This window comes from Alnus glutinosa, chromosome 8 (genome assembly GCF_958979055.1).
Source record: "Alnus glutinosa chromosome 8, dhAlnGlut1.1, whole genome shotgun sequence".
Taxonomy (NCBI): Eukaryota; Viridiplantae; Streptophyta; class Magnoliopsida; order Fagales; family Betulaceae; genus Alnus; species Alnus glutinosa.
The window spans coordinates 21056919-21129007 of NC_084893.1; the positions used below are offsets into that span (position 1 = coordinate 21056919).

The window sequence follows — 72089 nt, forward strand, 5'->3', positions numbered from 1 at the left end:
AATTGATCTGATGGATGTGCTACCACTACTAGACTCTCTGCCTTTGTGTGTTTTATATTATTTTTTGTTGTTTTTTATTTCTCTAGTCCACTCATTTGATATATCTGCTTTTTGTGTCTTCATTTGGTTGTTCCTTCTTGCACCTTGGGTTTGTGTTTTGAGTTTGGACTCTTTCGAGTACTTGAAGGCTGAATCCGACTACATCTATGTCTACAAGTATATATCTTGGCCCTCTTGGCATCTTGGGTATGTAATCTGGGTTTCAATGGAGTTTCTTTTTTACATTTTATTTTTTAGTTTTATTTACTTATCAAAACATTAGTTAATGTTTGGATTTGTTTCACATATCTTTGGCTTGTTTATTGTTGTGTTTTGTAGCCGTGTTAGGGTTTGTTTTTGTAGGCTTGTTATAGTTGTGCCATGTTTAGTTGTTAGTTAACAAAACATAATTTGCCATGTTCTTTCTTTTATCTATTATGCTTTGCTTTGTTGTATTATATAATCTTCCTTGCCGTTTGAGGTTAGACTAGTTAGTTAACAGCCCTAGAATCTGCAATTCTCTTTGATAGTCCACATTCTATAATCTGTAATCTGTTATGATGGCCTTTGTTTGAGTAACTGAGTTGTTTTAAAAATTATGCTCTGTAATCTATTATGCTCTGCTTTGTTAGAAATCTATAATCTATTATGCTGGATTGCTGGGATTTGTATAACTGAGTTGTTTAAAACAATATGCTTTGCTTTGTTAGAAATCTGTAATCTATAAAACAATATGCTTTGCTCTGTTAAAAATAATATGTTATGCTTTGCTCTGTTATAACCTCAAAACACTAAATACTTAAACCATAGAACTCTCATACTTCATAATCTTAAACACTAAACCCTAAATCACAAGCATAAGATGATTATCTCTAAAACTTAATCCCTAAAACTCTGAAACCCTAAATCCATAATCTCTAAAACTTAATCCCTAAAACTCTGAAACCCTAAATCCTTAATCTCTAAAACTTAATCCTTAAAACTCTGAAACCCTAAATCCATAATCTCTAAAACTTAATTCCTAAAAATCTGAAACCCTAAATCCCTAATCTTTAAAACTTAATCCCTAAAACTCTGAAACCCTAAATCCTTAATCTCTAAAATTTAATCCTTAAAACTCTGAAACCCTAAATCCATAATCTCTAAAACTTAATTCCTAAAAATCTGAAACCCTAAATCCCTAATCTTTAAAACTCTGAAACCCTAAATCCATAATCTCTAAAACTTAATCCCTAAAACTCTGAAACCCTAAATCCCTAATCTCTAAAACTTAATCCCTAAAACTCTGAAACCATAAATCCCTAATCCCTAAAACTCTAAAACCATAAATCCCTAATCCCTAGAACTCTAAGACCCTAAATGGCTAAATCCCTAATCACTAAAACTTTAAAACCCAAAATCTATAATCTATGTTAGAAATCTAAAATAACCTTTAGTTAACAACCCTAGTTTTGTTTTAAAACAGCACATGGAGGACAGAAGGTAGCCTATGGAAGTCAATGAAGTTGTATTAGTCAATGAAGTAGACTTAGGTGATGATACAACTACTCATTCCATTACCACTGGAGTTGGTGACAGTGGAAATGCACCAGACCAACCAGTAACTATTGATACTCCTCAATTGGATCCCCAAACTATATGTATTCCTGGTCCTACTGATTCTCAGCCTATGGGTAATGCTCCTACTCCTGTTGAGATTAGTACCGGTACTAGTAGTAGTGCAAATGAGAGGAAACAGAGGCAAAAGACTTCTAAATTTTGGGATGACTTCTCCCAAATTGAAGTGTTAGGTGTAAAAAAATCTCAGTGTAATTGGTGTAAAAGGTTGTTTGCTGTTTCCAAATCTAGTTCTACCTCAACACTTGGTAGGCATTTGGTAGCATGTGTGAAGTATGTGGCGTCCAACAGTAAGCAAAAGATTCTGACCTATGATCACAGTCAGCTAGGTGGGGGGGGGGGGGGGCTACGTTGACAAATTTTTCTTGGAGTGAGAAGAAAGTTAGGGAACTTGCATCCCACATGGTGTTGTTCCACGAGTACCCTTTTAACATGATGGAACATGATATTTTTAACAAGTTTATGAAGGCATGCACGCCCCATTGGAAAAATATTAGTCGTGCAACTATGAAAAGTGATTGCATGTCTACATACCTTAGTGAGAAGAAAAAGATTAAAGCAATGCTTGGTGGGGTTGAGAAGGTAAACATAACAACTGATATGTTGACATCTTCGCAAAGGGTGTCATATATGGTTGTTACTTGCCATTATGTAGATTCGAATTGGTTCCTCCAAAAGAGAATTTTGAACTTTTTTAACGTACCTCCTCCTCATAGTGGTGTTGTCATTGCTGATGCCCTTAGGAAGTGTTTTATAGAATGGGGCATTGAAGATAAGGTATTAACAATAACAGTTGATAATGCAAGAGCAAATGATTCTGCCATCAGAATCATTAAAGATGATTTTGAGTTGAGGAATGAGTTGGCTGTTGGGGGTCGATTATTCCATGTGCGATATTGTGCGCATGTGACAAATTTGTTGGTGCAAGCAGAGCTTTCTGAAATTGGAGACATTGTTAATTCTGTTAGGCAGGGAATAAAGTATGTGGTTGCTTCGGAGGGAAGGTTGAAAGAGTTTAGTGGAATAGCTCAACGTTTGCATTTGCCATCTAAGAAACTGGTTTTAGACGTACCCACACTTTGGACCAGCACCTACTTGATGCTAGCCACTGCAGTAGGGTTCAAAGAAGTGTTCCCAAGATATCACCAAGTTGATCAAGCATTTCAGTGGGTTTTGAGTTCGGAACAGTGGGAAAAGGTGGAGAATGTAAACCAGGTTTTGTCGGTTTTTAATGAAGTTACAAACATGGTATCGGGAAGTGATTATCCTACCTCAAATCTGTTTCTACCTGAGGTATGGAGAATGAAGGAAATTCTGCAGTTGAAATGTGTTGATAGGCATGACTACATTAGATCAATGGCAGGAAAAATGACTCAAAAATTTGAGAAGTATTGGAGGGAATGTAATTTGTTGATGTCCATAGCTGCTATCTTGGATCCGAGATACAAGATGAAGTTGATCAATTTCTGTTTTCCTCTTATTTACCCTGATTTTGAGTATCCCCAGCATATACAGAATGTGCTGGTCGTTTTGCATGAGTTGTTTGAAGTGTACGTCATTGCCCATAATTCTGCTGTTTTGAAACACAGTGCTGCTGAGCAGGCTGCAGTTGTTTCACAAAGTGTTTCTACACCATGTGTCAGTAGAGTTTCCACAACTCGATCAATGTATCGGGATCATGTTAGAACTACTGATGTCATTCGGCCTCTTAAATCAGATTTAGATATCTATCTTGAAGAGGATGGTACGTAGGCGATAAGGATGACATTGGTGAAGATATTGATAACAAATTCGATGCTTTGGGATGGCGGAAGCACAATGCCTTGAAGTATTGAATTTTGCCTAAGATGGCAAAGGACATTCTAGCCATACCCATCATCACAGTTGCTTCTGAATCTTCATTCAGTGCAAGTGGTAGGGTAATTGATCCACACTGAGCATCCTTGAAAACTAAAACCGTTCAAATGCTATTTTGTGGATCCGATTGGGTGAGAGCACTCCATGGTCTCAAGAAAAAACTTATGAAACTGTAAGTGGCATTTTAAGCACATAATTTGCATGAAATTACATGTGTTTATCACTGATTATTGTTTAGGTATGAACTAACTTTATTACCTATCTTTGTGCTTCTTTTTGTAGAAACTGATTGAAGTTGAATTGCCACCATCTTCTTGGATTTGATTCAGATATTCGGAGGTTATTAACTTTATATATGTTTATTTTTTGTTAAGTATGTAATATGAATTGTTGGCCATATATCTGTTTAAACTTGAACTGTTGGAAACTTGAACTACTTCCTGTTGGACAATCTGTTTAACCTGAGCTAATATACCCTTTGTCCCTTTTTGCAGGAAAAGTTGGCATGGCTCAACTCATGAGGTATGTCTTAACTCTTAATTGATATAACGATATGTATAGTCTGTCTAGACAAATCTTAAATGATAAATCTCCCTTGACATGTTTATCAAGGTAAACAAAACTTTGGTTAAATATGCAAGGGAGTAAAAATTGTTAACAATTCTTTTTGTCTTAGTGCAGTGTGGTCTTGTAAGTAGTGGCATTTGGCAAGTCACACGTGGCATTGTGAATTTGATCTCTTTGTATTTTGGCCGTTTGGGTGAAGTGGTGAACATCACTCTTTGTTTGAGTAACTGAGTTCTTTAAAAAATTATGATCTGCTTTTCTTTTGTTTTTAATTAAGCTTTTCTTTGGTTTCTAAAGTTTTCTTTCATCTGTCATATCCCATATTCTGCCATGTTTATTTTTTAGTTAATAAAACACAATCTGCCATGTTATTTGTTATGCTTTGCTTAGTTAGAAATCTGTAATCTATGATGCTCCATATTCTGCCATGTTTATTTTTTAGTTAATAGAACAATCTGCCATGTTATTTGTGATGCTTTGCTTAGTTAGAAATTTGTAATCTATGATGCTCCATATTCTACCATGTTTATTTTTTAGTTAATAGAACAATCTGCCATGTTCTTTGTGATGCTTTGCTTAGTTAGAAATCTGTAATCTATAATGCTTCATATTCTGCAATGTTTATTTTTTAGTTAATAAAACACAATCTGCCATGTTCTTTGTTATGCTTTGCTTAGTTAAAAATCTGTAATCTATGATGCTCTGCTTGAGGTTAAATTGTTTAGTTAACAACCCTAGAATCTGGAATTCTCTTTGATAGTATTAGTCCAAATTCTATGAATCTATAATCTTAATTCTTAAACACTAAACCCTAACAGATTCTCATTTTCCTATAATCTTGAACTGTTACTTATAATTCTAAAGCCCTAAAACCTTAAAAACCTAAATACTTGAGCCATAGACCTTTGGTGATGGGATTTGTATGCCAAGAGATTCTCATTTGCCTCTTATGTGCGTAATTCAAGAGAATCACAAGCATAGGAGGCAAGTGGAAATCTTTTGTATGCAAGTCACATTACCAAGTGTCCTAAGATATGCACTAATGATAAGATTGAAATGTGGGAATCTGAAATCTGTTATGCAATTTATTTTATCCCAAGAATGTCTTAGTGCAGTGTGGTTTTGTGGCATTTGGCAGTGGCAATTCAGATTGTTTTTAACTTTTCATTTTTAAATTGTTAATATGTCTTAATTTAAGTTGTCTTTTAGTCTTTCACTCGAATGAGAATCACTCATCTTTCATGTAAACCTGATCTCTTTGTAAACTTGATCTCTTTGTATTTTATACCCTTTATGTTGGAGAAGTTGCAGTTGGTATGTATAGTCTGTCTAGACAAATCTTAAATGATAAATCTCCCTTGACATGTTTATCAAGGTAAACAAAACTTTGATTAAATATGCAAGGGAGTAAAAATAGTTTAACAATTTTTTTTGTCTTAGTTTAGTGTGATCCTGTGACATTTGGCAAGTGGTAACTCAGATTGGTTTCAACATTTTGCAGGCTGCATTTGTGCTGTAATTTCAGTTGTCTTGCAGAGTTGTAGACTTGTAATCTTTTTAATTTTAATCTCTTTGTATTTGGGTAAAATTTGATATCTTTCAAAGTCTCAGACTATGTAAATCTAATCTTTTTGTAGTTTGTATGTTGTAATTTATAAACTTGTACTTTAAGTTGCAGGTAGATACAACTTGTTTCATTTTTTGATTCATAGCTTATTAACTTTAGCCTTTAGATGAATCTTTATTCAAGTTTGTAAATTGCAGACTTCAAATTTCAATTTTTTTTTCTCCAATTATTATTGATCTAAATGAGCCCTAATTGGGCCGAGCTACCCAATTAGGGCTCAACAGGCCGAGCCCTGAACCCGAAGCTCGAGCTCGAGCTCGGATTGACTCGTGAGGACTGCCTTAATAGTCCTGAGCTCAGTCCCGAGTTAAGGTCTTACCCCAACGAGTCGATCCCAGACAAAGGTCCGTAAGCCCGGCTCGAGCTCAGGATTGACTCGTTTAAATTTTCCTTAAAATGATCCGGTCTGGGATTGCCAAAGCTCGACTCGGACCGGCTCGTTTATAGCCCTAGATCTAGGTCTTTCTTTTAAAGAGAGAGAGAGAGAGAGAGAGAGAGAAGTTCAAACGATTTCATTAAATTTATAGACGATTTTCCTAAAACCGTCTGGAAAAAAATGAGGAAAAAAAATTCAAATGATTTAATTGAAACCGTCGTAATTTATTAGTTTACGGACGGTTTAAAAAAAACCGTCAATAAATTATTTTTTCTAGACGGTTTAAAAACCGTCAATAAATGGGAATTTTTTTTGTAGTGAAGCACATAACCACCGAGGGAGTGTTCTAGTGGCATTCGAGTTCAACAATGGAGGTAAGTTTTCAAATCCCAAAATGGGAAGCGCTTAGTTTATCACCCCTATGGTTCTATTATACTTGAGGGAGCGCCTACGATTTTCCACCATCTAGGCTCTTCATGTGCAATTGCCCAGTGGGCATGGGCTGCTATAGTCACGCACAGATAGAGTAGCCACTAGGGGTGAAAATGCAGGCAAATAATATCCGCCCGCATCCGCTATATATGCGAATTGCAGATAGTGATTTTAAGGTATGCGGACGCGGTTAATAACAGCATCTGCATTCCCTTTATATATAAATATAAATTAAATTCACTAAACCGACATTGTTTTTGAATTTGATAAGTTTAGGACGTTTAGATTATATTGACTTTTTTTTACTATCATCTTGAAGTCATACCTCATTGCATTTACTTCTTTTCTTTTCTTTTTTTTTTTTTCTTTCTTTGATAATCCAAAGCCTAATTACTCTATGAAACAATGACTCTCTATGATTAATAATCGTGAATTATGTAACAAGTGAAATCTTACTTTATTTAAGCTTGTATATAATAATAACTGCATTATTTAATCTTCCATATAGATTTAAATAGTAATCCAAAACGCTCATTACCTCATATGCGGATAGCGAATAATAACCACATAGAGGAGGATAGTAATCTCATGATGCGGATACCTAAAAGTAATAACCGCATTTTGCGGATGTGAATATTGCTAATAACTATATCTGCATCTGCATTTCACCCGTAATAGCCACTCCAGTCGCCCCTCTCGATTACCCAAAAAAAAAAAAAAAAAAAACGTAGGCGCATAGAAACTGCCTCACATTTTAGGTGTTAAATTTGTGGGCACGAGGATAGGGCATATAGTATGGTGTTAGCCTGTTAGGTCAACGGGTCGACAATGTGGGGTTAAGGGTAGTATTTAGGTTGGGCTGAGAGTGGAAAGTGTTAGGTTATTTGTTAGGGTATGGACTGTTGGGAATTGGGCTAGACTACATGCCGTCCACGATTTTGAGTATGTTGGTAAAAGTGGACATGTGAAATGGGCTGGGCTTAGTCATTTAGGTCAACGAGAAAGTTGTCTGATTTGTAGTTTAACGAGTACCAGTTGATGGGTGTGGCTAAAAAATAAAAATGGTGGGTGTTTTCAGTGTTTGTGGATGTAAGGATTTTGGGGCTCTAGGGTTTTGCTTTTTGGGGAAATGTACGTGGGTAGAGTTAGACTCAGTGAGTCAATAATGCCCGTGTTATTGAGTTTTAGATTTCTGAGTTCCATGGCTGCTAAAAGAGGGATCTCCCAGATCTCGCCTTGGTAATAGCACCGACGAGGGGAGTTGGTGGTAATTCAGTCTTGGTAAGGCCTTAGAGTTGAACAACTTCTTCTTCATGCGTGTAAATCTATATTCTTTGTTTTCTTTTATGTGTTTCTTCTTGTAATTCTTGTGGGTGTTCAATTTGCGTTCAAGAAATTTCCTTTAAAAGGTTTTGGTGGTGTATGAATCATAAGAGTAAATATCTAATAAATGTCTGAATCAAAACGTGACTTGAAATCAATTTTTCATTTTTTGAAAATCAACTTTTTCAGCTTAAGTGTTTTACGGATTTGAAATCGGTCCCTCCGTTAGTTTTTCGTTTATTTCGCAACTTTCGTTTGTGTTATGTCAGCCTTATTACCATATCATCTTAATTTATTATTTTTTTATTATATTATAAATTTAAAAACTTACTTTTTTTTTTCTTTTTTAAAAAATAAAAATGAGGGTTAGCCACCCCCCTTGGGAAAGGGGATGGCCTCCAAGCGACTCTAGAGCAGGCTGGGGTGGCCCGCAAAAAGATGGTACTTGAGTTTTTGAAACATACGGACTTAGTACTTCCATCTATTTTTCCGTCCAATATTTAACGGTTTGCCACATGTCAGCCATTGAGGTTGACACATGGCACTATATAAAAAAAATAAAAAATTAAATCTTTAAAAATTAATTAAGAAGAAGAAGAAGAAGAAGAAGAAGAAGAAGAGGAGGAGGAGGAGGATGAGGGGTGGTCGGCCACCCCATGGAAAATTGATAGGTTTTGGGCCTTGGGGGTGGCCGAACCACCCCCTTGGGCCACGAGGGTGGTTTGGCCACCCCTAGGCCGGCCTCCTTGGGGTAATTCGCATTGAGTACGGCGTGCTTTTATTTTTATTTTTAAAATTTTATTATTTATAAATTTTATTTAATTTTTTAATTTTTTTATATTGTGCCACGTGTCAACCCTCAAATGAAGGTACCAAATCCGTTTTTTTCCCAAAACCTAAGTATCATTTGCGATACAAATTGAAATTGAGGTATCAAAAAATAAAATTATCAAAACTCAGATACTAAAAGAGTATTTAACCCTAAATATTATTTAGTCCCCTCAACTAATAGTCATTTTTGATAAAGCACTACAAACTGGCAAGTGTCATGATTTGACCATTCAAACTATCAATCTGTTATTATTTAATCACATCCGTCAATTTTGACCGTTACATTGGATGGAAAATCAAAGTTAACCAAAGTGTTTCGAAAATGCCCTTATTTAGACCATTGAAAATCAAACTTGCCCAGCAAATGAATAATGTTACGTTCCACATCTAACAATTTCAAAACTTTTTATGAATATTATTGTCACGAGAAATAATTGTTGTACAACTATTTTACAACTCTAACAACTCTTTTCCAAACTAACATGGATCTATTTTCCTACATGTGTAAATATCTAATGGTTAATCTTAAAAAAAAAAATTGTTAAAATTGTACAAAAATTGTAAATGTATCATATCTCTCCGGTCACATATATATGACTACCAATCACTTTATTTTTCTTTTATTATTATTATTATTATTATTATTATTATTATTATTATTATTATTATTATTTATAATTATTGTTGATATGGTAGTTTCAATTAATTTTTTTTTTTAACAGGGACTGAATAGGATCGGTTGAAACTAACACATCAATATTAATGTGAAATAATTGTAGAATAAAAATGTTGTTTATAACATTACTCTCTAAGAATCATCGGTCTTTAATATTCGAGTAATGTTATATACCACATTAATTTTTATCCTACAATTATCTAATAAAATTGACATGTCAGTCGTAACCTATTTTAGATTTTTTATTCTTTTAACAAAAAAATGATCGAATGGTTAGTTGAAACTACCGCTTCAACTTATATGAAATAATTACATAATAATAATGAAGTTTGTAGCATTACCGTTAATATTTTGATTCCGAATTTTATTTATTTATGTAGATTAATTCTAATATTGATATGACAGAAATGGTACAGGGATGAAGCCCACCTTTTTAAGCAGCCCACCCTTTTCCAGTAGGCTATGACAGCCGGTGTGTTTGACAAGTCTTTTTTTTTTTTTTTTTTAGTAGTAATAAGAATTACTTGATGTAATATAAATATAAAAATATTTTTAATTTTTATATGAGAGAGAAGTGACAAAAAAATTTTTAGAAAAAAAAAAAAAAAAGAAAAATAAAAAAGAGTGAATGACCAAACTAGTTCATTAGAATCAAGAGAAATGTTAGATATCTCTAATACTTTTTTCTAAAATTTAGTTTCAATTTGATGTGTCGTAATCTTATGAGATTGTGACATATTTTTCAAAATGATAAAATTATGAAATTGTAGCATATCAAGTTGCAACCACATTTTAAAAAAAAAAAATTAATTAAATGTCTAGCATTTCTCTATAATTAAATTAAAGACAAAAGGTTGACCAACATTTAATAAAGTCATGGTCCATTTTGCATGGCTGCCTGATCAGATGGACTTAAAATGCTCAAGTGGGATACCAGTTGGTAGGTAACTAGGGTTATAAAGGAATGGAATTGTTCATATATACTCCCAATTTCATTCAAATTCCTCTGATTTATTACACGAGTTTGAGCATGAATAAAAATTTAAGCTTATTCATTACATGACCTAAATTCATGTAAAATTGGTTCAACCGGTATAAACTTGTATAATTAATTTTTTTAGTACTGATCTTGATTTTGTAATTAAAATATCTTTAGGATGATTAAAAATATCAAAAATAATCTCTTTTCTTAATGGGATAGAGAGGAATAAATGTAGTTTCTGCTATAATATTTCTTTTAAATACTGGTGCAATATAATTAATTTTTATTAAAAAATAAAAAGGAAGCTAGTTTTACTAATTGTATATGCAATCACATCTGCCTATATTTTTAAGGGTAAAAGATTATTTAATCCCCTCAACTCACCATTATTTTTTATAAAGTAACACGAATTAACAAATGTCATGATTTAGTATTTAAACTGTAAATATGTTATTATTTATCCACATCTGTCAATTTTGATTGTTACAGTAGATGTAAAATCAAATTTAACCAAAGTGTTCCGAAAATGCCCCTATCTTGATTATTAAAAAATCAAAATTACCCTTTATATTTATTAATTAGTAGAAAAATACTTTTTTTAAAAAATATATATATATATAATTTAGTCTAATCACATAGACTGATTTTGAATTTATCATTAAATATTTTCTTTATGTCCTTTTTTTCCTTTTAAAAAAAAAATAATCTTTTTCTGCTGATTAATAAATACAATATAAACTACTAATCACATTTGACAAGAGCACATAGATTTTCAAAACAACATCCTAACTCATATTGTTTTTTAATATTATTTAATTCTTAAACTCAAACTATATATGAATATTAAAGCATCTTTAAGGAACCGAATCACCAAGGATTTTCACCGGACAAAGAATTTTTTACAAACTCATTTGTAAGAGCACTAGTAGCAGAATAGTTATATTTCCTAAAATAAGAAATATTTGAAAAAAATTACAAAAAAGTATGTCATAGCAGATGCCCAATTATGCATCTTCATTCTTGGGTAGCTACAGTGCTACCCAATACATTGGGTAGCACTGTTGCTACCCAATCCAATATTTTAATAGAGAAAAACACATCTCTCTCTGACTCTCCTGCTGTACCCTCACTCACCGGATCCTCTTCCCTCTTCTTCTTCACCAAATTCCCCCTTGTAGCCCACTGCAAGACTCGCGGCCACCGCCACTGCAACACTGTCCGTCAACAAGATGCGCCTATCCACTCTCACAGCCACCACCACTTCACCGATTCATGGTTCCTTCGCTCCATTGCCTGCCGATATAGCCCTTTCCAGCAGAGCCAAGAAAAAAATAAGGCGATAATCACCAGCGAGTTGTCGTCCCTCTCCAAGTTTAATCTCTCCAGCGCGCTCTTGTCGAACTTCGGCCATCTGCGCTTCCTCTCCATCCTTTCGTCGCCACCAACCAGCTCTCCGGGCCCATCCCCGTCCTCCACGACAAGCTGAGCGACGCCATCCCCTCGCTCTCAGGAACTCAACTCCGTCAAATCCCTGAGGAAACCTCCAACACCGGCAACCTAAACGACACCATTGAGGAAAACGGCCATGCCGGGTTCGTTTTCGTGAAGGATTTCCGGGGATCGTCGAAGAAGACGACTGACGAAGAAGACTGCTCGGCCATTCAAGACTCAGGAGGCCAACGGTGACGGAAATAAATGAGGGAGAGTGAGAGTGAGATACAGTGAAAATAAAAAGTAAAAATAATAATAATAATTTAGTGGTAAAAGTAGGAAAGAGAAAAAAAAAAAATAGTAAAAAATAGTATTTAATTGATATAGGGAAAATTAAGGGAATCTATTGTGGGGTGTTTTTTTATAGGGAAAAAAAAAGTGGTTTGGTTCCCTAAATTTTTCTTAAAGTAGGGAAAATGGTTGAGAATCTGTTGCTAGTGCTCTAAGAGATTTTTTTACGATCTACATATAAGATTGGCATGTATTTCTTAACACGTGAGAAGTACATATTATTTATATGCTTTTTTAATAACATTAATTAAAAAAAATATATGTTTTTCACATGTTTAAAAGACACGTGTTTTTTTTATATATGGATCATAAAAAATATCCTATAAACCAATGAGTAGAAAATTTATTATTCCCATTTCCACCGTTTCATTATTTAAAATTGGATGATATTCATTTTAATTATCGGGATTTAAAGTATGATCCAGTACGGATGCTTATCCAAACCAAAGAACCTACTAGCAATTCATAGAATGAAAGAAGAAAAATGTTATTTACACTACATCCACACAATAATGATACAACAGTCCCTCACAAGGAGTAGGCCCCACACACTATAGAGCCCACCCCATGTGAGGGGCTGTTGTACCATTATTGTGTGGGTACACCAATCAAGTCCATGAAAGAATAGAGGCCTCCGTTGTTGACTTTGCAACACAGACACGTAAGCACCTACCGTACGTCTCACAAAAACACTTTAAATACAAAGTGAAGCATCGTCTAGAGAAGAAGAAAAAGAAAATACAAAATGCCAACTCTTTCTTCCTTTCGCCAAATTATTCCTTTCCTTCTCCTTGGCTTCTTTGCCTTCGCCACTCAAGCACAAGTCCCTGCAAACCAAACCTTCAAGTTCATAAACGAAGGTGAATTCGGAGACCGGATTATCGAGTACGACGCAAGCTACCGTGTGATCCGAAACGACGTTTACACTTTCTATACCTTCCCCTTCCGCCTCTGCTTCTACAACACCACCCCAGATGCCTACATATTCACCATCAGAGCTGGAATTCCCAACGACGAAGGCGTCATGCGCTGGGTTTGGGATGCCAACCGCCACCGGCCGGTTCGCGAAAACGCAACCCTCTCTTTTGGGAGGGACGGAAACTTGGTGCTCGTCGACGTGGACGCGCACGTGGCGTGGCAAACGAACACGGCCAATAAGGGCGTGACCGGCATCAAGTTACTCCCCAACGGAAACTTGGTGCTTCACGACAAGAATGGAAGATTCGTTTGGCAAAGCTTTGATCACCCTACTGACACTCTTCTAGTTGGGCAGTCCGTGAGAATCAACGGCTAGAACAAGCTTGTTAGCCGTACATTTGACGTGGACCCCTCCGACGGGCCGTATAGCATTGTTCTTGACCACAAAGGGTTCACCATGTACCTCAACAACTCCGGTCAGCTTCTTACTTACGGTGGCTGGCCGGGCAGAGACTTTGGCAGCACTGTCACCTTTGATGCGGTGCCGGAGAATGACAATGCTACCGCTTACGAGCTCGTCCTTATAATAAACCAAGACACTAATGCTCCACCTCCACCACCAAGCCGCCGGCGTCGCCTCCTGCAAGCACGCCCGACCCAAAACGGACAACAACTCAACCTGAACAAGCTCAATTACAATGCCACGTATTCATACCTGAGGCTTGGCTCCGATGGCAATCTCAAGGCCACCACATACTACGACAAAGTCAGTTACTTACGATGGGAAGAGAGCTTTGCGTTCTTTTCTCAATATTTCGTGAGAGAATGCGCGCTGCCGTCAAAGTGTGGAGAGTACGGATTATGCGACCGGCGGATGTGCGTGGCGTGCCCGAGCCCGAAAGGTCTTCTGGGTTGGAGCGACAGCTGCACCCCGCCGAAGTTGGCGCCGTGCAAGAGCGGCGGAGGAACAAAGCAGGCACAGTACTATAAGATTGTGGGCGTGGAGCATTTCTTGAACCCGTATTTGGAAGATGGTGAGCGTCCGGTGAAGATTCGGGAGTGCCGGGAGAAGTGTGACAAGGACTGTAAGTGTGTAGGTTTCTTTTACAAGGAAGATACTTCCAAGTGTTTGCTCGCTCCACTGCTTGGGACTCTCATCAAAGATGTCAACACTTCTGTGGGATACATCAAGTACTCAAACTAGAAGATTTTATGCTTTCGTATTTTGTATTTATTAATAAACGACTAAGTTCGGTCCATTTTCTTTGAAGGTTTATGGATTTTTCTTAATTATCAAGGATGTCTAAGTTGGATTATGATTAATGGGAAAAATCATATTCAATCTCTAAGTTTTCATCTGATTTGAATTTAGTCGTCGTTGGGTAGAGGAGGTCTGCAACGAGCCCTTGCGTTAAGTTGAGTCGGTCTTTACCCTTTTTTTTTGTGCAACTATCAAAGTTAGAGCGCGTGCCCCGGCCGGGCACCCTAATTTAATCAACTAGTCTTTCTAATTTTAAGAATAAGGTCCTTAAGTTTTATTCAAATTTTAAAGTGTCCCTCTATTATTTTACCATCAAAGTCAACGATTTTTTATTTGTCACGTGTGTTTCAGCTGACATGCCAGGATCTATCTCAGCGTTAAAGTTAATGATTTTTCCTCTAACGCTACAAATCTAGAAAATTAAGATGACAAAGAATATGGTTTTTGTTTTGAGTTGAGGTTTTTTTTTTTTAATTTTTTAATTTTTTTTTTTTTTATGATTTGGTTCTTAATGATATGACATTAGTATTAGGTGTTGAATAAAACCCTAGTGTGTCAATTCAGACACACGTGACATGTGATAAACCATTTATTTTGACAGAAAAGTGATAAAAGGAACCTATTTAAAATTTGGGCAAAACCTAAGGATCATATTCTTAAAATTACAAACCTAAAAACTAAATTCAAATTAAATAAAAACCTAAGAATTAAATATAATTTTTCCATAAATTAATGGTATCTGTATGAAAGAAACGTTCAAAAACTTATCCAAATTAAATTTGGTAATTTGGTAAAAGGGGCCACAATGTTAAAGTTGATAGTGAGATGCATTCATGTCAATATGGATCGGTTTTTTTTTTTTTCTTTTCTTATAAATAATATGGATCGATATGAATACAATTAGGGGAACTGGGGAAGTTGGCATCCACAATCTAGTTGCCCAGTGGGAATTGAACGCGTGGACAAAGCCTGCTAGCTGGCATTTAAATTATTACTCGACTTAAAAAAAAAAAAAAATTATTACTTGAAATATTTCTTTATTTCTTTTATGTGTGAGAGTTTTTTAGAACCAAACAAATATGATACAACCATCTCTCAGCATTACAAAGACTACGTCAGTGTAAAAACTGCGAACACAAAAAACTATCAATACAAATCAAGAAACAGCACAATTCGAACGAGGTCCAAGACTCGTTTGATCTAGCCTATTGGATGAACTTTGGTTAGAGCTTCCTGAAAGCCTCAGTCAAAGAGTACGTCGATTCTCATTCGACCGAGGTACTGCATCTCATGTCTCATTTGAACGAGACATCATCTCGTTTGAACAAGTGTTGCATCATACAACAACGTGAGATGTTTCATCGATGGCTCGGTAATCTCGATCGAAGGAGGCCTTAATCGCAAAGTCTTGTTCGAATGAGACATTTTGCTAGAGTCAGTTTGTTTCGCTTTTCTAGTAAGGTTTGAACTTAATTCTTTTTCTATATAAACTCACTAAAGATAGTTTGTGTGTTTTTCATTAGGCTTTTTTTTTTAATTAAAAAAAAAAAAAAAAAAAATCCCTGAGTTTTCTCTTATTTTACCTCATTTCTTGAATTTGCTCTTGGATTTGGGAAGAGTTAATTAAGTTTTGTATTTGTTGATTCTGCGACCCACTACACCATGTTGAAGTAGTTGGTATCAAAGCCAAAGATTTCTTTCATATCAAGAAAATGGCACGAACACTACAAAAAATGTTGTAATTCACCACATGTCTACAATAACTGTTACCAGGGGCGGAGCCACCTTGGGGGGGCCTGGCCCCCCCCAAGCCCCAAGGTTCTCCCAAAAAAAAAAAAATTAAAAATTAAAAAATTAAAAAAAATTAAAAAAAAAATTAAAATTTTACCCCAAATTTTAGTTTTTTTTTTTTTTTTAATTTTGGCCCCCCCAAAACTTTTTTTTTCAATTTGGCCCCCCCAACTTGGGGGGGCTGGCTCCGCCCCTGACTGTTACTGTAGTCACACGGCCAAATAGCCACGTGTCTTGATGACAACATGGCAGGCTGTACATGGAAAACGGTTAGACACGTGTATTTATTACACGTGGACAAATGGACAAGTGTAAAAAATACACGTGTCCAAATAGACGCGTGTAAAAAATACATGTGTCCACTCGGAGAGGTTTATTTATACACGCGTCTATTTGGACATGTGTATTTTTATACGCGCCTATTTAGACACGTGTATTAATACATGTGTCCATATGGACACGTATATGAACACGTGTATTAATAAACGTGTCCAGTCAGACACGTTTATGGACACGTGTATTAATACACGTGTCCAATCAGATACGTGTATTAATACACATGTCCCCCATGGACACGTGTATTAATACACGTGTCCATTTGGACACGTGTATTATTTACACGCGTCCATTTGGACAATAATATATATAAATAACACCAAATTAAGGTTTGACAATGTAGACGATCGCCTAAAACATTTTCTCATTTAAAAAAGTATATATATACATAAAAAGGTTAAAAAAACCTATAATTAGGACTATATACATATGTGCATGATATGTATATGCATGCATGTAAACGATTTAAAAACTATATGCATTTATAATGACGTGTATATACCCTACTTAACCTTAGGGTTTATGGCTATATATAGTAAATGCACTTATTTTTAGGGTTCCCTACTATATATAAATAGTATACTTATGGTTTAGTCCCTTATATAGTACATACACTTAGGGTTAGGGTTTATGGCTATATATAGTACATATACTTAGGGTTAGGGTTTATACCTATATATAATACATACACTTAGGGTTTATGGCTATATATAGTACGTACACTTAGGATTAGGATTTATGTCTATATATATATAGTATATACTTTTAGGGTTATGGTTTATGGCTATATATAGTACGTACACTTAGGATTATGCTTTACGTCTATATATATATAGTATATACTTTTAGGATTAGGGATTATGTCTATATATTGTACGTACACTTAGGATTAAGGTTTATATCTATATATATACAGTATATACTTTTAGGGTTAGGGTTTATGGCTATATATAGTACGTACACTTAGGATTATGGTTTATGTCTATATATATATATAGTATATACTTTTAGGGCTAGGGTTTATAGCTATATATAGTACGTACACTTAGGATTAGGGTTTATTTCTATATATATATAGTATATACTTTTAGGGTTAGAGTTTATGGCTATATATAGTACGTACACTTAGGATTAGAGTTTATGTCTATATATATATAGTATATACTTTTAGGGTTATGGTTTATGGCTATATATAGTACATACACTTAGGATTAGAGTTTATGTCTATATATATATAGTATATACTTTTAGGGTTAGGGTTTGGGTTTATGGCTATATATAGTACGTACACTTAAGATTAGGGTATATGTCTACATATATATAGTATATACTTTTAGGGTTAGGGTTTATGACTATATATATATAGAACGTACACTTAGAATTATGGTTTATGGCTATATATAGTATATACACTTAGGGTTAGGGTTTATAGCTATATATAGTATATACACTTAGGGTTAAGGTTTATAGCTATATATAGTACATACACTTAGGGTTAGGGTTTATAGCTATATATAGTATATGCACTTAGGGTTAGGGTTTTAGGGTTTAATTTAATGGTTAGGGTTTAGTTTTAATTTAGGGTTTAGTATAGTATATATACTTAGTGTTGGCTTTTAATTTTAGAGTTAGGGTTTAGTTTTAATTTATAGTTTACGGTTTAGTTTTAGAGCTTAGGGTTTAGCTATATGTACAGTACATATACTTAGGGTTGCATGGGTTTGTATTTTTGTTTACGTGGTTAAATTATATAAATATATATATAATTATAATATAATTTTTTTTTTTAATAAAAATGCTACGATGGGTGACGTGTGTTTTAAGTACACGTCAGCCATTGAGGACGTGGCATAATACCACGTCCCTGATGGGACACGTGTTAACACGTGTCCAATTGTTTGGCCAGGACAGCTGCGCGGGAGTTCTCCCGCGCGCCACCTAGCCGGATAATTCACTAAATATATATATAAATTATTTAAAATTCAAATAATATATTAATTTATAAAATATATATGTATATATATATATATATATATATATATATATATATATATATATATATATATATTTCAGAAATGTGGAAGCTATCCATTTCGCTCTCTCTCTCTCTCTCTCTCTCTCTCCGTCAAGCACAACCGGCGACAGTCCCTTCCACCGCCTCTCGGCCTTCTCTCCGGCGTGGTGACCGTCCACCACCGATCATCTATCTCTCTCTCACCGGCTGTCTCTCTCTCTCTCTCTCTTCCGGCCCTCTCTCTCACATATATACAGTACCGGATATCTCTCTCGCTCTCGCTCTCTCTCTCTCTGTCTCTCTCTACTGGGACTACTCTCCGGCAGCCTACTCCGGCCGTGAGTGGATTTGCTCCGATAATGGCCAACTTGGTCGACCTCATTTTACTCTCTCTCTCTCTATTGGTTTCTACATATATTCATGTATATATTTTCCTAACTTTTTTTCTTCTTTGTTCCTCCAAATATGTAGGTATATATATAAGCAACCCTAAATCCATAAACCCCAGCCCGAAATCTAGATCTATTGTGAGTATTTTGTCTCTCATTTTCTTTATTTTGTCCTCTACATTTTGTTCATCTCTTTGTGATATTGTGTGATTTAAATTTGTTTCCCTAATATATACGTATATATATATATTTATTGCAATGTTACTGAATTATTGTAATTTGTATACATATGATTTTTATTTTATTTTTGTTTTTGTTTTTATGGACTATTTTGGTTTTACTGTATTTGGTTAATTTTTTTTTTTTTTGAACAATGTTGTATTTGGTTATTACATACTTGATGAAATTTTTGTGTACACAGTCATATTTTTTTTCCCTCATTTAGGGTTTTATTTTTATTTTGGAAGCCACGTACTTTTTTTACTATGTTGTTATGTTTTTATTGTTTTTAATTATTTAGTTCTAATTGTTGATGCGGGAGGTTTTTATATATATTTTTATGTGTCATTATGAATTTAGAAGTTTTTTTGAACGTGGAAAAAATAAAGCAATATCCGCTATTAGTTTAGCGTTATAAACCAACGACCATTTTTTTCAAATTGACTATCCACTTTTTACATCATTATTCGTGTTACAAAATTTATAATATCATTTTCCATTTTAAACGTTGGTGTGAGGATAATACATATTTATGAAAAACATTCGGTACAATTCGCCTTAACAACAAAATTTGAAAAAGCAACACAAAATCAATATATGCATTTTATAAATGGTCGACATATACAAATTCATAAATAACCAAAATATGAAAAAATTAATTCTAAAAAGGGTCCACATATACAAAATCACCTTTTTAAAATAAAATTGTGGGATTGTTTAAAATAAAATGATTAAACAAGTATGATGTATAATAAGATGATCGTACCCAACAATTTGAACCAAAATTAACCTCAATAATTTGGGAACAAATTTTAAACAAATTTTTCACCGTCCACCATTTACAATAATATATTTTATTGAGCAATTTATAACAAAGGTCTAAACCCAAAACCTTAAACGCTTAACCATAACCCTAAAACAAAACAAAAATCCTAAACCTTTAAAAAAAAAAAAAAAAAAAAAAAAAAAAAAAAAAAAAAAACCCTAAACCCTTAAAAAAAACAAATACCCTAAACCATAAAACCCTAACCCTAAACCCTAAACCCTGAAAAAAAAAAAAAAAAAAAAAAAAAAAAAAAAAAAAAAACCCTTAAAAAAAAAAAAAAAACAAAAACCCTTTACCCTTAACCCTTAAAAAATAACAAAAACCCTTTACACTAAACCCTTAAAAAATAACCACAACTCTAAACCCTTTTAAAAAACAAAAATCCTAAACCCTAAACCCTAAACCCTTGCAAAAAAAAAAAAAAAAAAAAAAAAAAACTAATACCGTAAACCCTTAAAAAAAACAAAAACCTTTTACCCTAAACCCTTAAAAAAAAACAAAACAAAAAATATAAACCCTTAAAAAAAAAAAAAAAAAAAAAAAAAACCCTAAACCCTTAAGAAAAACAAAAACCCTAACCCTAAAAAAAAAAAAAAAAACAAATACCCTAAACCCTTTAGAAAAAAAGCAAACCCTAAACCCTTAAAAAAAAAAAAAAAAAAAAAAAAAAAAAAAAAAAAAAAAACCCTAAACTATTAAAACAAAACAGAAACCCTAACCCTAAAAAAAAAAGAAAAATATGAATTAAAAAATAACACCTAAACGCTAACCCTAAATCCTTACAAAAAAAAACACGTAAACCTTAACCTTAAACCCTAACCCTTAAGAAAAGAAAAAAATACCCTAAACCCTTCAAAAAATATAAATAAAAAAAGTAAACCCTAAATCCTAACCCTAACCCGAAACCTTTAAAAAAATATAAATTAAAAAATAACACCTAAACCCTTAAAACACAAACAAAAATCCTAACCCTAAACCCTTAAAAAAAAAACACGTAAACCTTAACCTTAAACCCTAACCCTTAAGAAAAAAAAAAAAAAAAACCCTAAACCCTTCAAAAAATATAAATAAAAAAGTTAACCCTAAACCTTTAAAAAAAATATAAATTAAAAAATAACACCTAACCCTTAAAACACAAACAAAAACCCTAACCATAAACCTTAAACCCTAAACCTTTAAAAAAATAAAATTACAAAAACCATAACCCTAAACTGTAAACCCTAAAACCATAACCGTAAAATTGTAACCCATGTTCTTTCTTTTTTTACAAGTTCACACTGTAAGAATTATGATTTGTCTCGGTCTCTTAACCCTATACAGAGAAATATGGACAAGTCTTGGATGTCAGAACGTAGGGGTATGACACAGTATAACGACGGGTGTAGGGCGTTTGTGGCATTTGCTATTAGTAGGCTGTCGATGGCAAAATTTACTGCCCATGCAAGTATTGTCGAAATAACTAGCGTCACACTCCAGATTACGTTCTTGCCCACCTGACAGGAGGTAGGGGGATGAATCCGGGATACAATTTGTGGTATATGCACGGTGAGACCATGAGCGAGTCTGCTGTTCGTGGTCAGTGTTCGAGTCATCCCAGTGGCACAGATTCCGCTGCCTATAGCACTGAACAGGGTGAATTCACAGAACAGGGGGCGCCCTGGAACATGATGATGACATGCACGCCATGTTGCGTGACGCCTTCGGCATGCACGATGTTGCTAAAGCAGTCAGTACGGATCCGCAACAAGTTGACGAAGGAACCTCTTGCGGGGACGCATTGAAGTATCAAGAGTTGTTAAAAACTGCCGAGAAGCCACTTCACCCTGGTACCAAGCATAGCAAATTTAGTGCTATTGTACATATGTACAATTTGAAGTGCGTTGGAGGTATTAGTAACAAAAAATTTTCAGACATTCTCGAGTTTATCAATAAGCTGTTGCCTCCTTGCAATGAGACATTGCCAATTAATACGTATGAGGCGAAGAAGTTCCTAAGTTTCATGGGTCTAGGGTATGAGAAGATTCTGGCGTACCGTAATGACTGTATGTTATTCTGGAAAGACAATAAAGAATTAGATTCATGTACCGTATGTGGAGAATCTAAGTGAAGGGCTGATACACATATAGATGAGGATGGTGAGGTCATATCAGCGAGGAAAAAACGCCCGGTGAAGATGTTGAGGTGGTTTCCACTCATCCCACGGTTACAGAGGTTATTCATGTCTGAGCATACTGCGCCCCATATGAGATGGCATGCAGAAGGCCACACTAGAGATGGCGTATTGAGGCACTCGGCTGACGGTGAGGCATGGAGATCGTTTGACATTTTACATCCAGATTTTATGGCAGACAGTAGGAACGTCCGGCTTGGTTTGACAGCAAATGGATTTAATCCTTTTGGGAACATGAGCACATCCCACATCACATGGCCCGTAATGCTTGGCCGTACAATTTGCCTCCTTGGATGTGCATGAAACAGACGTCGTTCATCCTGTCACTGGTTATCCCTGGACCGAGCTCACCTGGTATGGATATTGATATTTACCTTCAGCCATTGATTGATGAATTGCTGGAATTGTGGAATGTAGGGGTAGGAACATTCGATGCTTCAAAGATGGAAAATTTTAATATGCGATCTCAGTTGATGTGGACAATAAACGACTTGCCAGCGTATGCAGATTTATCTGGTTGGCCTAACAGGGGTGTGAAGGCATGTCCTTGCTGTATGCAATCGACACGTTCTAAATATTTAAAGAACGGATGTAAATTTTGCTATATGGGGCACAGGAGATACTTGCCAACTGAACATCTGTGCTGGCTGAACAGAAGAACATTTGACGGTACTGAAGAATTTGACAGCCCGCCAAATGTGCCATGTGGAGACGAGATCCTCCAACAGTTAGACGGAGTTGCATTTGGGGATGAGAACGCAGGTAAGAAGAAGAAACGGAAGAAGGGTGCAGGGAGTTTCGATGATGTTATGTGGAAGAAGAAAAGTATTTTTTTTCAGATTGCCGTATTGGAAAGACAATTTGCTTCAGCACAATCTTGATGTTATGCACATAGAAAAAAATGTCATGGATAATATACTTGACACTATTTTGGATATCAAAGGGAAAACAAAGGACAACCTGGCAGCTCGGCTGGACTTGCAGGAAATGGGGTTGAGACCTAAGTTGCATCCATTCACAGCCGCAAATGGTAAGACGTATATTCCCGCTGCCTGTCACACGATGTCTAGGGACGACAAAGAAATTTTCTGAAGGTTCTTCGAAATGTGAGGGTCCCGGACGAATATGCCTCGAACATTTCACGGTGTGTTCGGCTCAAGGACCATACAATTTCCGGGTTGAAGAGCCATGATAGCCAAATACTGAAGCAACAACTTCTCCCAATTGCAGTGCGTCAGTCATTGCCAGATAAAGTTGTTAGACCTCTTGTGGAGATTTTTGTATTTTTTAGAGGCATATGCTCAACCAAGCTATCACAAGAAGAGATGGACCGACTGCAGGGTGACGTCTGTATCACTTTGTGCAAGCTAGAACAGGTATTTCCTCCAGGGTTTTTTACCAGCATGGTCCACTTGGTCGTGCATCTTGTGCGCGAGTGTAGACTCGGCGGACCCGTGCAGTATAAGTGGATGTACCTGGCAAAGGTAAAATTTTGCGTGATATATACATATATATTTTGATTTAATTGGTTCCCTAATTGACGACAATCAAAATGTCGTGTATGTGTGTACACCAGGAGTCTTGGGAGTTTCAAGTCTAATGTGCGCAATAAAGCGGCTCCTGAGGGGTGCATTGCAGAGGGGTACATAGCGACCGAGCTGGTAACGTTATGTTCAAGGTATCTAGATAACGCACCAACATTCCACAACAGACCTCAGAGAAATCCTGATGGATCCAAGGGGGCGGGCATGTGAGTTACCCTGAACTGGTTGACACTGCACTAGATTCATCGTTATATTGTGTTCAACTCTGAAGAGTTTCACAATTTGCGGATGTAAGTAGTGTTTATATATTTAACAGAATTCGAATAAAATTATTAATAACAATTATTACATAATTGTATACGTTGAATGTAGGATGCACAAAGACGCGTTTAGGCGATCATGCACTAGGGGTTGCATTACGGAGGCTCTTATTGAAGAACAACATCATGAGCAATTCTGTGAATGGTACCGTGCATATGTAAGGAAATAGTGGTAATTTTGAAATTGGCAAAATTTATGCGTGTTCAGTGTAATTAACCAATGTGATCTTTAATATTTGTAATTATAATATAGGTTGATGGCCTGGACGATCAGCGTAGGGAGGAATTGGGCCACAAATTGGTTATGCTTTGTAGAGGGCTAAAGGAGACAGCAGTCAAGTACAACAGGTACGTGGTAAATGAGAAATTGTTACACACGCTTGCCTATGATGTGAGAAGGAGGACTCAGAACAGCGGCGTATGTGTTCCAACCGTTGAAGGCGAAACGTACTACGGACAGTTAACCGATATAGTTGAGGTCGAGTACTATGACAGGACTACGTACGTCCTATTTAAGTGCAATTGGGTAGACCCCACAATGGACAGAGGATTCAGAATAGAAGAGTATGGCCTAGTGTTTGTCAACTTCAATCACCTCGTCCACAGGGGAGAGCTGATTAAGGACGAGCCGTATGTGCTTACATCTTAGGTAGATCAAGTATTCTACGTTGAAGATGGAAGGAACCCAAATTGAGTTTGTGCAGTTATGACTAAACAGCGCAACGTGTACGACATTGGTCAGGGGGAAGGGAGTAATGAGGCGGTTACAACCTATCATGAGTGTGTACCGCTCGTACTAGCCACTGATGACCTACCCGATACGAATGATGAATTTGAGTACGACAGGCCCGACATTGATCCGATTGAAGCTCGCGTGATACAATGATTGATATATTTATTATTGGTACAATTCGCTTGAACTCAATACACTTTTTTTTTATTTGCATAAATTTCATTGTATAATTTGCATATTCATTAATAATATATAAAATACAAATTTTAATTAATTTGTCTACATTTGTTCGCAGGTATCGATGGACCAGAGACCCCCTCCTTGTGCATATCGGGCACCCGCCCACCCGTGGCCCCATGACCATGCCCACAGATTCGACGGCATTATATACTGCGGCGTGGCCACACCACCCAGATGCCGCTTATAGACCATTGTTGCCTGGTACGGTGGTCGTGCCCACGTCAGATCACAGACAGACCAACACAGCTGAATATTGCAGTTCTCCATATTCGGAGCTACCGACATTATCTCAGATAGGGTTCACCCCACCAGGTAACGTGGCTCGATGGTGGGTCCGAGAGGGGATGGGGTCACATGGTTATGCGCCGTACTTTCCGTATACATATACTGGACCTATGCCATGTGGATCTGATAGTGAGACACATAATGATAGGTTTCCTCTGCCACAGACCGGGGAGATACAGATGCCGGCTGTGGGGTTGGGACAGATACCAGCACAGGCAGCGATGCAGGGCCAGATTATGGGGTTAAGACAGATGCCAGCATCGGCAGCGAGTCAGGGTCTGAGGCCTAGAGAGAGCCAGGTGCCTTTATTTAGGGAGAGCCAGGTGCCAATATTTGGAGAGAGCCAGGTACCACTTTACGATGAGAGTCAGATGCCAGATCTAGGGGGGAGCCAGATTCTCCATGAGGGGGACGTTGCGATGTTGGGTACCGATCAGTTGGCCCCCGATAGCCCCCAGGATATGCTTTCAGATGATGATCAGCAGCCTTCACCAGCGGGAGTGGTTGGCAAGGAAGTCGCAGGTGACCCAGCAACCCAGCACATACAGATTGACCAGATTCGGTTGATGAGTAAGTACATATTTAGACATCCTTAAAACTCATATTATGTTACCAAAAATAAATATTAAGTTTGAAAGAAAAATAAATTGAATTTACAATTTGTTGATATAATTATGTTTTTTTAGTGTTAACCAATTAAATGTTATATTTTTTTTTTTTTTTTATTAGGGTACAACCCAATCGAAAGCATATATTATGAGGTTATTAGGGACCCAAAGAGAAATTGGGTGCTCCTGAGGAGGAAGAAGGTTGTGTTGCTGCTCTACAACCTGTAGGACGAGCCTGCAATCGTTTTAGGCGGGCTGATGGCATGCTTATCAGGAGCGGGTCCTACATACATATGCGGGACGAATTGACGAAGGTAGATAAGCAGATTAAGCAGGCTATGTGGGACGCGCTGATGGTATGTTTATGAATCTAATTTATTTATTTATTTGAATTAAACTTAAGATTAAGTTTTTCTTGAAGTTTTTAAACTAGTGCTTAAATTGAATGTGTATGAGGAGATCTATTTACCTGTATCAATAGACAAGCGCAAGGGACAACAGGAAGCGTGGAATGATATTGGCCGTAAGCACCACTCGTGGAAGTCGAGGTTCAAAACCAAGCTAGATATTCGAGACGGTGACACGCCCGAGATTATACGTGTGAGAGTGCCGGACAATGCTTTTGCGAAGTATGACGCAGAAGATGTAGAGTTCCTGCTGAGCGATTGGTGCACTGAGCAAAAAAGGGTATGTAGGTCTTTAATTGTATGACAAAAAAATGTTGTAGTTTTTTAATAACAGTTCATTTAATTTTATTACTACTTTAAGTGTGTCAATGCTTACATTTTTATCTTCATGTTCAATGCGTAGGCGACCTCTGAACGGATGAAGAGGCTGCGGGAGCATAATGACCTTCCCCATTGTACGGGATCCAAAAGTTATGCTAGATTTAATCACGAGGAGGTATGAACAAATATATGTTTATGTTTATCATATTTGTTGCTAATTGTTTTTCTTTTTTCTTTACACTATTTTCTCGCTCTCTGTTTGTTATATATTTCAACTGGATGACGATAGACATGTACATCTGGCATGCCCCCCACTCGCGCCGCATCGTTCGTGAAGACCCACACAAGGAAGGACGGCACTTACTTGAATGAACGTACACGGGTCCTATGCGTATGCTATTGATCTATTTTACTAATATTCCTAAATTATGTGTGTGATATGGCATTATTCAATATACGAGTATTTCATGTTGACGACCTACATGAAAGGATGACGCAGAGTTTATCCAGTGATTCAACCGCCACTCAGAGTGTCTTAGCAGACATGGTACGTTGGGCACCGAACGACGTGTACGAACAGGAGGTTGGGAGGTCTAAGTAAGCGAGGAGGGTTCGGGAGGTTGGGTCGAACGTTACTCCTGTTCGGGGGACATGTTTCTCATACAAGCCTTGCTCACAGGGGGGACCATCTGAGGGCACATCTCGGGATTGGGCCGAACACGCCCGGAAGATGGAAGAAATGCAGACGGAGCTACGGGCTGAGCAAGAGAGGAATGACGCGTTGGAGCAGCGCATGCGACAGTTCGACGCCATGGAGCAGCGCATGTGACAATTCGAGGTCTTCATGTCCTCAATGGGAGTATCACAACCATGTCTTGGTGCTCAATCTTCTCCTGCAAACGTAGGTAGTACGTCGTCTGTTAGTAGTGCATCTGCAGATATGATTTATATTGTGTATAGGACAAAATTAATTTTAATTTGTTTTCATTACCCCTTTAAATTTGCAAGTAATATTATATACTTTAATTGTCTATATTACTTGCAGGTAATGCGACAACGGTTGGTACGTTGTCGCCTATTGGACGACGGCTGAGCCAGCACTCCCCTGTCGCTACACCATCGCTCGCTATACCATCCCTTGCGCAATAATCGCCGGTTGGCGAGAACACGCCTGAGACAATACCTCGTGATTCGCAGGGACGCCCTTTGGATTTGTAGATATTTTGTGTAATTATTTTTTATTTGTAAAGATTTGCGTAGTTAACAAATACGTTATTAATTATTGGTTTGTGTAATTTGATTTTGTGATATTTTTTGGTAAAATAAATATTGCGTTATTTGTGGTCCGAAATAAGAAAATTAAAAAAAAATAAAATTAATTAACCCAAACAAATTTAAAAAAACAATAACAAAACTAAATTTAAAAACAAATTTGAAAATTTAAATTTAAATTGTATTTTTTATTTAATTCTTTAATTGTATTTTTAATTTAATTTAAAAATACAATTAAAGAATTAAATAAAAAATACAATTTAATTTTTTTTTTTAAAAAAAAAAAACAAAATAGACACGTGTAATAAAATACACGTGTCTATTAGTCAGACACGTGTATGAAGATACACGTGTCTAACTGTTAGACACGTGTACAAGAGTATACGTGGCCATGTGGCCATGTGGCCACGTGTGTTAGTATACACGCGGCAATTTGGTCAGGTAGTCTCTTTCAGATCCAACACGAGTCTCACACGTGGTGAATAGTTTGCCACGTGTATTGTTTCCGTACACATGGCAAACTGTAAGTGCAAATGCCACTATTTTTGTAGTGGAAGAGGAGCACGTGGAATAGGAAAAATCGATATGCAACTATTGGTGGTGTGTATGAGCTCGAAGAGGCAACACGTGATGAATAATTCACGATACGTTTACAACACCTGGATGAGAAGTTTGATTAGTTTAGTGATCAATTTGAACAATTTGGAGGTCAAATTGGAGCACCAATCAAACAATTTGTCACCATCGGGGGACTTAACGATTGTCATCGCCAACCAAATCCGCGCTTTGCTGAGGAGGAAGGTGAACCACCCCAGAGCAGGCTGGGGGTGGCCCGCAAAAAGATGGTGAAACATACAGGCTTGGTACCTCAATTTATTTTTCCATCTAATATTTAACGGCCTGCCATGTCTAAGCCATTGAGGATGACACATGGCACTATATAAAAAAAATAAAAAATTAAATCTTTAAAAAATAATTTTAAAAAAAAAAATTAAAAAAAAAAAAGAAGAAGAAGAAGAGGAGGAGGGGTGGTAGGCCACCCCATGGAAAATTGATAGGTTTTGGCCCTTGGGGGTGGCCGAACCACCCCCTTGGCCCACGAGGGTGGTTTGGCCACCCCTAGGCCGGCCTCCTTGGGGTAATTCGCATTGAGTCCGACGTGCTTTTATTTTTATTTTTTTATTTTTTTATATTTTTAATTTTTAATTAATTTTTAAAGATTTTTAATTTTAATTTTTTAATTTTTTTTATATTGTGCCACGTGTCAACCTTCAAATGGAGGTATCAAATTCGTCTTTTCTCAAAACCTTAGTACCATTTGTGATACAAATTGAAACTGAGGTACTAAAAAATAAAATTATTAAAACTCAGGTACTAAAAGAGTATTTGACCGTTACATTGGATGGAAAATCAAAGTTAACCAAAGTGTTCCGAAAATGCCCCTATTTAGACCATTGAAAATCAAACTTGCCCAGCAAATGAATAATGTTACGTTCCACATCTAACAATTTCAAAACTTTTTACGAATATTATTGTCACGAGAAATACTTGTTGTACAACAATTTTACAACTCTAACAACTCTTTTCCAAGCTAACATGGATCTATTTTCTTACATGTGTAAATATCTAATGGTTAATCTTTAAAAAAAAAATTGTTAAAATTGTACAAAAATTGTAAACGTATCATATCTCTACGGTCACATATATATGACTACCAATCACTTTATTATTATTATTATTATTATTTATAATTATTGTTGATATGGTAGTTTCAATTTTTTTTTTTTTTTTTAACAGGGATTGAATAGGGTCGGTTGAAACTGACACATCAGTATTAATGTGAAATGATTGTAGAATAAAAATGTAGTTTATAACATTACTCTCTAAGAATCATCGATCTTTAATATTCGAGTAATGTTATATACCACAATAATTTTTATTCTACAATTATCTCATAAAATTGACATATCAGTCGTAACCTAATTTTAGATTTTTTATTCTTTTAATAAAAAATGATTGAATGATTAGTTGAAACTACTGGTTCAACTTATATGAAATAATTACAGAATAATAATGAAGTTTGTAGCATTACCGTTAATATTTTGATTGCGAATTTTATTTATTTATGTAGAGAAATTCTAATATTGATATGACAGAAATGGTATAGGGAGGAATGGTATTGGGAGGAAGCCCACCTTTTTAAGCAGCCCGCCCTTTTCAGTAGGCTATGACAGCCGTTGTGTTTGACAAGTCTTTTTTTTTTTCTTTTTTCTTTTTTCTTTTTTCTTTTAATGGTAATAAGAATTAATTGATGTAATATAAATGTAAAAATAGTTTTAATTTTTATATGAGAGGGAAGTGACAAAAAAAATTTTATAAAAAAAAAAAAGAAAAAGAAAAAAAAGAGTGGAGGATCAAACTAGTGCATTAAAATCAAGAGAAATTCTAGATATTTCAACACTTTTTTTTAAAATTTAGTTTTAACTTGATGTGTCGTAATCTTATGAGATTGTGACATATTTTTCAAAATAATAAATCTCATAAAATTGTGACATATTAAGTTACAATCGCATTTTTTTTAAAAAAATAATAATTAATTAATTAAATGTCTAACATTTCTCTATAATTAAATTAAAGACAAAAGGTTGACCAACATTTAATAAAGTCATGGTCCATTTTGTATGGCTGCCATTTAAGTGGGATACCAGTTGGTAGGTAACTAGGGTTATAAAGGAATGGAATCCTTCATTCAAATTCCTCTGATTTATTACACGAGTTTGAGAATGAATAAAAATTTAAGCTTATTCATTACATGACCTAAATTCATGTAAAATTGGTTCGACTGTTATAAACTTGTATAATTAATTTTTTTAGTACTGATCTTGATTTTGTAATTAAAATATCTTTAGGATGATTAAAAATATCAAAAATAATCTCTTTTCTTAATGGGATAGAGAGAAATAAATGTAGTTTCTGCTATAATATTTCTTTTAAATACGGGTGCAATATAATTAATTTTTAATCAAAAATAAAAAAGAAGCTAGTTTTACTAATTGTATATGCAATCACATCCGCCTATATTTTTTAGGGTTAAAGATTATTTAGTCCCCTCAACTCATAATCATTTTTTATAAAGTAATACGAACTAACAAATGTCATGATTTAGCATTGTAAATTTTAAATATGTTATTATTTATTCACATCTGTCAATTTTGATTGTTACAGTAGATGTAAAATCAAATTTGACCAAAGTGTTCCGAAAATGCCCCTATCTTGATTATTAAAAAATCAAAATTACCCTTTATATTTATTAATTAGTAGAAAAATACCTTTTTTTTTTTAAAAAAAAAAAAAATTTATAATTTAATCTAACCACATAGACTGATTTTGAATTTATCACTAGATATTTTCTTTATGTCCTTTTTTTCCTTTAAAAAAAAAATAATCTTTTTCTGCTGATTAATAAATACAATATAAACTACCAATCACATTTGACAAGAGCACATAGATTTTCAAAACAACATCCTAACTCATATTGTTTTTTAATATTATGTAATTCTTAAACTCAAACTATATATGAATATTAAAGCATCTTTCAGGAACCGAATGACCAAGGATTTTCACCAGACAAATAATTTTTTACAAACCCATTTGTAAGTAATTTTTTTTACGATCTACATATAAGATTGACATGTATTTCTTAGCATATAAGAAGTACATGTTATTTATATGCTTTTTTTAATAACATTAATTAAAAAAAAAAGTATTTTTCACATGTTTAAAAAATACATGTCTTTTTTATATATGGATCATAAAAAATATCCTATAAACCGGTGACTAGAAAATTTATTATTTCCATTTCCACCATTTCATTATTTAAAATTGGATGATATTCATTTTAATTATCGGGATTTAAAGTATGATCCGGTACGGATGCTTATCCAAACAAAAGAACCTACTAGCAATTCATAGAATGAAAGAATAGAGGCCTCCATTGTTGACTTTTCAACACAGACACGTAAGCACCCTACCGTACGTCTCACAAAAACACTTTAAATACACGGTGAAGCATCGTCTAAAGAAGAAGAAAAAGAAAATACAAAATGCCAACTCTTTCTTCCTTTCGCCTAATTATTCCTTTCCTTCTCCTTGGCTTCTTTGCCTTCGCCACTCAAGCACAAGTCCCTGCAAACCAAACCTTCAAGTTCATAAACGAAGGTGAATTCGGAGACCGGATTATCGAGTACGACGCAAACTACCGTGTGATCCGAAACAACGTTTACACTTTCTATACCTTTCCCTTCCGCCTCTGCTTCTACAACACCACCCCAGATGCCTACATATTCGCCATCAGAGCTGGAATTCCCAACGACGAAGGCGTCATGCGCTGGGTTTGGGATGCCAACCGCCACCGGCCGGTTCGCGAAAACGCAACCCTCTCTTTTGGGAGGGACGGAAACTTGGTGCTCGCCGACGTGGACGCGCGCGTGGCGTGGCAAACGAACACGGCCAATAAGGGCGTGACCGGCATCAAGTTACTCCCCAACGGAAACTTGGTGCTTCACGACAAGAATGGAAGATTCGTTTGGCAAAGCTTTGATCACCCTACTGACACTCTTCTAGTTGGGCAGTCCGTGAGAATCAACGGCCAGAACAAGCTTGTTAGCCGTACATCTGACGTGGACCCCTCCGACGGGCCGTATAGCATTGTTCTTGACCACAAAGGGTTCACCATGTACCTCAACAACTCCGGTCAGCTTCTTACTTACGGTGGCTGGCCGGGCAGAGACTTTGGCAGCACTGTCACCTTTGATGCGGTGCCGGAGAATGACAATGCTACCGCTTACGAGCTCGTCCTTACCATAAACCAAGACACTAATGCTCCACCTCCACCACCAAGCCGCCGGCGCCGCCTCCTGCAAGCACGCCCGACCCAAAACGGACAGCAACTCAACCTGAACAAGCTCAATTACAATGCCACGTATTCATACCTGAGGCTTGGCTCCGATGGCAATCTCAAGGCCACCACATACTACGACAAAGTCAGTTACTTACGATGGGAAGAGAGCTTTGCGTTCTTTTCTCAATATTTCGTGAGAGAATGCGCGCTGCCGTCAAAGTGTGGAGAGTACGGATTATGCGACCGGCGGATGTGCGTGGCGTGCCCGAGCCCGAAAGGTCTTCTGGGTTGGAGCGACAGCTGCGCGCCGCCGAAGTTGGCGCCGTGCAAGAGCGGCGGCGGAACAAAGCAGGCACAGTACTATAAGATTGTGGGCGTGGAGCATTTCTTGAACCCGTATCTGGAAGACGGTGAGCGTCCGGTGAAGATTCGGGAGTGCCGGGAGAAGTGTGACAAGGACTGTAAGTGTGTAGGTTTCTTTTACAAGGAAGATACTTCCAAGTGTTTGCTCGCTCCACTGCTTGGGACTCTCATCAAAGATGTCAACACTTCTGTGGGATACATCAAGTACTCAAACTAGAAGATTTTATGCTTTCGTATTTTGTATTTATTAATAAACGACTAAGTTCGGTCCATTTTCTTTGAAGGTTTATGGATTTTTCTTAATTATCAAGGATGTCTAAGTTGGATTATGATTAATGGGAAAAATCATATTCAATCTCTAAGTTTTCATCTGATTTGAATTTAGTCATCGTTGGGTAGAGGTCTGCAACGAGCCCTTGTGTTAAGTTGAGTCGGGCTTTATCCTTTTTTTTTGTGCAACTATCAAAGTACGTTAAAGCACATGCCCCGACCGAGCACGTACCCTAATTTAATTAACTGGTCTTTCTAATTTTAAGAATAAGGTCCTTAAGTTTTATTCAAATTTTAAAGTGTCCCTCTATTATTTTACCATCAAAGTCAACGATTTTTTATTTGTCACGTGTGTTTCAGCTGACATGCCAGGATCTATCTCAACGATAAAGTTAATGATTTTTCCTCTAACGCTACAAATCTAGAAAATTAAGATGACAAAAAATATGATTTTTGTTTTTTGAGTTGAGGTTTTTTTTTTTTTAATTTTTTTTTTGATGATTTGGTTCTTAATGATATGACATTAGTATTAGGTGTCGAATAAAACCCTAGTGTGTCAATTCAGACACACGTGACATGTGACAAATCATTTATTTTGACGGAAAAGTGATAAAGGAACCTATTTAAAATTTGGGCAAAACCTAAAGATCATATTCTTAAAATTACAAGCCTAAAAACTAAATTCAAATTAAATAAAAACCTAAGAATTAAATATAATTTTTCCATAAATTAATGGTATCTGTATGAAAGATACGTCCAAAAACTTATCCAAATTAAAATTGGTAATTTGGTAAAAGGGGGCCACAATGTTAAAGTTGATAGTGAGATGCATTCATGTCAATATGGATCGATTTGAATACAATTAGGGGAACTGGGGAAGTTGGCATCCACAATCTAGTTGCCCAGTGGGAATTGAACACGTGGACAAAGCCTGCTGGCTGGCATTTAAATTATTGCTTGACTTCAAAAAAAAAAAAATTATTACTTGAAATATTTCTTTATTTCTTTTATGCGTGAGACAGTTTTTTAGAACCAAACAAATATGATACAACCATCTCTCAGCATTACAAAGACGTCAGTATAAAAACTGCGTACACAAAAAACTATCAATACAAATCAAGAAACAGCACAATTCGATTTCCCAAAAAACTCATGCCTTGCTTAAATTTTATTTTCAAAGCTTCCAGCAGGAGTGATGTTCATGTAGACCAAACTGCATGCACTTGAGTTCATGATCGAAGAAAACAAGGGGAGACGTTCTCGTTCGAGCGAGGTCCAAGACTCGTTTGATCGAGCCTATTGGATGAACTTTGGTTAGAGCTTCCTGAAAGCCTCGGTCAAAGAGTACGTCGATTCTCATTCGACCGAGGTACTGCATCGCATGTCTCATTTGAACGAGACATCATCTCGTTTGAACAAGTGTTGCATCATACAACAACGTGAGATGTTTCATCAATGGCTCGGTCAAATCTCGATCGACGGAGGCTTAATCGCAAAGTCTTGTTCGAATGAGACATTTTGCTAGAGTCAGTATGTTTCGCTTTTCTAGTAAGGTTTGAACTTAATTCTTTTTCTATATAATCTCACTAAAGATAGTTTGTGTGTTTTTCGTTAGGCTTTTTTTTATTATTATTAAAAATAAAAATAAAATAAAATAAAAAATCCCTGAGTTTTCTCTTATTTTATCTCATTTCTTGAATTTGCTCTTGAATTTGGGAAGAGTTAATTAAGTTTTGTGTTTGTTGATTATGCGACCCACTACACCATGTTGAATTAATTGGTATCAGAGCTAAAGATTTCTTTCCTATCAAGAAAATGGCACGAAGAGGAGCACATAGAAAGGAAAAATTGATATGCAACTATTGGCGATGTGTATGAGCTCGAAGTGGCAGAACGTGCATGTAGATTTGGCGGAGTCAGATGATCAATTGGTCCCGAAGTATACTGGAGTATGAGACAACAGTTTCAAGATGCCTTGATTTTTTTTTAATTTTATTTATCCTCTTGTTGTTTCTGAATTGAAGCACATCAAAGGTCCTTGCAGTCAGAGAATACGTTGTCTAGGAGGCTTTCGAGACCAAGTTATATTAGAGGTACGAGACAACAGTCTTCCTTCTAATACCCAAAATGATAAAAATAGTTTGTATAAGATTTTTTTTTTTATTTTTTTAAAAAATAATAATAAAAAATTGGTAAAAAAAATAAAAAAAAAAAGCCAAAAAAATTCTTGGAAAAAAAGAAGAAGAAGAAGAAGAAAAAGCTAAATAGGGTATTTTTGTCATTTCAAGCATGGAATGGAGACATTGCAACTCTAATGATAGATTAGAAGGGAGATTTCAAATTAATAGAGTGATAATTAGAGGGGGATAAATGTTGTTTCTCTTATAACATTTATTTTAAATATTGATGCAATATATATAATTATTTTTTACTAAAAAAATAACAAGCTAGTTCAATTAATTGTATACACGATTAATCACATCTGCTCATATTAGTAAAAGTTTATTCCCCATAAGATTAATGGATTGAAATTTTGTGCAATACTCCTAAAAATTGTATTTTTGAAGTGGCTGCAACCCCAATGATAAATTGGAAGGGATGTTGCAAATTAAGTAGTAATTAGAGGGAGATAAATGTAGTTTAACCTATAATATTTCTTTTAAATACTTATGCAATATAACTACTTTTTACTTGATAAAAAAAAATAAAAAAATAAAAAATAAAAAATAAAAAATAAAAAATAAAAAATAAAAAATAAAAAAGGCAAGCTAGTTGAATTAAAGTTTCGACATTTCATCGAACGTTGAAAAAGTTTTGGTGTTTAGTTTTGTTTCTGTTAAAGGCAGGCATGCCACGTAGGTGATAAACTATAATTTTGTTTTTATTTTCCAAAATTGTACGTGTTTATTATAGGATTAACTATAATTTTATTTCTTTTTTTAATTCCAGCCAAAAATTTGTTGACAATTTCGCAAAGATAAGGGATGGCCGATGAGCTGGGGCTGCGCCAACAAAACTATAAAGCCACCCCAAAAGGCGCGACCGCGCGAGGAAAGAAACAGGACAGAGCGTGAGAGCCTATCTTCTTTGCTTCCTTGGCGTCTGGCAAAATAGCTGAGTCTTTTTTGGCGTATGCTGAGAGATTTGGTCCACTGCATTAATTGTCTTAATTTCTTAGTTAAGATGAGGGATATCTTAACTGTTTGTGAGATTGAAAAAAAATTAAAAGATAAATATACTAAATTAATATTTTTAAAAAATTTATGAATATAATTATAAAAATGATGAAAATTTTCCAAAAAAAGCTCTGCAGTAATCAACGGCCGGTAAAAAATTTCAAACCATCTATTTGATAGGGAGTATTATACTTAAGAGTTAAGAGTTGTGCTATAATGTTTGTCCTCTAAATGTTTTAGGAGAAAAAAATGTAAAATCAGTTCTTGTAATATATATGATTTGCAATTAGTTACTTGTGGTTTAAAATAAACTCAGAAGTTCTTAAAATATACAAAAAAAACAATTTACTCCCTACAGTCAAATTGAATCTCTTGAAATAATATATTTCATTAGTTTAACATGTCAGAGCTAATAAAATTGTGACATATGTCATATTTAAGTCAGTGTCACACTAATGGAATCGGTTATGTCAGTGGACAAAATTTGATTGTAGGGAGTAAACTGTATTTTTGACATCCCTTAAGAACTTCTAAGTTCATTTTAATACCACGTACAAAGAACTAATTGTAAATTAGATAAAGTACTATATACACCGATTGATTTTACATTTTTCTAAACAGTTTAGTGTCGGCTATGATGCTGTCATTTGTAACAAGGAAATAAAAAAAAATGGTGGGTTTTTCCTAAGGAATGGCCTCACACGTATTTGTCAAATCACCGTTGAATTAAAATTTAATAGTGGTCTATTACTCATCAAATCATCACTATTATAGATCATCAAACTTTGATTTTAAAAATCACATTAATTTTGAAAGGATATAAATCTTTCTTTTAGAATTAGTCTACTATATATTATGAAATCCATGAGGCTCATTTACCTTTCCACTATATAAAACCTTGCCCTGCTACTCACGTCTCACCTTCAGTTTGGAGGCCCAGTCATTTTCCCTTTGCTATACGTAAATAGTTGCCCTTTCCTACTGTTTTTCTTTCTTTCTTTCATTTTTTTTTTTTTTTTCTAATTTCCATATAGAAACTCAATTATAAATTATAATGTCTAGATGACTCTTTTTGTCTGATAAAATAAAAATCTGGTTTAGTTTCGATATAAATTCTCTATTTTTTTTCGAAAGTTTTATTGATTTAATAGTACTATTGAGATAGCATGATTTCTTAAATTTAATATCCAATATTGCTTGGTATATATGTTTAGTTATGATTTTCTTTTGTCCATGGAAGCCCAAAACATCATAAAACGATGAGGCAATATATATATATTTGTCAAATGATTAATTTCTTCTATTGTTTTTGTAATGCCACATATTATTTAATTAAAAACAATTTTGAGTGTTATCTTTAAATCCTTTATATCAGATAATAGCAGCAGAAGTCTTCAAGGGGTAGCTCAATCGGCTGGGAACCACGCCTCATGAAGCGAAGATCACTAGTTCGAATCCCTCCTCCCCCTCTTGTGTGAACATGTCAAAAATAATAATAATAATAGCAGTGGAAAGTAAATCTCGTTCACAACATCTATATTTTTAAATTTCTATTTTTGTACAATAATATCACACTTATACAAGCAAAGTGCTAAGTACCTCTAATAGACAATACTTGCATTATTAATCAAATGAATCTCCCGAAGACAGCTAAATTCGCCACTAGACATGCACCTTTTGTCCCGATTCTATTGCCAACTAATATGTAAAACATAAATATTTTACAGGTGAAAAAACACGTAAGTCCACAACTTAATAAGTAAAATCGCCAACAATAAACAGCCCACATGGTGAACCCATTTTATGACTTATGAAAAAATACATGTTTACAAATATACACGAAGTGTGTTTATTAGATCATAAAGTAGAGACAGTGATAAAGTTAAATACAGTATTAATGAGCATATTATTTAAGGGGCATTTTTACTTGGAAAATCATGCATCAATTGGAAGGTAGAAAATCATGGTGATGCGTTATACATAATTAATAAATATATCTGTGGCCATAACTCTCTCAACATTGCATGTCCATGTATTTGACTCCTTCACGGTAAGGTTTGTGTATCCATTAGGACGTCTGGTACAACCCCACGGCCAATGGAAGAAGCGCATAGCAAGCCATCCTTTAATTGATCAATTGGGTCAAGCCCTGAGTGCCACTCAGCTAGTAATGGGATTACGAGAGAAAGGGTGACCTCACCCATGGGTGATGGTGTTGGTCACAATAACCATCAAATCTAAGGTAGAAACTCACACACACATCACTTGGCCATAAAGTCAAGTCTAAATAGTGTAGTATGTCTATGCTATAGTCTTTGATAATTGATTATATAATATAAAATGGTGACCATGTCATACCATCACATTAAAATTCCATTTTTATTATTATCAATACAAGGTAAATTGCAAAGGCAAATCATGCAATTTGATTAATAATATTGATGTAAAATCTAAGGCCTACAACATGTAAATCAAGGGTTTCTTGCTAACTTGATATGGGCACTTACAAATATAATTTTTTATGCTTGAAAAGTTTAACATTTAAGCATTCTCGTAGGCGATTACTTACTTTGAGCGCTAATCGCCGAACTCAGGCTTCTCTTAAAAATTCTAGCTCCCTACTAGGCATTACATTTAAACATTAACAAAGATTCTATGTTAAAACCCTAATCTACACTTAAACTCTAATTAGTATATTTTATCCAAAACTGTTCAGACCGACAAAAACGGTTAGGACGGTTTTGAAACTTTTCAAACGGTTTCAACACCTAATGCATTTTCGAGTTCTTCTCCCACCAAGCTCCAATTTATGCAGTCATTCGGGCTTTGAAGCATTGGGAGCATTATTTGATCCAGTGGGAATTCGTTCTATATAGCGACCATCAAGCATTGAAATTCATCAACACTCAAAGTAGTTTGAATCAGATGCTTGTTCAGTGGGTAGCCTTCAAGTAGATGTTTACAATATTTGTACTCAAGCTTAAGTCGGGATAACAAAACAAAGTGGCTCACGCCTTGAGCTAGCAGGTGGCTTTACTCATGATGTTACTGTCTGAGATTATTGGCTTTAAGCACTTGAAGGATCTATATGCTAAGGAAGAGGATTTTTCATGAGATATGGGGGAAAATGTATATGCATACGACCCTCAGCAGATTTTCACATTCAAGATGAATACTTGTTCCACGGGAATTAGTTGTTCATCCCTCGAACCTAAAGAAGAGCTACCTGGTGGAGGATTAAGTGTCCACGTAGGGCGTGATACGACGATCTCCCCAATGAACGAGCATGATTCTTGGCCCCAATTAAAGCGGGATGTCGGCAAGTTTGTGTAAAAATGTCTAGTGTACCAAGCAGAGAAAAGATAAGCACAAAACACCAAGTTATATACTCCATTTCCAGTGCCCGATAACAAATGGGAAGACCTAAGAATGGAGTCTGTGCTCAAACTTCCAAGGACTCAGCGAGGTATGGACTTTGTTTTTGTAGTAGTTGATGGATTTTTCAAAATGGCACACTTCATATCATGCAAGAAAATCTTTGTTGCATCACATGTACCCAATCTTTTCTTCAAAGAGGCTACTCGACTGCACGGGGTGCCCAAGTCCATCACACCCGATTGGGATGTCAAATTTCGCAACCATTTTTTAGGTAACCTTGTGGAGGAGATTTGACGTAACTCAAATATAGTAGTACATGCCACCCACAAACAAATGTTCAGATGGAGGTGATCAATCAGACTCTTGGACGAAGATTTTTCAAGAAGGTGACTTGGTGATTGTACACCTACACAAGAACCGCTTTCCCGCGGGCTTACAACAAGTTGAAGAGTAGAAAATATGGGCCATTTCGCATCTTGAAAGAAATAAACAACGCCTATGTAGTCTAGCTTCTCGATGACATGCAATTTCTTCCATCTTCAATGTAGCTGAATTGTTTGAATACCACCCAGATGAACCATTATATGCTAACACTACAAAAATACTGTCATTTTGACGCGTGTCTACAGTACCCGTTACTGTAGACACGCGTCCAATTTGACACGTGTCTCCCATGACACGTGTCAAATTGTTCAGCCGTCCAAAATGGACACGTGTATTGAATGCACGTGTCCATTTGGACACGCGTATTTACTACACGTGTCCATTTGGACGCGTGTCTGAATACGCGTGTCCAATTGGACACGTGTATTCCATATGCGTGTCCAAATGGACACGTGTATTATTACACGTGTCAATTTTGGACGCGTGCATGAATACACGCGTCCAATTGGACACGTGTATTTCATATGCGTGTCCAAATGGACACGTGTACTAATACACGTGTCAAAAATTTATTAATTCGCCAAATATATATTAAAAAAAAAAAATTCTGTGTTGTATTAATTATTTAGAAAAAAAAATAAAAAAAAAAAACTCCTTACACTATTAATCATACAAATCTAATCCAAAAATACGGTGTAGATTACCCTAACCTAATTTACATATTGTACTATATGCTATATGTAAATTTGTTGGTTGGAATTTAAACTTTTTAGGTTCCTTATTTATATATATATAGTATACTAATAAGCACGTAAACCCTAACCTAATTTACATATTGTACTATATGCATAATTAAACAAATTTGGTGCTAAATATATAATTAAACCAAATAGTTTAAATTAGGGTTTAGTTTTATACACCATCTACGTTTAGAAACCAAAAAAAAAAAAAAAATTTAAACATAACAAAGTTAAAAAACCTATAATTAATACTATATATATAGATATGCATGCATGTAAACGGTTTAAAAACTATATACAGTAACCTTTTTATTTATGTCTATATATAGTAAATGCAATTATTTTTAGAGTTCTGTGCTACATAATAAATTAAATACTTATAGTTTAGTCCCTCATAAATTTATGGCTATATATAGTACATACCCTTAGGGTTAGGGTTTATAGCTATATATAGTATAAATAGTATATACACTTAGGGCTAGGGTTTATACCTATATATAGTATATATACTTAGGATTATGGTTTATCGATATATATAGTATATACACTTAGGGTTTATAGGTATATATAATATATACACTTAGGGCTATGTGTTATAATTTTATTGATTTTACGTTTAATGAATAATAATGTCAATATATTTTTCACGTGTCATTATTGTACACTTTTAAATATATATATATATTAAATCATGAGCAGTTCAAAATTAGATTGTTCCGATATATATAGTATATACACTTAAACTTAGGATTTATAGCTATATATAGTATACATACTTAGGGTTAGGGTTTATCGCTATATATAGTATATACACTTAGGGTTAGGGTTTATAGCTATATATAGTATATATACTTAGGGTTAAGGTTTATCGCTATATATAGTATATATACTTAGGGTTAAGGTTTATCGCTATATATAGTATATACACTTAGGGTTTGGGTTTTATGTTGTATAGGTATATATAATATATACACTTAAAGCTATGGGTTATAATTTTATTGATTTTACATTTTATGAATAATAATGTCAATATATTTTTCATGTGTTATTATTGTATACTTTTAAATATATATATTAAATCACGAGGATTAGGGTTAGGGTTTATGACTATATACAGTACGTACCCTTAATTAGGATTATAGTTTATAGCTATATATAGTCTATGCACTTAGGGTTAGAGTTTAATTTTATGGTTAGGTTTTAGTTTTTATTTTTTATTTAGGGTTTAATATAGTATATATACTTAGTGTTAGAGTTTAATTTTAGGGTTAGGGTTTAGTTTTAAATTAAAGTTTACGGTTTACTTTTAGCGCGTAAAGTTTAGCTATATGTACGGTATTTTTTTTTAAACCCAGGCTGCATGGGTTTGCATTTTTTTTTATGTGGTTAAATTATATAAATAAAATATATATATATATATATATATATATATATATATATATATATATATATATATATATATATATATATTTTATGCATGCAAATACATTTCGGGACGTGTATTTAAAAAAAAAAAAATCCTACACTTCTAAAAAAAGAAACCCTAACACTAAAACAAAATTCCTAACCTTAAACCTTAAACCCTAAACCCTAAACCCTTAAACAAAAATATCCTACACTTTCTAAAAAAAGAAACCCTAACACTAAAAACAAAATTCCTAACCTTAAACCTTAAACCTTAAACCCTATACCCTAAAAAAAAAAATTATCCTACACTTTCTAAATTAAGAAACCCTAACACTAAAACAAAATTCCTAACCTTAAACCCTAAACCCTTAAACAAAAATATCCAACACTTTCTACAAACTTTTTTCCTAACACTAAAAACAAAAATCATAAACTTAAACCCTAAACCCTAAGAAAGTAAAACCCTAAAGCCTAAAGCCTAAACCCTAATCCTAGATCCTTAAAAAAAATAAAAAAAATAAAAAAAATAAAAAAAAAAATCCTACATTTTCTAAAACCAAACCCTAACCTTAAACCATAACGAACCCTAAACCCTAAACCCTAAGAAAAAAAAAAACCTACACTTTCTAAAAAAAGAAACCCTAACACTAAAAACAAAAATCCTAACCTTAAACCCTAAACCCTTAAACAAAAATATCCTACACTTTCTAAAAAAATTATTCCTAACACTAAAAACAAAAATCATAAACTTAAACCCTAATCCCTAAGAAAGTAAAACCTTAAACCCTAAACCCTAAACCCTAATCCTAGATCCTTAAAAAAAATTTTAAAAAAATAAAAATAAAAAAATAAATCGTACATTTTCTAAAACCAAACCCAAAGCTTAAACCATAACGAACCCTAAACCCTAAACCCTAAGAAAAAAAAAACCTACACTTTCTAAAAAAAGAAACCCTAATACAAAAAACAAAAATCCTAACCTTAAACCCTAAACCATAAACCCGGCCTTAAACAAAAATATCCTACACTTTCTAAAAATAAAATTCCTAACACTAAAAACAAAAATCTTAACCTTAAACCCTAAACCCTAAGAAACTAAAACCCTAAACCCTACCAATTTTTTACGTTGTTAAATTATATATATATATATATATATATATATATATATATATATATATATATATATATATATATATATATATATATATCTTTTTTAATTAAATAAAATTTCTACAATGGGGGACGTGCATTTTAATTACACGTCTCCCGCGCGACGCCATTTTCAAATTCAAAATAATATATAGTACATATACTTAGGGTTAGGGTTAGGGTTAGGGTAGTATAGTATATATACTTATACTTAGTGTAATGATTTAAATTTAGGGTTTATATTTAGTTTTAATTTATAGTTTATGTTTTAGTTTTAGGTCTTAGGGTTTAGCAATGTGTACATGCAGTACATGCAGTGCATACACGTTCTGGGTTGCATGGGTTTATATGAAATATATATAATATATTAAATATATATATATAATATATATAATATAAAAAAATAATATTTAAAAATTACATTTGGAGACGTGTACGTAGTACACGTCCCCAATTGGGCACGTGTACTAAGTACACGTGTCCAACTGTGTACTGCGCGGGAGTTAAATAATGTGGTTAAATTATATAAATACATATATATTATTTTTTTAATAAATAAATACAATTGGGGACGTGTATTTAAATACACGTCCCAGATTGGACACGTGTACGCAGTACACGTGCCCAATCCATTGGCCAGGACGGCTGCGCGGGAGTTCTCCCGCGCGCCACCTAGCCTTGCTGTGCAAATATATGTATATATATATATATATAAACTTTAAAATTCAAATAATAATATATTAAATATATTAAATATATATATATTATCGGAAATGGGTAGCTTCCTCTGGAAGCTACCCATTTCTGATCACACACTCTCTCTCTCTCTCTCTCTCTCTCTCTCTCTCTCTCTCTCTCTCTCTCTCTCTCCGTCGACACATACAGCCGCACCGGACAGCTCCCGGCCACCGCGATCCGCCCTTCCCGCCGGTGAGACGCCCTCTCTCCACCTCTCCTCCTCTCGGTCTCTCTCTCTCTAATATCTCGCTCCGTCTCTCCCTCTCTCTCTATCTCTCTCTTCCTCTCTATCTCTTTCTCTCTCTGTCTACCTCTCTCTCTCTATCTCCCTCTTCCTCTCTATCTCTTTCTCTCTCTCTCTACCTCTCTCTCTCTCTCTCTCTCTCTCTCTCTCTCTCTCTCTTTCTCTCTCTCTTTCTCTCTCTGTGTATCTCTCTGCCTCTCTCAGTGTACTCTCCCTCTCCCTCTATCGCTCTCTCCCTACCTCTCTCTTCTCTCTCTCTGTATCTCTATGTCTCTCTCTCTCTCTCCCTATCTCTCTCTGCCTCTATCTCTCTCTGCCTCCCTCTCTCTCTGTATCTCTACGTGATTATTTTTTTATTAGTTTTTTGTAATTTTGTGTTTTTTATTTTTGCTATAGTATTAATTTGTTCTTCCCAAAAAATGCAGGTACAAAAAATACAACAATCAGTAGTATATTACATCACAGAGTACAAGATTGTGAGTAATTTTCAAAATTTGTTTCCTACATTTTTTGGCTATAATAAATTTCAAATATTTCACTGTATTTATTTATATATTTTTCTTAATTGTTTATCATTGCAGTATTATTATATATTGTTGTATCATTTTTTTGATTTTTCTGTGGTTGGTTATTATGCATGGAAAATATGCATGCGTACAGTTGTATGTTTTTTGGTGATATATTTTACCATTTACAAATTTGTGTTGTTATTATAATTTTCGACAATTATCATATTTTGGTTTTTGGGAATTCTATAAAACCGAAATCTGACAAAATGACTCAACAAAATGATCCACATATAGAAAATCACTTTTTAAAAATAAAATTATGGAATTGTTTAAACTAAAATTGAAACAAGTATATCGTACTATTCGTTTTTGATATTTTCTTAAAAAAACAATTTGAGAAACATAAAATGACCCAAAATATTTAATTTATGACGAAAAACCCTTAAAAAAACCAAAAAACCAAGCTCCTTAACCCTAAACCACTAAAAAAAAACAAACACCCTAACCATAAACCCTAAATCTTAAACCCTTTACAAAAAGCAAAACCCTAACCCTAAAGTCCAAACCCTATAACAAAACAAAAACTCTAACCCTAACCCTAAACCATTTTTTTAAAAAAAAAACCCTAACACCCTAACCATAAACCCTAAATCTCAAACCCTTTACAAAAAGCAAAACCCTAACCCTAAAGTCCAAACCCTATAACAAAAAAAAAACTCTAACCCTAACCCTAAACCATTTTTTAAAAAAAAAAAACCCTAACACCCTAACCCTAAACACTAAATTCATAACCGTAAACCCTAAGCCCTAACTCTAAACACGGAACAATAAACCCTTTTTTTTAAAAAAAAATAAACACCCTAAACCCATATTTGTTTTTGTTTTCTAAAAAAAGAACATTCAACTTTTAAAACAAAACAAAAACCCTAACCCAAGAAAAAACCCTAAACTAAAACCTTCTAAACCCTTAAGAAAAAACTAAAACCCTAACCCTAAACCCTAAACCCTTAAAAAAACAAAAAATTCATATACTTCCAAAAAAAATACTAAAACCCTAAACCCTAATCCTAAACCCTTTTTCCAAAAAAAAAAATCCTCCACTTTCTAAAAAAAAATCCCTAACCCTAAACCTTAAACCCTAAATCCTAAACCCTAAACCCTAAAAAAAACATCCTACACTTTCAAACCCTAAAAACCCTAACCCTAAACCTTAAACCCTAAACCCTAAACCCTAACAAACCCTAAACCCTAAACCCTAAAAAAAAAATATCTTACACTTTCTAAAAAAAGAAACCCTAACACTAAAAACAAAAATCCTAACCTTAAACCCTAATCCTAGATCCTTTACAAAAAAAAAAAAAACAAATCCTACACTTTCTAAATAAAAACCCTAACCATAAACCATAACGAACCCTAAAAAAAAAAAAATCCTACACTTTCAAACCCTAACCCTAAACCTTAAAGCCTAAACCCTAAACCCTAACAAACCCTAAACCCTAAAAAAAAATATCCTACACTTTCTAAAAAAAAGAAACCCTAACACTAAAAACAAAAATCCTAACCTTAAACCCTAAACCCTAAACCCTAAGAAACTAAAACCCTAAACCCTAAAAAAAAAATCCTACATTTTCTAAAACCAAACCCTAACCTTAAACCATAACGAACCCTAAACCCTAAACCCTAAGAAAAAAAAAAACCTACACTTTCTAAAAAAAGAAACCCTAACACTAAAAACAAAAATCCTAACCTTAAACCCTAAACCCTTAAACAAAAATATCCTACACTTTCTAAAAAAATTATTCCTAACACTAAAAACAAAAATCATAAACTTAAACCCTAATCCCTAAGAAAGTAAAACCTTAAACCCTAAACCCTAAACCCTAATCCTAGATCCTTAAAAAAAATTTTAAAAAAATAAAAATAAAAAAATAAATCGTACATTTTCTAAAACCAAACCCAAAGCTTAAACCATAACGAACCCTAAACCCTAAACCCTAAGAAAAAAAAAACCTACACTTTCTAAAAAAAGAAACCCTAATACAAAAAACAAAAATCCTAACCTTAAACCCTAAACCATAAACCCGGCCTTAAACAAAAATATCCTACACTTTCTAAAAATAAAATTCCTAACACTAAAAACAAAAATCTTAACCTTAAACCCTAAACCCTAAGAAACTAAAACCCTAAACCCTACCAATTTTTTACGTTGTTAAATTATATATATATATATATATATATATATATATATATATATATATATATATATATCTTTTTTAATTAAATAAAATTTCTACAATGGGGGACGTGCATTTTAATTACACGTCTCCCGCGCGACGCCATTTTCAAATTCAAAATAATATATAGTACATATACTTAGGGTTAGGGTTAGGGTTAGGGTAGTATAGTATATATACTTATACTTAGTGTAATGATTTAAATTTAGGGTTTATATTTAGTTTTAATTTATAGTTTATGTTTTAGTTTTAGGTCTTAGGGTTTAGCAATGTGTACATGCAGTACATGCAGTGCATACACGTTCTGGGTTGCATGGGTTTATATGAAATATATATAATATATTAAATATATATATATAATATATATAATATAAAAAAATAATATTTAAAAATTACATTTGGAGACGTGTACGTAGTACACGTCCCCAATTGGGCACGTGTACTAAGTACACGTGTCCAACTGTGTACTGTGCGGGAGTTAAATAATGTGGTTAAATTATATAAATACATATATATTATTTTTTTAATAAATAAATACAATTGGGGACGTGTATTTAAATACACGTCCCAGATTGGACACGTGTACGCAGTACACGTGCCCAATCCATTGGCCAGGACGGCTGCGCGGGAGTTCTCCCGCGCGCCACCTAGCCTTGCTGTGCAAATATATGTATATATATATATATATAAACTTTAAAATTCAAATAATAATATATTAAATATATTAAATATATATATATTATCGGAAATGGGTAGCTTCCTCTGGAAGCTACCCATTTCTGATCACACACTCTCTCTCTCTCTCTCTCTCTCTCTCTCTCTCTCTCTCTCTCTCTCTCTCTCTCTCTCTCTCTCCGTCGACACATACAGCCGCACCGGACAGCTCCCGGCCACCGCGATCCGCCCTTCCCGCCGGTGAGACGCCCTCTCTCCACCTCTCCTCCTCTCGGTCTCTCTCTCTCTAATATCTCGCTCCGTCTCTCCCTCTCTCTCTATCTCTCTCTTCCTCTCTATCTCTTTCTCTCTCTGTCTACCTCTCTCTCTCTATCTCCCTCTTCCTCTCTATCTCTTTCTCTCTCTCTCTACCTCTCTCTCTCTCTCTCTCTCTCTCTCTTTCTCTCTCTCTTTCTCTCTCTGTGTATCTCTCTGCCTCTCTCAGTGTACTCTCCCTCTCCCTCTATCGCTCTCTCCCTACCTCTCTCTTCTCTCTCTCTGTATCTCTATGTCTCTCTCTCTCTCTCCCTATCTCTCTCTGCCTCTATCTCTCTCTGCCTCCCTCTCTCTCTGTATCTCTACGTGATTATTTTTTTATTAGTTTTTTGTAATTTTGTGTTTTTTATTTTTGCTATAGTATTAATTTGTTCTTCCCAAAAAATGCAGGTACAAAAAATACAACAATCAGTAGTATATTACATCACAGAGTACAAGATTGTGAGTAATTTTCAAAATTTGTTTCCTACATTTTTTGGCTATAATAAATTTCAAATATTTCACTGTATTTATTTATATATTTTTCTTAATTGTTTATCATTGCAGTATTATTATATATTGTTGTATCATTTTTTTGATTTTTCTGTGGTTGGTTATTATGCATGGAAAATATGCATGCGTACAGTTGTATGTTTTTTGGTGATATATTTTACCATTTACAAATTTGTGTTGTTATTATAATTTTCGACAATTATCATATTTTGTTTTTGGGAATTCTATAAAACCGAAATCTGACAAAATGACTCAACAAAATGATCCACATATAGAAAATCACTTTTTAAAAATAAAATTATGGAATTGTTTAAACTAAAATTGAAACAAGTATATCGTACTATTCGTTTTTGATATTTTCTTAAAAAAACAATTTGAGAAACATAAAATGACCCAAAATATTTAATTTATGACGAAAAACCCTTAAAAAAACCAAAAAACCAAGCTCCTTAACCCTAAACCACTAAAAAAAACAAACACCCTAACCATAAACCCTAAATCTTAAACCCTTTACAAAAAGCAAAACCCTAACCCTAAAGTCCAAACCCTATAACAAAACAAAAACTCTAACCCTAACCCTAAACCATTTTTTTAAAAAAAAAACCCTAACACCCTAACCATAAACCCTAAATCTCAAACCCTTTACAAAAAGCAAAACCCTAACCCTAAAGTCCAAACCCTATAACAAAAAAAAAACTCTAACCCTAACCCTAAACCATTTTTAAAAAAAAAAAACCCTAACACCCTAACCCTAAACACTAAATTCATAACCGTAAACCCTAAGCCCTAACTCTAAACACGGAACAATAAACCCTTTTTTTTAAAAAAAAATAAACACCCTAAACCCATATTTGTTTTTGTTTTCTAAAAAAAGAACATTCAACTTTTAAAACAAAACAAAAACCCTAACCCAAGAAAAAACCCTAAACTAAAACCTTCTAAACCCTTAAGAAAAAACTAAAACCCTAACCCTAAACCCTAAACCCTTAAAAAAACAAAAAATTCATATACTTCCAAAAAAAAAACTAAAACCCTAAACCCTAATCCTAAACCCTTTTTCCAAAAAAAAAAAATCCTCCACTTTCTAAAAAAAAATCCCTAACCCTAAACCTTAAACCCTAAATCCTAAACCCTAAACCCTAAAAAAAACATCCTACACTTTCAAACCCTAAAAACCCTAACCCTAAACCTTAAACCCTAAACCCTAAACCCTAACAAACCCTAAACCCTAAACCCTAAAAAAAAAATATCTTACACTTTCTAAAAAAAGAAACCCTAACACTAAAAACAAAAATCCTAACCTTAAACCCTAATCCTAGATCCTTTACAAAAAAAAAAAAAACAAATCCTACACTTTCTAAATAAAAACCCTAACCATAAACCATAACGAACCCTAAAAAAAAAAAAATCCTACACTTTCAAACCCTAACCCTAAACCTTAAAGCCTAAACCCTAAACCCTAACAAACCCTAAACCCTAAAAAAAAATATCCTACACTTTCTAAAAAAAAGAAACCCTAACACTAAAAACAAAAATCCTAACCTTAAACCCTAAACCCTAAACCCTAAGAAACTAAAACCCTAAACCCTAAACCCTAATCCTAGATCATTTAAAAAAAAAAAAAAAAAACAAATCCTACACTTTCTAAATAAAAACCCTAACCATAAACCATAACGAACCCTAAAAGAAAAAAATCCTACACTTTCAAACCCTAACCCTAAACCTTAAAGCCTAAACCCTAAACCCTAAAAAAAAAATATCCTACACTTTATAAAAAAAGAAACCCTAACACTAAAAACAAAAATCCTAACCTTAACCCTAAACCCTAAGAAACTAAAACCCTAAACCCTAAACCCCTAATCCTAGATCCTTTAAAAAAAAAAAAAAAAATTCCTACACTTTCTAAATAAAAAAAAAAATTCCTACACTTTGTAAATAAAAAAAAAAATTCCTACACTTTCTAAAAAAAAACTCTTAACCCTAAACCCTAAACCGTAACAAACCCTCAACCCTAAACCCTAAACTCTTAAAAAAAAAAAAAAAAAAACCTAAAACCCCAAACCCTAACCCTAGACACTAACAAACCATAACCCTAAACCATAAACCCTAATCGCTTAAAAAAAAAAAAACCTACAACCATAAACCCTAACCCTATACCCTAACCCTAACCCTATACCCTAAACCCTAATCGCTTTAAAAAAGAAAAACCTATAACCCTATACCCTAAACCCTAATCGCTTAAAAAAAAAAAAAACCTAAAATCCTAAACCCTAACCCTATACCCTAGACACTAACAAACCATAACCCTAAACCATAAACCCTAATCGCTTTAAAAAAGAAAAACCTATAACCCTATACCCTAAACCCTAATTGCTTAAAAAAAAAAAAAAACCTAAAACCCTAAACCCTAACCCTATACCCTAGACACTAACAAACCATAACCCTAAACCATAAACCCTAATCGCTTAAAAAAAAAAAAACCTACAACCCTAAACCCTAACCCTAAACCATAAACCCTAATCGCTTTAAAAAAAAATAAACCTAAAACCCTAAACCCTAACCCTATACCCTAGACCCTAACAAACCCTAACCCTAAACCCTAAACCCTAAACCCTAACAAACCCTAACCCTAAACCCTAAACCCTAAACCCTAAACCCTAAACCCTAACAAACCCTAAATCCTAAAACCCTAAACCCTAAACCCTAACAAACCCTAAACTCTTATAAAAAGAATAAAATAAAACCCTAAACCCTTTAAAAAAAATAAAAACTTCCTACACTTTCTAAAAAAAAACTCTTAACCCTAAACCCTAAACCGTACCAAACCCTAAACCCTAAACCCTAAACCCTAAAAAAAAAAAAAAAAACCTAAAACCCTAAACCCTAACCCTAGACCCTAACAAACCCTAACCCTAAACTCAAAACCCTAAACCCTAACAAACCCTAAATCCTAAAACCCTACACTTTATAAAAAAAAACCCTAACCCTAAACCTTAAACCCTAAAAAAAATATATCCTACACTTTCTTAAAAAAAATACCCTAACCCAAAAACAAAAAAAAAAATATATATCCTACACTTTCTAAAAAAAATACCCAAACCCTAAACCCTATTCCTAGATCCTTAAAAAAAAAAAAAAAAAAAAAAAATTTCCTACACTTTCTAAATAAAAACCCTAAACCATTAACCATAACAAACCCTAAACCCTAAACCCTAAACCATAAACCCTTATAAAAAAATTTTTTTTAAAAAAAAAAAAAAAAAAAAAAACCATAAACCCTAACACTAAACCCTTAAGGAAAAAAAAAACAAAATCCTACACTTTTAAAGAAAAAAAGAAAACCTAACCCTAAACCCTAACAAACCCTAACCCTAAACCCTTTAAAAAAATAAAAAAAATAAAAACACTTACACTTTATACTGTAAGACTTATGATTTGTCTTGTCTTGTCCTCTTAACCCTGTACAGAGAAATATGGACAAGTCTTGGATGTCAGCACCTAGGGGTACGACAGGGTATAACGACGGGTGTAGGGCGTTTGTGGCATTTGCCGTTAGTAACTGTACGGCCGTCGATGGAAAAATTTACTGCCCATGCAAGTATTGTCGAAATAACCAGCGTCACACTCCAGATTACGTTCTTGCCCACCTGACTGGAGGTAGGGGGATGAATCCGGGATACAATTTGTGGTATATGCACGGTGAGACTACGACTGGGTCCGCTATTCCTGGTCAGTGTTTGAGTTATCACAGTGGAACAGAGACCGTTGCTTGTAGCACTGAACATGGTGAAGTCACAGAACAGGAGGGTGTCGCCGGGGAACAGGATGATGACATGCACGCCATGTTGCGTGACGCCTTCGGCGTGCACGATGTTCCTGAAGCCGTCAGTAGTCTTCCGCAACAAGTTGACGAAGATACCTCTTGCGGGGACGCATTGAAGTACCAAGAGCTGTTAAAGACCGCCGAGAAGCCCATTCACCCTGGTACAAAGCATAGTAAATTGAGTGCTACTGTACACATGTACAATTTGAAGTGCGTTGGAGGTATTAGTAACAAGATTTTTTCAGACATTCTCGAATTTATCAATCAGTTGTTGCCTCCTTGCGATGAGGCATTGCCAGATAACACGTATGAGGCCAAAAAGTTCCTAAGTGGCATGGGTCTGGGGTATGAGAAGATTCCAGCGTGCCGTAATGACTGTATGTTATTCTGGAAAGACAATAAAGAATTAGATTCATGTACCGTATGTGGAGAGTCTAAGTGGAGGGCTGATACACATGTAGTTGATGATGGTGAGATCATATCAGCGAGGAAAAAACGCCGGGTGAAGATCTTGAGGTGGTTTCCACTCATCCCACGGTTGCAGAGGTTATTCATGTCTGAGCATACTGCGCCCTATATGAGATGGCATGCAGAAGGCCGCACTAGGGATGGCGTATTGAGGCACCCAGCCGACGGTGAGTCATGGAGATCGTTTGACATTTTACATCCAGATTTTATGGCAGAGAGTAGGAACGTTCGGCTTGGTTTGACAGCAGATGGATTTAATCCATTTGGGAACATGAGCACATCCCACAGCACATGGCCCGTAATGCTTGTGCCGTACAATTTGCCACCTTGGATGTGCATGAAACAGTCGTCCTTCATCCTTTCCCTGGTTATCCCTGGACCGAGCTCACCAGGTATGGATATTGATGTTTACCTTCAGCCATTGATTGATGAGTTGCTGGAACTGTGGAATGTAGGGGTACGAACATTCGATGCTTCAAAGAAGGAAAATTTTATTATGCAATCCCAGTTGATGTGGACGATAAACGACTTGCCAGCGTATGCAGATTTATCTGGTTGGCCTAACAGGGGTGCGAAGGCATGCCCTTGCTGTATGCAATCGACGCGTTCTATACGCTTAAAGAACGGATGCATATTTTGCTATATGGGGCACAGGAGATACCTACCGCCAGAACATCTGTGGCGGCTAAACAGGCGGACATTTGACGGTACTGAAGAATTTGACAGCGCGCCGATTGTGCCATGCGGAGACGAGGTTCTCCAACAGTTGGACGGAGTTGCGTTTGGGGATGAGACCGCGGGTAAGAAGAAGAAACGGAAGAAGCGGAAGAAGGGTGCAGGGAGTTCCGATGTTATATGGAAGAAGAAAAGTATATTTTTCAGATTGCCGTATTGGAAAGACAATTTGCTTCGGCACAATCTTGATGTTATGCATATAGAGAAAAATGTCATGGACAATATACTTGGCACTATTTTGGATATAAAAGGGAAAACGAAGGACAACTTGGCAGCTCGGCTGGACTTGCAGGAAATGGGGTTGAGACCTAAGTTGCATCCGTTCACGGCCGCCAACGGTAAAACGTATATTCCCGCTGCCTGTCACACAATGTCTAGAGAGGACAAAGAAAATTTTCTGAAGGTTCTTCGAAATGTTAGGGTCCCGGACGGATACGCTTCGAATATTTCACGATGTGTTCGGCTCAAGGACCGTACAATTTCCGGCTTGAAGAGCCATGATAGCCACATACTGATGCAACAGCTTCTCCCAATTGCACTGCGTAAGTCATTGCCTGATAAAGTGGTTAGACCTCTTGTGGAGATTTCTTCATTTTTTAGAGGCATATGCTCAACAAAGCTATCACAAGAAGATATGGACCGACTGCAGGGTGACGTCTGTATCACTTTGTGCAAGCTAGAACAGATATTCCCTCCAGGGTTTTTTACCAGCATGGTCCACTTGGTCGTGCATCTTGTGCGCGAGTGTAGACTGAGCGGACCCGTGCAGTATAGATGGATGTACCCGGCAGAGAGGTAAAATTCGGCGTAATATGTAAATAAATATTTTTATTTAATTGTAATCCTAATTGACGACAATTAAATTGTCGTGTATGTGTTTAAACCAGGAGTCTAGGGAATTTCAAAAATAATGTGCGCAATAAAGCAGCTCCTGAGGGGTGCATTGCGGAGGGGTACATAGCGACCGAGCTGGTAACGTTCTGTTCAAGGTATCTGAATAACGCACCAACATTCCACAACAAACCTCAGAGGAATCCTGATGGATCCAAGGGAGCGGGCACGCGTGTTACCATGAACCGGTTGATAATGCACCAGATTCATCGTTATATTGTGTTCAACTCTGAAGAGTTTCACAATTTGCGGACGTAAGTAGTCCTAACCTTATATTTAGCAGAATTCGAGCAAAAGTATTAATAACAATTATTACATAATTGTATACGCTGAATGTAGGATGCACAAAGACGCGCTTAGGCGATCATGCACTAGGGGTCGCATTACGGAGGCTCTTATTGAAGCACAACATCATGAGCAGTTCTGCGAATGGTACCGTGCATATGTAAGGAAATAGTTGTAAATTTTGAATTGGATAAATTTATGCGGGTTCAGGATTATAACCCAATGTGATGTTTACTATTTGTAATTAAAACATAGGTCGATGGCCTGGACGATCAACGTAGGGAGGAATTGGGCCACAAGTTGGTTATGCGTTGTAGAGGGCTAAAGGAGACAGCGGTGAAGTACAACAGGTACGTGGTAAATGGAAAATTATTTCGCACGCTTGCTCATGATGTGGGAAGGAGGACTCAGAATAGCGGCGTCTGTGTTCCTACCGTTGAAGGCCAAACGTACTACGGACAGTTAACCGATATATTTGAGGTCGAGTACTATGACAGGACTACGTACGTCCTATTTAAGTGCAATTGGGCAGACCCCACAATGGACAAAGGATTCACAATAGACGAGTATGGCCTAGTGTTTGTCAACTTCAATCACCTCGTCCACAGGGGAGAACAGATTCAGGACGAGCCGTACGTGCTTACATCTCAGGTGGATCAAGTATTCTACGTAGAAGATGGAAGGAACCCAAATTGGGTTTGTGCGGTTAGGACCAAACCGCGCAACGTGTACGACGTTGGACAGGGGGATGGGAGTAATGAGGATGGTACAACCTACCATGAGTGCGTACCGCTCGTACTAGCCACTGCTGACCTACCAGATACGAATGACGAATTCGAGTACGACAGGCCCGACATAGATCCTATTGAAGCTCCCGTGATACAATGATTGATGTATTTGTTGTGAGTATAATTAGCTTGAACTCAATACACTTGACTGATATATATATTGTTTGTACAATTCGCTTGTACTCAATACAAATTTTTATTAATTGTATAAATTTCGTTGTTCTTTAGTATGTTCATTAAAAATATATTAAAAAAACATATTCTAATTAATTTGTCTGCATTTGTTCGCAGGTATTGATGGACCAGAGACCCCCTCATTATGCGTATCGGGCACCTAGCCCACCCGTGCCCCCCATGACCACGCCCACTGTTTCGACGGCATTGTATTCTGCAGCGTGGCCACACCACCCAGACGGGCCTTATAGACCATTGTTGCCGGGTACGGTGGCCGTGCCCACGTTAGATCACGGACAGAGCAGCACAGCTGGACCTTGCAGCTCTCCATTGTCGGAGCTGCCGACATTATCTCAGATAGGGTTCACCGAACCGGGTAACGCATATCGATGGTGGCTGCGAGAGGGGATGGGGTCACAGGGTTATGCGCCGTACTTTCCGTATACGTATAGTGGACCTATGACGTGTAACCCTGATAGTGAGACGCAGGATGGTGGATTTCCACTGTCACAGACCGGGGAGATGCAGATGCCGGCTATGGGGTTGGGACAGATACCGGCACATGAGGCGATGCCTGGCCAGATTTTGGGGCCGAGACAGATGCCAGCATCGGGGGCGAGTCAGGGCCCGGGGCCGAGACGGATGCCAGCATCGGGGGCGAGTCAGGGCCCGGGGCATGTAGAGAGCCAGATGCCTTTATCTGGTGAGAGCCAGGTGCCACTTTCCGGTGAGAGTCAGATGCCACTTTCCGGTGAGAGTCAGATGCCAGATGTGGGGGGGAGCCAGAGTACCCATGAGGAGGACGTTGCGATGTTGGGTACCGATCAGTTGGCCCCCGGTAGTCCCCAGGATATGGATTCAGATGATGATCAGCAGGATCCACAAGCCGGAGGGGTTGGCGAGGAGGTTGCGGGCGACCCAGCGACCCAGTACATACGGATTGAGCAGATTCGGTTGATGGGTAAGTACATATTTAGACATCCTTAAAACTCAGATTCTCTTACCAAATTTTTTTTTTTTTTTTGGTTTTTAAATAAATAAATATTTGATTAGAAATTGTTTACATACACATGCGGGACGAATGGGCGAAGGTAAATAGGCAGATTAAGCAGGCAATGTGGGACGCGCTGATGGTATGTCTATGAATATAATTTAATTATTTATTTGAATTAAACTTGAGATTAATGTATTTCTTGAAGTTTTTAAACCTATAAAAATGTGTTGAATGTGCAGGAGGAGTTCTATCTACCTGTATCAGTAGATGAGCGCAGGGCACAACAGGAGGCTTTATGTGATATTGGCCGTAAGCACCGCTCGTGGAAGTCGAGGTTCAAAACCAAACTATGTATTAGAGACGGTGACACGCCCGAGAGTATCCGTGCGAGAATGCCGGACAATTTTTTTGGCAACTATGACGCAGAAGATGTAGAGTTCCTGCTGAGAGATTGGTGCCGTGAGCAAAAAATCGTATGTAGGCCAATAAAATGTTGTGGTTTTTTAATAACAGTTTATTTAATTTTAGTTTTAATTTAAGTGTGTCAATGCTTACATTTTTATTTTCATGTTAAATGCGTAGGCAACCTCTGAACGGATGAAGAGGCTGCGCGAGCAGAATGACCTTCCTCATTGTACGGGATCTAAAAGTTATGCCAGATTTAATCACGAGGAGGTATGAAAATATATATGTTTATGTTATATATATTTGTTGATAATTGTTTTTATTTTTATTTATACTATTTTTATCTCTATCTGTTTCTTATATATGTCAACTGCATGACGACAGACATGTACATCTGGCACGCCCCCCACTCGCGCCGCGTCGTTCGTGAAGACCCACACAAGGAAGGACGGCACTCACGTGAACGAACGTACACGGGTCCTATGCGTATGCTACTGATTTAATTTACTATTATTTTTAAAATTATGTGTGATTTGTCATTATTCAATATATGACTTTTTCATGTTGACAACGTACAGGAGAGGATGACGCAGAGTTTATCCAGTGATCCAGCCGCCACGCAAAGCGTCTCCGCAGACACGGTGCGTTGGGCACCGAACGACGCTTACGAACAGGCGGTTGGGAGGCCTGAGTATGCAGGGAGGGTTCGGCAGGTTGGGCCGAACGTCACACCTGTTCGGGGGACATGTTTCTCATATAGGCCTCGGTCACAAGGGGGACCATCTCAGGGCACGTCTCGGGATTGGGCCGAACACACTCGGAAGATGGAAGAGATGCAAGCGGAGCTATAGGCTGAGCGAGCGAGGAATGACATGTTGGAGCAGCGCCTGCGACAGGTTGAGGTCTTCATGTCCTCCATGGGAGCATCAGGACCATGTCTTGGTACGCCTTCACCTGCACACGTAGGTAGTACGTCGTCTGTTAGTAGTGCATCTGCAGGTATGATTTATACTGTGTGTAGGACAAAATTAATTTCAATTTGTTTTAATTACCCCTTTAATTTTGCAAGTAATATTATATACTTTAATTGTCTATATGATTTGCAGGTAATTCGACAACGGTTGGTACGTTGTCGCCTATTGGACGACGGCTGACCCAGCATTCCATTGTCGCTACACCTTCGCCCGCTACACCATTCCTTGCGCAGAAATCGCCGGTTGGCGAGAACACGCCTGGGACGGTACCTCCTCATTCGCAGGGACGCCCTTCAGATTTGTAGATATTTTGTGTAATTAATTTTTATGTGTAAATATTTGCTTAGTTAACGAATACGTTATTAACTTATGATTTGTGTAATATTATTTTGTGTAGTTTTTCGGTAAAATCAATATTGCGTTATTTGTGGTCGGAAATAATAAAATTTGAAATAACTATTAAAATTATTATACCAAATAATTTTAAATAACCAATACCAAAACTAAATTGAAGAAAAAAAATCCAAATTGGATTTTTTATTTAATTAAAATTTTAATTTAATTAATTAATCATATTTTTAATTTAATTTAAAAATACAATTAATTAATTAAATTAAAATTTTATTTAAATGAAAAATTCGATTTGGATTTTTTTTTAAAAAAAATAACCAATTTGACACGTGTATCTGAATACACGTGTCAAAGTGTTTTGACACGTGTATTCAGATACACGTGTCAAATTTGACACGTGTATCTCAATACACGTGTCAAATTGGTTTGACACGAGTATTTAAAATACTCGTGTCAAACGGTTTGACACGTGTATCTAAATACACATGTCAAAACACTTTGACACGTGTATCTCAATACACGTGTCAACTTGTACACTTAATGTCGTGCACATTTGACACGCGTCTTACGCGTGTCAAAGTGCACGTGTCTAAATGTTTGACACGTGTACAGCACTGTACACGTGTCAAACTGCACGTGTCGAACCGCATACATTTTTGTAGTGTAACAGCAACTCGTGGATGACTTTTTTTAAGGTGGGGGAGACTGGTGTAAGACAGAAGGTACCATACTTTATCGTTGATCAGGCCAGAAACAGGCAAGTGTTTACCGATGGATTGAAGGAGATTGGGTTTACAGTCGGATCAAAGGTGAACGGGAATTTACCATTGGGTCCTTTTAGTACCATGGATTGATTAGTTTAGTTGGTTTTAGTCGTGCCAACGAGATTTATTATTTTGGATCATGACAGCTAACACATTAATGATCAAAATAAAGGATTTCGACCAAGAAAAAAAGAGAAAACTAATTGACAGATTGTGATCTAGAAGGTCTCCAACATAATTGTTTTCTATAATTTTCCTAATTTTTCATTTAGAAGTTTCCCATCTTTAAATCGCTTTTAGGGCTAAGTCTTTTCATAATGAGAAATGATACACATACATATTTTACACATCTCCATACATCCAAGTTTCGAATCCACCATTGAATTTGTGAAACCCAATGTGGGTCTCATAAATCTAATGGTAGATTTGAAATTGAGATGTGTAGAAGATGTATTTATATCATTTTTCTTTCATAATTATTATAGTTTTCCCCCTTTTGTTTTATTTCCCTACTTAGGAGATTTCATTACGATTTGTAACTTCAAAACTTCACTATAAGTTTGGAGTAGTAGTAATGGAGAGAATCAGTTTTTTACATCAATAATATTCCAATCTTAAAACTTCGTTCTTTCAATCAAATCTATCGTTTTCGCTACGTTAATTAGTTAATGGGTTAGACTATATGAATTAAGTAGTTTTTTTTCTTCTAATGAATTAAAAGAGGAGGAAAAAAAAAGTATCTAATTGTAAAAGACTTATCGGTTAAAAAAAAATATTTTAAAAAAAAACTTAGTTTGTACATGGAGATTTGGATATCCTCTAAATTTATTTCAAAGTTTTAAGAGATATGTTATTTGTACACACTTTTTTGTACACATATTCACATTTAGAATGGGTCTCACATGCATAGCTAATGATTCTTGTACATCACCTTAGTGTCCACTTGATGCACACCAATGTGATGTGCAAATAACATATCTCCACATGCATATGTCACACACCAAATATGAGTGTGTGTACAAATATTAATTGCCAATTTTTAATTGTTGTGCAAATTTATTTAACTCACAAGTGCACAAATCGTTTGCAATATAGCGTTTTGCAAGTGCGAGGTCAATCCCATAGGGAATTGTGTTGCGAAAATTAATCTCTATTCAAACTAATCATATTTTATCCTAATTCCAAATTTAGAGATTTTTAACAAAATAAAAATATAAACTCAACAAATCAAAAGATAGGGTTCTAAGGTTTTGGAATCCACACCCGCCAAATCATAGCTACATATTCTCATGCTCATCAACACATATTCACATACAAATCTTAGGTATGCTCTACTTTGCTTTAAAAATTGTTTGAATCATTCAATAAATCCGTTCTTTACACAAATCACAAAAGATACCCGGTGTTCCCCAAATCATCCATTGTACCCATTCAAAGAACAAATCACAATGGATACTCGGTTTTTCACCAAATCATCAAATGTACCCGTTGAACGAAACACAATGAATACCCAACATTTTGATAAATAAAACCTAAGCAATCAATTAAATGAGACAACCTCAAATCATCATTTGTATCCGAAAATCACAAAAGATACTCAAAAATTATCTTAAAAATCGAATAGAAGTAAAACAATTAGAAATCAAAAGTCCATAAACTCAAATAGCATAAACAAGCATGAAAACATAGTTTCTCTTCAATTGTGAGGCTTCATCATCAACCCTAGACGAAAGTTTAACTATACATGACTGATGAAAGCATAAATAAACAACAACAATCCATTAAAAACCAAATGAACTTACAAAATATGGAAGTTCTAGGTGAAAATCAACAGGGATGCGCTCGAGCCCACTCGGGTGAAAGGCTGCTGAGGGCTATTGTGGGCACATGCGCTCGAGCTCAACATGGATGCGCTCGAGCCCATTCGGGTGAAAGGCGCTATTGTGTAGGGGTGGGTATCGGGGGAATCGGGGACGGTAGGGGGTTTTCCGCCTACCGCCCCGACTTTGTCGGTGAAGTCGGTAATTTCACCGACTTATTTCCGACATGGTCTATTTCGACTGTTACCATCACCAGTTAACCGGCGACGGTAACGGTAACGGTCGGTAATCGGTTAGAGAGAGGGGCTTTGCAGTTATTTTGTTTTCAGGCCAAATCGGTCTGACCGATGAGAAAAATAAAGACGCAAACGAATGAGAACAGATGAGGAAGAGGCAAATGAAGAGAGCAGATGGCTGGTTCTTGTTGTTCAGAGAATAGTCACCTTGTGGCTTATGCAGCAAGCTGGAGACTATTTTTGGAGACAAACGGGTGTTGTTGTTAAGTTTTTAGAGAGGGCAGTAGCCATGGCCCCTCCCACAGTGGGATTAACAGTGAGCCAGCCTGGAGTAATAGCCGGCGTACGAAGTTGAAAATGAAAATAGTGGAGAAGAAATAGAGGGAAGATGGAAGATGCATGGAAGAAAGTGAAAAAAATAAACTCAAATAAATAAAATTGTCCTGATCCTAAGCTGACAGACAAGGGAGTAGTCATTGGTAAACTAAAAAGTAAAACTTTTAAAAGTAATAAAAATAAATAAAAATAATTTTCAAAAGTAAAGCTAACAGACAAGAGACATCTCAACCTGAAAATGTTAGTAAAAAATAATACGTCAGAAAAAAAAAAAATTCATTCATAGAAGTGAGAATTATTTTATTATATATATATATATATATATAACAATTGTCCTCGACTAAGACGTTCCTGCACTGTTTAGTTGCAGGCACACTGCTCCAAAGATAGGCACATTGCTCCAAAGATAGGCAGTCTGCTCCAAGAGTCTAAACGTGTGAAAATGTGTACAACAAGAAATAAATAAATAACCTAACATGAAAGTACTTTTTTTTTAAAAAAAAAAAAAGAAGCGTACAAACGCCAATGGCCTGTGTTCTCACAAAATTGACTCAGCCGTGTTCTAAAGCCTTGCGCCTAACGTGTTAATCTATGGCGTGTCAATCTTAAAAGGTGTGCATAGATAATTTAATAAATTTCAATAACCAAATACACGTAAATAAGAAAGAAGGCATAAAAGAAGCGTCAGTTTAGCTAGTTTACCCTTAAAAGTGACTCAGAGCTCGGCAAGAGATTGAGAAAGAATGAGTTTTCGACGTTGGCAACAACAAGAGAGAAACGGATAATTAGCCTTTCAGCCTTCAAGTTAGGTTAGGTTTTTGAATTTTTTAAGAGTGGAATATATAGGATGAAATAACGAAGAAGAAGGCCGATGGCTACTTTTTGTATAACAGAAAGGTGTCGTCTTTTTATTATTATTTTTTTAAGTAAACAATATAGTCGGTTCGGGTCGGTGCGAAAACCGACTGCACGGCCCTCATTTCGCCTACCGACCGAACCGACGTCGGTAGGCGAAATCTGTACCGCTTACCGGCGGCCAGATGTAGATGGCGGCTCGGTGTCGGCGCGGTGACGGCCGGTGGGCGGCAGGCGGCCGATCTGCACGGTCCTACTATTGTGGGCACGTGCGCTCGAACTCAACAGGGTTATGCTCGAGCTCATTTCCAAAAAATCTGAATTTTCAACCTTTTTGCCTCAAAACCTCAATTGCTCTCTCAATGACCTGCAAAACACCAAAAATAGTCAAAAACATAAGAAAATAACAAAATTAAAGGTTTAACGAATGTAAATTAAGGGGTCCAAATATACAATATTTGTAACTCATCGTTAATTACCTTCAATTTCATCGTGTTCCAATTTCATTTTCAAATTCCATCAAATAATCATGTGTTTCCATTTCATTTCACTATCACAAACGTTTATTACAACAAAAATTACAAATTTACAGATTATTACAATAAATCTGTTACAAACGTAATTTTTATTTTTTTTCGAAATGAAGAATTCTTCATTGGGTAATAGCCTAATAAAGTGACTTAAAAACATAAAAATGGTTTGGAAATTGGAAGCCTCAATATTATATTATATATAATTCAGAAAATTATTTCCCAGCCTCAATTACTGTCACAAATTGTCGTCATTTTGCAGGCCAACGAACGCACAGATAGTGGTGGCCAACTTGCGCAATTTAGTGTGGTCACCGTCACCCAATCGGCTCATTCTAATCTGATAGGCTGGCATAGCGGACTAAATGCTATCAACTTTTTTATTTCTTTTTTTCTTTTTTAAAAAAAAATTCTTAAATTTCCCGTGATTTTTTAAAATTTATCAATAATAATTTTAAAATTCATGTTAATTTTAAGAAGATAAAAAACATTAAAAAAAAAAAAAATCATAACATTACTGGAAATAGTAGCATTTGGAGAGGACATTTCCGTACAAGATCACATATTTTTATTGAAACCCAATTGAAACTTGCTGAAATGTTTGACCGGAGAATCAGATCTCATGGGCTTCACCCATAGATCCTGATCTGGATTACGTCAAGCAACACAAATTTGACTCCTTTTTTTTTTTTTTTTAATTAATTTATTTTTTTTTAATTAGAATTCACACTAATTAGTTATTTAAATGGCTAATATTTTGGACAGCTATTATAATAGAGTTAACGTGAAACTCAACTATCCAAATAAATGATCAAAGAGCCCTTAATTGTCTTTGACCTTGCTGGTAATTACCTTCTTGCAGCCCTGCACCTCCGTGGCTCGGTGGCTACGACGGGCATTTTGAAAGGAGCTTCCCAAATTAGAATCATTTGCAAAATCTTAGTTCTTTCTATTTTTAGTAGATGAGAATATCTCCGTCCATTTTTTTTTTTACAAATGAGAATATAACTTTTAAAATAAAAGCACATTCACAACCGGACAACCTGATGGGATAGGCTATAAAATATATTATTTTCACGAAGAGTACACGAGGTGGATCACAGTTGGCATCTCCAATTCATAATCATTCATAATCATTCTTATCCGATGGGTAATATTATATGCATATTATATAATTTAGTAATAATAATAATAATAATCTAAAATCAGATATAGGAAATAATGAATAAATAGAGCAACTCCTATGGCCATCAACCCACAACCATGACAAAACTGTCTTCTTCTCCTTCGGCAACAATGCCATTTCTTTCAGTCTTTCTTTTCTTGCTCTTTTCCTTCGTTGCCCAAGCCTCTGTTCCTCGCAATGCAACTTTCAAGTATGTCAATGAAGGAGAATTCGGGCCGTATATTGTTGAGTACGATGGAAACTATCGTGTTCTTCCCATTTCCAGTTCCCCATTCCAACTCAGTTTCTACAACACCACCCCAAACGCCTTCACGCTTGCTTTGCGCATGGCTACCACACGTTCAGAGTCACTCTTCCGTTGGGTTTGGGAAGCCAACAGAGGCAACCCAGTACGCGAAAACGCCACCCTCGTGTTCGGCGCCGACGGGAACCTGGTCTTGGCCAATGCCGACGGCCGAGTCGCTTGGCAAACGAACACGGCCAATAAAGGTGTGGTCGGGCTTAAATTGTTGTCAAACGGTAACTTGGTCCTTCACGACTCGAAGGGAAATTTCGTTTGGCAGAGTTTTGACTATCCAACGGACACCCTTTTGGTTGGGCAATCTCTACGGAAAGGGGGCGCAACCAAGCTCGTGAGCAGGGCTTCCGAAAGGGATAACGTAGGTGGGTCTTACAGCTTGGTGATGGAGAGTAAACGGCTGGCTTTGTACTATAAAAGGGTTCTCTACTTCTCATCTTCTGATTGGTTTTTTGTCCCAGAGAGTAATTACTTAGAATATGTGAAGATATATGCTTCCCCAGACACTGACGAGGGCTATGCTTATGACATAGGCTTAGCCTACCAAGTGGCCAACTCCTCATCCTCTGGCAACAGGATTTTGGCAAGGCCAAAATACAACAGCACATTATCTTTCCTTCGTCTTGGCATTGATGGAAATCTTAGGTTCTATACATACTACGACAAGGTGGATTGGCGTGCTTGGGAGGTGACATACACTCTGTTTGACAGAGACTCTGACGAGAGCGAGTGCCAATTGCCCGAGCGTTGCGGGGAATTGGGGATTTGCGAGGACAACCAATGCGTCGCCTGCCCATTGCCAAATGGGTTGGTGGGTTGGAGCAAGAATTGCAAGGCTAAGAAGCTAACTTCTTGTGGGGCGAACGATTTTGGGTACTACAAGATAAAAGGTGTCGATCATTTCATGAGCAAATTCACCAATGGAAATAGCGTCAGCGAAAATGCTTGTGGCAAGAAGTGTTCAGTCGACTGCAAGTGCTTGGGGTACTTTTACCACGGCGAGAGCTCCAAATGTTGGATCGCTTATGATCTCAACACTCTAACAAAAGTCTCGAATTCTACGCATGTGGGCTATATAAAGGTTCCAAATCACTAACAATCTAGCTAGTTAGGCTAGACCAATATGTTGGAAATCTGTAGTTTCTTTTTTTTTTGGATGAATAAATCTGTAGTTTCTTTGTAAACAAATAAGGTAAGAGTGGGGAAAGATCTTGCTCTACTGCATTCTCTTCAGAAGTACCCAGTTGAGAGTTGTACGTTTCAATTCTCCAATCGGAGATGATGACGGTATCGATGAAAAAGGAAGCTTGTTTATTCTTATAATAGTTTTTCATTATTGTTATTATTATTTCAATTTTCTAAATCGAAGTTCAAATGGGTAGCCTTAATTTGCTGATTAAGTCTTAGTGTGAATGAGAGTTTCCTTACAGGCTTCCAAACAATGATACCTCTATGGCTCTATGAACTGATCATATGTTTGTATGACTTTCCTCTTGAATTTGGTTCCTCAACACACATCTTTCATCCAAGATTGGCAATGTGCAATATCTTTTTATTATTACTATTATTGTCAAGAATTTGAATGACTGTCAAACACCACCTCGCCTTGCGGCGTGTCCCACAAGGATGCATACAAGAATAGTGTCGCGCCCCGTAGGGGCTGTGCGACAACATTACGATTTGGGCTAGGCAAAGCCGCAAAAGCCAGAGCTTCGTGCAGTGTCACTAGGTAAAGCCACACCAAGCATCGTGCCGTGGCTTAAGCCACTGCGATGCAGCGGCAAGAGAAGTCCGTCGTGCAAAATAGTGAAACTTTTTGGGGGCAGCCCGAGCGTGGAGGTCACCTATTCGGACACTATGTGAAACTGGTGGACTCTCATTAAATATTCTTTGACAGAAACTTTCACAGAATCCCAATCCATTTGAGACCCGTTGAAAGGAGACACAAGGCAGTGAAGGTGTTAGAGGATAAACCTCTGCAGCACGACATCAGAGTTTAATTAGCAAGGGCAGCAAGTCACCCATGGCAGCAACACATCAGCAGATCAGAAGACAACAAGCCCATACAGCCCATTCCTGACCACTCCTCTCATCAGACACCATACTCACAATCTTCAACTCTGTTAGAGAAATAATTAGCTCCAAAGACACGTGGGCCGAGCCCATCGGGTCGGCCCAGCAAGATCAGACCCAATTTATAAGACCATTCGTTATCTCCAAAAAGGCGTATATCCCGAATATATCAAAATAGACTTTTATTCCATCAAATATGGGATAAGGTACCTAATAGTATGGCATCAGCTGAAGAGGTAGTGTCCTATCTAGTTTGAACTCTACTACCCAATTCAAATTCTATGAAGATAAGATTAAAGACTATGTGATCTAGGACTCAGACTCCTAATCAAATTATGCTTCAAGTATTCTAGCAGTTTTATAACTGTGAACTGTGAGCCTATAAATAAGACTACTATGTCAGATATTTCTAAACAGGCAGATTCTCTAAACTCTGAGATTATTGATACTTTTTAAAAAATAAATAGTTTGAACTGACTTAGGCATCGGAGTGGGGGTACGGTCGGCACCCCTGACGAGCCGTTTATTATTTTGCAGATTACGAGGAGAACGAATATCAAGGAAGGCGACGAATCATAAGACAACACGTCATCTTACCGGAAACTGTACCAACAGTTTGGCGCCATCTGTGGGAACTCGACTTAGTTCTCTCAAAAATAAATCCGCAACGGTGACTGCGTGATAAAATCAAATCTGAAAATCTCTCTTCGCCAATAGACAAAGATTTCTGTGATCTCAGATCTGAATCTAATCACACCAAATCGGTGCTGATCTACGCTCAGAGAAAACCTGAGTCTGTGTTGTTTCTTCGGACCCCAAAAAGCTACATCAAAAAGAGAAGAAAATAAAGGCCCAGGAAAAAGAAAAGATGGGTCAAGAAGAAGAAAAAACAAAAGAAGAAAAGAAGAAGAGGCAACCACGTGGAGCCCGTGGATTCCCCGGCACTTCGGACCTTCGCACAGTAAAACGTTGGAGCCCCGAACTGTATTGTTTTCTTCCGGAGATCTTCAGGCGAAGGACAACTCTGTTGATGATGGACAGAATCCCGACGGAACAGTGATTGCCCGTGATGAGCCCCTGTTCATCGTGGGTGATGGGTTAGAAGGTACTGGACCTCCAAGATAATGACTAAACCCGAAACTTCGTCACCAATGGGAGATTCCTGGGGAATCAACTAAACGTGAAGATTAGATAAATTGAAGGAGGCCAGTCCAGTGCCCAAAAACTCAATTGAGAGAGTCGGATCGGACCTTGGAATGTAGAGAAAGAAGAACCGGCGATTCTACCCGATCCAGTCCTGTTCAAGATCTCTTCTCCTAACCGAACCTGGAGCATTTCAAGATCATAGACATCTCAAAGCATGCCCGGACCCGCACCATCTTCTCAACTGGCTCATGTCCATGGAACCGAGCTCTGGCTGTGACTCACCAAAGCCTGAACCAGATTTGGAACCGGGCACCATGGACAACATCCGACCCAACCCGCTCGATTCAGTTCTTGACAGGAAGGCCGAGAATCGCGATTGCTTGCAAGCAAGGAAGCCGAGATGGAGTGATTACACGAGTAGTGTGTTGTCCCGTAATTGTTCCTACAGGAAAAACTAATGTTCTTAGTTTTGATGAGAAGGAGATGGGGATTTCCGAGGCTCCCGAACTTCCGAGACAATGGCAATGGAGAGACTCACCCGGAAGGTTCTGGACTTCTAAGGCAGCGGCAACGAAGAGATTCCACCCAGAATCCACCGAGGGGAGTCGGTGGATCTTAGGCCCGAGCCAGACGTCCAAGGTGGATCCATCCACCCATGTGGTGTAACCCGATTCCCATTTTGGCCACCAGATAGCGTCGACTTAGCCAGCCTTGTTCTTCTCTGGAATTGACCATGGAAAGAAATCATGTGTTTGATCCTTTTGTGCTGCCAAGCTTTTGGAAAGAAAAGCCTTTGTAGTTCGGTGGGTCTTGTCTCTTGCGGTAGGTTTGCATGGATTCGGTGCCCTTCATGGAAAGAGATTTGGTGCTGCCCATCTTTGAGAATAACGTATGGCTGCTGGTCCTTTTTGGGTCAATTATGTGCTGCCTTGCTATGGAAAGACTCAGCGCTACCCTGTTTTACAAAAGGAAAGAAAATATAATGTTTCTTGCTTGGAAAGAATCGCATGCTGCAGTATGCCTATCATGGAAAGTGATACACGTGTTTCGAGAAAAAATTGGTTGAAAAGATGACTTTGGTTGATTTCTATGCGAACTCTGGTTGCAAGGTGACTACTTGATAAAATTCCACAACCAGACATGATTTTACTGAAATGTATTGTTATTCTTCAAAAGGTCTTAATTAATGAGGAAGCCCTAAGGGTTTCAGACAGATTCTTGTGATGGGTTTGAAGCCCAACTTTTTAGGTGGAGGCCATGTCAGAAATATAGTTTGTATGGCTTCGGCAATGAGGATGATCTACTTGATCACCGAGCCTGAAAATCTGTATGCCAAATATGGGTTTATTAGGACTACAAGCAAGACTCATAGTACCAATCTGGTTGTTTGAGGCAAGATTTACCAGTTCGGTCATTCTCTTCTTCAAAAGCCGATTAAGTCGGTCTTGTTTGTGATGTTGTGTGTGTTTAAAATGTGAATTCTACCAAGAAGAAAGTATACTCGGAAAAGTTAGATTCGAGGGTGTTCTACCGAGTACAAAATTTAGATCCGAGGTGTTTTACCGAGGAGAAAAGCTAGATCCGAGGATATTTTACCAAGAACAAAAGATAGATCCGAGAGTGTTCTACCGAGGAGAAAAGTTAGATCCGAGGTGTTTTACCGAGGAGGAAAGTTAGATCCGAGGGTGTTCTACCTAGAAGAAAAGTTAGATCCGAGAGTGTTTTACCGAGGACAAAAGATAGATCCGAGAGTGTTTTACCAAGGTCAAAAGTTAGATCCGATGGTGTTCTACCAAGGACAAAAGTTAGACTGGAGGGTGTTCTACCGAGGCGAAAAGTATGTACCGAAATGACACATACCGAGAGTATTATTCCGAGGGTACTATCCTGAGGACCCTATACCCGAGCTTCTAGTTCCAAATGGCACACTCCGAGGACCCCTCCAGATTTGCCATCCTCTGAAATGCATAGTCACATGCCGAGAGACTAATCCGAATCGAGGGTCCAGTTTGAGGAACTCTCCCAAAGAGCCCCATATCGAGTGGCGTGCAAGATAAGGAACTCCAAGTAAGACAGTTCATCAAATTCACCAGATAAGTTCATACTCTTCTTTTACAAACATGATTCATGTTAAAGTAAGGATAAATGTTGGTTTTTATTTTATCAACCAAAATATCTATATATATATACATATATATATATATATATATATATATATATATATATATGCACTTGTACGCTTTGCCGACAAATATATATATTTTGATAAAATAGACTCATGTGTTGAGACCTCACTCCTGCCGTGAGTGAAAGGATCACAAAATCATCCCGACAGATGACAAAAGAATATAGTGCCATTGTGCATTCTGCTATTTGATTTTAGTATATGCAGTACTTTGTTAACCCTTTTCCCAGAAAAGATATAGGGAGACAACCCCTACAACAAATCATACAAGGAAAGTCTCTCGGTTAGTCCAACACCGAGAGCAAGGAAGAACATACAGTCCCCATGTATTGATTGATCTCTGCTAAGAATAAAGCAGCAGTCCGGAACAGAGTAAAAGCACTTCTTCATCAAACTTCTCCAAAGATGATCAAGCTACATCAACATCCACTCGACTCCTCCCCTCGAACAACTCGAAAGAGTTATGGTGGGGATGCTCAAGGAAGAATCCGCCCGAATCCTTTCCTAAAACAACCCGAAAGGGTCATGGAAAGGATACAAAGGGAAGAAACCCCTCGGTTGGGGGTTTCCGAAGGGATAAGGCTAAGAATATCCAGAAAAGAATCCGCCTGAATCCTTTCCTCGGACAACCCGAAAGGGTCATGGAAATGATACAAAGGGAAGAAACCTCCCGGTTGGGGGTTTCTGAAGGGATAAGGTTAAGGATATCCCGATAAGAATCCGCCCAAATCCTTTCCTCGGACAACCCGAAGGGGTCATGGAAAGGATTCAATGGGAAGAAACCCCTCGGTTGGGGGTTTCCGAAGGGATAAGGTTAAAAATTGGCCCGAGTCCTTTCCTCGGACGACCCAAAAGGGTTATGGAAAGGATACCAAGGCGAGATTGGAGGTTTTCGAAGGATAAGGATAAGGATAATATAAGGCTTCATCACCACAAGATATGGCTCCTCAAAGACTGAGATAAAGGCAAAATTCACCAAAGCTGATTCAAGCTCTCGGGCAGAAATCTCGCAAGAAGAGGCTCAAACTTAAAAGGGATAACCAGGTACCTGACTATCTGCCTCGAACGACTTAGTTCGCGGTCGCAGACTAAAGTTATGGGGGGTAGCTCAGGGAAGATAAAGCTGCTGCAAAGGAAGGTAAAGCTCAGCGACCTGACTACCCACCTCGAACAACTTAGCCTGCGGTCGCAGACTAAAGTTATGGGGGGTAGCTCAGGAAGGTAAAGCTTCAGAATGTTAAAGATTCAGGATGACAAAGTTTCCGGATGACAAAGCTTCAGGAAGATAAAGCTTCAGAAAGGTAAACAGAAATGTAAAGCTTCAGAATGATAAAGCTTCAAGAAAGATCCAGGAAGATAAAGATTCAGGAAGAAAAAGCTTCAGTATGACAAAGCTTCAGGATGACAAAGCTTCAAGAAGCATCGTCCAGGACACCAAGATGACCTGACTATCCGCCTCGAACGACTTGGCCCACGGTCGCGGACTAAAGTTATGGGGGGTAGCTCAACAAAGTTAAAGCTTCTACAAAAGGGAAAAATCACCAAAGCTGCACCAAGCTCTCAAAAGCTCAGGAAGGTAAAGCTTCAGAAAGGTAAACAGGAAGGTAAAGCTTCAGAATGATAAAGCTTTAGGAAAGATCCATGAAGATAAAGATTCAGGAAGATAAAGCTTCAGGATGACAAAGACTCAGAAAGGCAAAGATTCAGGAAGGTAAAGCTTAAGGAAGAAAAAGCTTCAGTATGACAGAGCTTCAAGAAAGATTGATGTGTGTTTTAAATAGTACTCGCAAGTGCACGAATCGTTTTGCAATATAGTGTTATGCAAGTGCAAGGTCGATTCCACAGGGAAATGGTCAAATATTGGTGTCTTGCTTAATCAACCTCATTTTAACCTAGTTCCAAAGGGTTGAACAATGATTGAAGAACAAAAGACTAAAGGAAAGAGATAGAATAAAATATGTAAATTAAAAGGAACTAAGGTCAAGGAATCCACCAAACCAAATCCTACAACTCACACTCTTGGTTTCCACTTGAA

General features: G+C 36.4%; 4 protein-coding genes and 1 long non-coding RNA gene across 5 annotated transcripts; 4 read left to right on the forward strand and 1 right to left on the reverse strand.

Annotated features, from left to right (window-relative positions):
* Positions 1 to 12848: 12848 nt before the first annotated feature.
* On the forward strand, positions 12849 to 14376 carry LOC133874557 (EP1-like glycoprotein 2). Its single transcript, XM_062312407.1, has one exon. The coding sequence runs from the start codon at positions 12855 to 12857 to the stop codon at positions 13401 to 13403; it is 549 nt and encodes a 182-aa protein (XP_062168391.1). The 5' UTR covers positions 12849 to 12854; the 3' UTR covers positions 13404 to 14376.
* LOC133876205 (EP1-like glycoprotein 2) lies at positions 13485 to 14231 on the forward strand. The gene has a single exon (XM_062314491.1). It carries the CDS (start codon positions 13485 to 13487, stop codon positions 14229 to 14231), a length of 747 nt encoding a protein of 248 aa, XP_062170475.1.
* A 17476-nt stretch (positions 14377 to 31852) lies between the features above and the next one.
* On the forward strand, positions 31853 to 33388 carry LOC133875602 (EP1-like glycoprotein 2). Its single transcript, XM_062313779.1, has one exon. The coding sequence runs from the start codon at positions 31867 to 31869 to the stop codon at positions 33241 to 33243; it is 1377 nt and encodes a 458-aa protein (XP_062169763.1). The 5' UTR covers positions 31853 to 31866; the 3' UTR covers positions 33244 to 33388.
* A 29510-nt stretch (positions 33389 to 62898) lies between these two features.
* Positions 62899 to 68836, reverse strand: LOC133876381 (uncharacterized). Its single transcript, XR_009901527.1, has 3 exons — positions 67974 to 68836; positions 67321 to 67885; positions 62899 to 63003 (listed from the first exon to the last, which is right to left on the reverse strand). It is a non-coding gene; the product is annotated as an uncharacterized LOC133876381 (long non-coding RNA).
* On the forward strand, positions 64405 to 65973 carry LOC133875514 (epidermis-specific secreted glycoprotein EP1-like). Its single transcript, XM_062313673.1, has one exon. The coding sequence runs from the start codon at positions 64430 to 64432 to the stop codon at positions 65744 to 65746; it is 1317 nt and encodes a 438-aa protein (XP_062169657.1). The 5' UTR covers positions 64405 to 64429; the 3' UTR covers positions 65747 to 65973.
* Positions 68837 to 72089: the final 3253 nt, after the last annotated feature.

Coding starts and splice junctions, on each gene's coding strand:
- LOC133874557 (XM_062312407.1), top strand. CDS start 12,855: ATGCCAACTCTTTCTTCCTTTCGCCAAATTATTCCTTTCCTTCTCCTT.
- LOC133876205 (XM_062314491.1), top strand. CDS start 13,485: ATGTACCTCAACAACTCCGGTCAGCTTCTTACTTACGGTGGCTGGCCG.
- LOC133875602 (XM_062313779.1), top strand. CDS start 31,867: ATGCCAACTCTTTCTTCCTTTCGCCTAATTATTCCTTTCCTTCTCCTT.
- LOC133875514 (XM_062313673.1), top strand. CDS start 64,430: ATGACAAAACTGTCTTCTTCTCCTTCGGCAACAATGCCATTTCTTTCA.